The sequence below is a fragment of the Rutilus rutilus genome (assembly GCF_951802725.1).
Source record: "Rutilus rutilus genome assembly, chromosome: 5".
Lineage (NCBI taxonomy): Eukaryota > Metazoa > Chordata > Actinopteri > Cypriniformes > Leuciscidae > Rutilus > Rutilus rutilus.
The window spans coordinates 10,802,035-10,874,123 of NC_140213.1; the positions used below are offsets into that span (position 1 = coordinate 10,802,035).

General features: G+C 39.5%; 1 protein-coding gene across 1 annotated transcript; it reads right to left on the minus strand.

The window, feature by feature from the left end:
• Positions 1-6,414: 6,414 nt before the first annotated feature.
• On the minus strand, positions 6,415-43,185 carry atosa (atos homolog A). The gene is made up of 12 exons (XM_084409792.1): positions 42,303-43,185; positions 14,307-14,491; positions 13,744-13,946; positions 13,524-13,649; positions 11,409-12,984; positions 11,047-11,169; positions 10,205-10,293; positions 9,902-9,998; positions 9,037-9,195; positions 8,762-8,830; positions 7,930-8,129; positions 6,415-6,891 (listed from the first exon to the last, which is right to left on the minus strand). Exons 1-12 carry the CDS (start codon positions 42,412-42,414, stop codon positions 6,738-6,740), a joined length of 3,093 nt encoding a protein of 1,030 aa, XP_084265918.1. The 5' UTR covers positions 42,415-43,185; the 3' UTR covers positions 6,415-6,737.
• Between the last annotated feature and the right edge of the window lie 28,904 nt (positions 43,186-72,089).

Here is a 72,089-nt window from a genome sequence, read left to right on the forward strand (position 1 = left end):
ATAATTGTATGAAATCGTGAAACATTACCTGGTCAATATCTTCGGAGTAGCCTATATCTGTGCCTGTTCCATGACGCTTCTCTCCTACCGAACAGGTACCGGTGTACAGGGTGGGGGTGGGTATTTATGACAGTGCAAGTATTCCATAGCGACTCTAGGGGTCGCTGTTTGACAAACACAATTTCTACATAGTGTGCCTTTAACATAGTAGCTAAGTGTATGCAGCTGGCCACAGACACGGTGCCAGTGTTTCTGTGTTGCTTGACATCAAGTCTGCTAAACTCTGTAAAATATAGCTTATATAGCCATATAGATACGATTAATCATGTCGCAATCGCAAACGCGATGTCAAGCCTATGTGATTATATGATGCAAAAGGCTGTGATTTTATGAAATAAATAAATGCATGTGTGGACATGACAACCCATTCTCTCTGAGAGCTGTTTGCCCATTTTCTACACCGCTAATAAAAAGAAGACCAGTCAGTTTCAGTTTAGGCAGTGGCACGTGTCACATTGTGACTTTTTCCGGGAGTGCGGAGAACAGGTGAAGATGGATGCCAAGCAGACGGACACTGAACTGGTGGCCAGAAAAAAATTCTACCTCTGTTATATGGTGATATTTTGGCTATAAGATAACTGACACTGAGCAGAGAGAGTAGGGCTGCCAACTTTCACTCATTCAGCGTGAGACTCACGCAACACTTTTCACATGTTCTCACGCCACACATCCATTTTCTAATGCAGATAAAAATCACAAAGCAAAGAGGACACTGACTCTGACAGACTAAACAGAGCAGGTTACTTTTGATATGAAACAAATCATCAGCCCTCAGATTTTGTCAATTTTATGACGAAATTCAAACAATAGCCTTTTGGCGCTTGTAAATGTGACGTGACAGATCGTGGTCGTGAACCGAACATCTCTTATTCTTTACTAGTTAATAGTAAATAAACACGAATAGGTGTGTTGAAGTACAACTTACCAGATACAGTACAACTTACCAAAATGTTTATGCCTCATACATAATATCGATCAATCAGTGTTTTTCAACCGCGGAAAGAGGTCAGTAAAACAGCTGGAGAACAATAGACTGTCACATAACGTTACATATACCTCAGAAAAGCCATTTGATGGCACGTTATTTGGCTAGACAAATTATAGAGAGGAGTATTTTGCTAAATATGTGCACTATACTAAATATTTATTATATTTTTACTTATATCATTAAAATATTGTAATGTTGTGATTATAACCTAGTAAAAACCAAATTTGAGTTGTTATTTTTAACCTTTAATAATAATAATACCAGCTGACAGGCTGTCTGTATGTTTACAGCATTAGGTGAGATATATATATATATATATATATATATATATATAACATTTTTTTTTTTTTGAGAAAAATTAACATGTATCTGTACCTAATATTTATCCAAATGAATCGATATTGAATCAAGATTGGAATCAAATCACAAGATCAAGCAATAATAAAAACAGTAGCCTACCAGTCATTGTACCATGTAAACATTGTAAAATATTGTCACTGAACTTAACAAAATTCTGTTTAGTTACCAAATGTTTTGACAATCACAATACACATCCTGCTTAAATGTCCCTGTTTGTCTGGACAGAATGTTCAAAATATCTTATTTTCATGAGCATACAAATGTTCTTATTTATTATTCTATTTATTTTATACTATTGTACTATTGAGACAATAACAAGTTTGCAGTAATGCAAAGATGTCATTATTTAATGTTGTAAAAAAATAGAACTAAGCAAGTTGACTCATGAAACCATTTGTTTATAAAAGTGAAAAAAATGTGTTTTGTGTTTATAGGGAAGTTGTTGTTTTTTTTTTTTGTCCTTGCTCCTGAAATCATCTATGTCTCCAGTTATTGTTCCCTTATTTCAATAAAACCAGTTTCAGTATATCACTATTGAAAGTGTTCTCCTTTGGTGCTGGAGATGAGAATTTTCCTCTTGTGATGTCTGGTTTGTTACAAATCTTTTTTTTCTTCAACTTGTTCAGAAAATCAGACTGAAACAGTTTGCATCTTGAGTCAACACTGATTAATAAGTTACTCAATAAAAACTCACTTTGAACATGCCTGAAAGTCACCCTGACTTGAAATGAGCCAGTATTTGGAGTATGACCTTAAAATACCTGATGTCAGATTTTGCCAACTCTTCTTAGCAGCACTCTAGTTACTCCAACTGCACACTAAATGAACAGAGAACAGTCTCTTTCAGAAATGTCCAACATACTGAGAACTCACTGGTTTCATAATTTCTGATGTCTTTTGCTCTATAGCAGACAGTGTAAAAAAAATTACTGGAAATTTATTTATGGCTTGATTACAGCAGTGTTCTTACACCTGGCTTAGGTAACAGTGATTTGGTGGCTATATTTCTCGAATACATTGATGTGACAGCAGTTCTTGAGTCCAGAGTCGATTTCCAAACAATGATTGCAACAGTTCTTGTCTCACCACTACAATAAAATGAGAACAATCTTGGATTCAAACATAACTCTCACTATTAATGAAATGTTTAAACAGACGACTTGAGGACGACTTGTCTTCAGGAGCCGCTTGTTTGTAAGCTCAAAGGGAGCTGGATTCTGCTGAAGAACTCTGCTCTTGCTTGATTTTCTCCCAAGGGATAAAAATGTAACGTTTGCAAGGAGCACGTTTGGCTTTCGAGGGAGTTTGAAGGCACTTATGGCGATGCATTCGCAGTAAGAGGCTCTGCTATTGCTTGATTCTCTCTAGGAAGATAAGAATCTTGCACTTCCACAGAGCGATGTGTCCGCTGTAGGAGGCTTCACCAATGCTTGACTCTCTCTTGAGGGATGAGAGTCGAGGGTCAGCACCTTGCGGTTCAAGTACCATGGCCGCCGAGTTGGCAGGGTAGGATGGATTGCAGGAATTGTAGGCGGAGCATAGGGAAGAGCCTGATGGGCATTTCCCTTTGGGCTTCTCCTGCTATATTGTTTTTGTTTTGTTTCAGGAAGCTGTTCTGTGGCTGCTTCCAACCTGACTGATTAAATGTAATGTGTCTTAAGGCCCTTTCAAACTGAAATCCGCCCAATTTCTGCTTAGCGGTGCTGCTGGAGGGTGGTGGTACTATCTCCTGAGATAAAATGAGATAGTACGCCTTTAAAAAAAAAAAAAAGAAGAAGCTGCGCAAGCCACAGATCTAGCCATCCATGCCACAAAGCACATGGCCAGTGCATCTGCTATTCTATAGTTGCTACAGAGGGGCAGCTGTGATAAGGAAAAAGGGAAAATCTTGATGCTTTGATCTCCCACTCAGACCTCTTCTGTCTGCCATTGAAGAAGTTGTAGAGAACTGTACAGAGCTGGGGTCTCAGTCAGCAGCTTTGAGGATATATATCCCTCTCTGGGGGTCCATGAGGGTTGATTAAGGATGAACAGAGTTATATAGGGCAGATTATACTCCGTTTACACCCCTTACCAACAACTGTTGGGTTCTGAAGCAGGGATGTATGCTCCCCTTTGGATAGGTGCTCTCACTATTGCCCAAGTTCGACAATGTTAATAAGTAGAAGTTGTTCGCATGTAGTGGAGTCCCTCCTCATTATCTATCGATTACTATGGTTTAGTGGTCTTAAATAAATAACATAAAAATGAAGTGCTAGCTATAGTGGGTCTTCGGTAGAGTGCCTTGACTTAAGACAGGGTATGAGCTGCCCTTCCCCAGTTACACTGGGGTCTTTTAAGTAGGGCCTACCCTGCGGTTCCCTTAGAGCATGGGTGATGAGAGCAGTGATGGAGTACTCGAGTCCCTATTCTCTGGACTCGAGGCCGACTCGAGACTCTATTCTCTGGACTCATGACTTGACTTGGACTCGCGGACTGATGACTCGTACTTGGACTCGAGGATATATAAAATCGGACTTGAGCATTCATCAAATGAATGACGTTGGATGAAGTTTCTGACTAAATAGGTTTTAAAATTTGATATGTTACACTTTTCCTGTTTCGGGCTCCAAGACCGGGATCTCTTCTCTTCCTGCATAAAAGAACGAGCAGAGAGAAAGCCCCAGCCGCGAGCGCGCACTCTCACCATCTTCAAACAACACAAGCGCTGCCTTGCTCCCTCTCCCTCGTGCATATTAATCAAAATCATTTGACACGAAGGTCGGAAGACCGAAGTTTCACGTGGAGCATTCAGAGATTTTTTTCTCCTGAATTACCGCAGGGTGTGATTTGTGCTAAAAAAAAAAAAACGTATCTGAAAAGCGTTCCGCACATTCAGCTGACATTAACCACAATTTCAATAAACGAAAAAAAAAACTATCTAGTGAAGAAATGCTTTCTGTTTTGACACAAATCTTGTGCAATGTCCTGTCCTAAACTGCCGAGATAATCACACAACGCGTGCCATAGGCTACACGTCCATTAATGACACGTCCGATTCGCGAACTAATGACTCCTTTGAACCGATTCACTTTAATGAATGGTTAAAACAACTGTCCATCTGTCCAACAACGAACTCACGAGACGTCTGAATCGGTGTATAACAAATCGGTAACACTTTACAATAATATGTTCCATTTAATAAACTTTAGTTAACTACATTAGTTAACATTTACTATTAATAAACTGCACTTCTATAGCATTGTTAATGTTAATTTTAACATTTAGGCTACTAATAGCCTACATTATTGAAATCAAATGTTGTATTTGTTTAATGTAGACCCTCTTTTATAATTATATCAGCTCTTTAAAGGTGCCAGAGTAGAGAAATGTAGGCAGTCTTGAAATATAACACAGACTCAACCTTGATGACTCAACTCGGACTCGAACACTGGGGACTCGAGACTCGGATTCGAACTCAGGTAACTGTGACTCGACTCGGACTCTTCTTTGGTGACTCGGAGTCGAACACTGGGGACTCGAGACTCGACTCGGCAGTTGGTGACTCGACTACAACACTGGATGAGAGTAATTGGGCAAACTGCATTATGTCCTGCTCTCGTTTGCCTCCCTTTCCTGAGTAAAGGGTAAGGATGTATGCTCCCCCTTGGATGCTAATTACTGAGGGTTTTAGCACCTTGCATGTTCCCTTTGGTTGGCTGTTTAAGTACCCCTTAGGGTAAAGTTGGGTGAACAGAACTATGATGGGCAATTCACAAGAATCTCTTTGTTTCATTTACCTCCCTTCCCATCTGTTTGTTGGGCCTGGAAGAAGGGATATATGCTCCCCTTTGGTGGGATACTTCTATAGGTATGATCGGTGTTACAACTAATGAGTGGTGGTGGATAGCCGATGGTGTCCCATATCATTGTAGCATTCTATAGTTTAGCCATTAACTATAGTGAGTGCTGGATAAGTGCCTTTACTCAGATCAGGGTATGAGCTATTCTCACCTAATAAATCTGGGGTTGTTAAAATGGAGTAGAAGTTCCCCTGCGGTAGGCTGCTCTCTATGTTGTCAAATATAAATCTATGTTGAATCGCCTTACATAGCTAAGGCTATGTTGGATATTTTCCTCTTAGAGCTCAGCTCTTGGGGCCAGAAAGGGCTGAGGCCTGTTCCACAAGGGAGGGAGAAAGGTGTAACAGTCGGGACTTCCCTTGCTGTAGAGCATAAACGTTTGGGGATCTTTCTTAGTATATTGGCTTGGGGATGGCCACAAGGGATGTTCCCATGGGGTTCTGACTCTGAATGAGTAATCCATAGAGGCAATTTATGCTATATCCACTCAGTTTGTGCAAATTTACAGCCTAGTGAGGCAGACATTCCCTCAGGTTATGACTAACCCTGGCTATCCACTACGCCATGCTGAGGTTTTCAGGTTTTATGGGGAAATTCCATAGACATGATGTTTATACTGTACAAACTGTATATTATATCCCCTAACCCTATCCATCACGGAAACTTTCAGCATTTTAACATTTTCAAATAATGTCCCAAAAAGATACAAGATTTCTGGTATTACAATCCTTGTGGGGGCATTTTGGCCCCACAACATAGACAACACCCCTATGCATTTTAAAAAAAAGTCTAAAACAGAGCACAAACATATGCATGCTTAAAGTTAATTTTATAGATACAATATATAATTCTTTTATTTAAGATCTGAATTTGAAAGACAAAAATACATGGTATGATTGAAACATATCTTGTACTACATCATAATGTTTTGCACAACGGGCATCACATGTGCAGTAAATGAAAGTTCAATTTAAATATTAAATAACTGATGAAAAAAAAAAGAAGTAAATATGTAAACACTAAGCTAGTAAGATATTTGTTTTTCTATTGCAACACTTCCGATTAAAGTGGTTTGGTAACAGTACAAAGAAAAAAGTAATTGAACAAAACTTATTTTGTTCCAGTTGTGGTGGAAAAACACAGTGCTCTTCAAACATCCTTGCAGTTATTCAGTTAGTAGACTTTTTTTCTTCTTTTTTTCTTCTAATGGTCCATGGATTTAGTTTTTCTGCATCATGTCTGCTCACGCCATTCCAAACATCTGGAAATTAGCCTAAATTAACTCCCAACCATCTGTTGTTTTAAACCAAAGCACTGACAATTCATTGGTGTGTATTTTTAGGGGCATCAATGTGAACAGTCCTGTGCATGTTGGTGTGTGTTAGTGGGCTTCTCTATTTTTAATTCCCATACAAGCAGATGACAGATTTTGATTTAGTAAGGCCCCTATGCTGGATTAAGATCAGAATATACTAGACTAGATTAAATTAGCATCTGGGAGAGAAAGGGGGGTCGGCAGGTGACTCTGTGAATGACTTGAGCTCATAGGCAGCACCACTGTCCACTTCCATGGATTTACGGGAGAAGAGGAGCCGGATGTCCCGATGGAGGTAGATCTTTCCAGATTTGGAGCTCTGGAACCTGAGAAACAGATGGAGAGCAATAAAGGTCAAACAGTTAATAAGAGTAACTAGTGTCATGCATACAACAACTGAGCAGACATATTTTGGTAACATGTTTAAACCACTAGGTGGCAAATACAGCAAGCTAACAACAGTTTCTTTGTCTTCCTCAAGGGGGCGTTTGGTGGCGTATTCTATTTATATAGGTTGAACATGAGAAATATCTACATGAATGATTCATGGCCCACTGGGCCTACATAGGAAAACCCCAAATGCTAATTTTAATATGGAATGACTATGAATTATATTAATATATAGTTACTTTATTACAATTACAACATAATATATATATATTTTTTTTTAAAAGTGGTTATAATAATTAAAATGAATTGGTCTGTATACAGGCTCCAACAATTTTTACAAATATTTTTTTAATAAATTAAATGTATCTGTATCCATGTTTTACTAGTATTACTAGGAAAACTGGTATCACCTCATTCTCATTTCACATATATTATAAATTCAAGCTCTTTCTGGTAAGATATCACCATCAGTCAATATTTACATTAAATATAATTATACCTATTTCATTTGAATGCTGTTTTTCTACATGTAAAAGGCTTTTGGTTTTGTACGTTACGGTTTGTGTTCAGATTTCTGGATAATTTTCTCTTTATCACTTTTCAGTGGCCGAAAAATCAGTGCATCGATGTTATGAAAGGTAAGCCTGACAAACAGCTTTGGAGATTTGAATCCTAGAAAATAGAAATAGAAAATAGCTGCCTGGAGGTGTTTCCAAGATGGCAGCCAAGTAAACAGACTTGCTCTAATACGGACTTTTAAAAAGTACTGCATTTTCACACACCTTATCATGTGACTTCTGGGGACCAGTTAAAATAAGTATACTCATGAATAGGCATGTCTAGGCCATAAGATACCTGTTGAGAAAGTGTGGTCTAGACCAAAAGCTTTACGACCATTTGACAGAATACACTGAGCATTTAAGCCCTGTATGCCTGAATGAAAATAAGTGAGCACTCAAGGCCATGGTACTGACCTCAGATGGACAAGGTAGCGGAGAGTTCGTCCTTGCCCCAGTGAGGACGGCTTTTTGTTGTTCTGTCCATTGTACTCGCGTTTGACTGGGACTGAGAAGGTTCTCTGCCGCAGGAATGTCTGATGGCTGGCGGGCATTTCTCTCAGATCATACATCACCACAAACATCTTCACCACTGTCTTATTGGGGTTAAATAAGGTCTGACATTCAGAGACAAAAGACAAAACATCCGTTGAGCATCAAAGCTACAAAATCCAAAGCATGCAAATCCAGACACATTTACAGTAACAGTCGGTGAGCATTTCATCAGAAACACATGCTAATAATCTAAGTGGGCAGGGAAACCTTCAAAACCATAAAATAACTGTTTTATTTCACTATCCTCCAAAAAACATTTCTTGAAAAGAGTGAATCAGAGTAATTTGTTCATGACTAATGCAAATCAAAGAATTTAAAGGAATATTCCAAGCACAAGTATCAGTAACATTTGGGTCATAATGTCAGTTACCATGGAAAAGACTGTAGCTTTAATTTTTTTTAAAAGATTTATACCAGATATGAAAGGACTACACTGAAAAGGAAAAAAAAAAATTTTTTTTACTATTGTTCTGTTTGCATGTAAATGTAATTCCAACTTATTCACCAGTAGAGGGCGCATCTGTACACAATTTTAATGGTTGACTTTCTCCTTTGTTCTCACAGTATTGTCTGATGGTTATTACACACACTTATGAGTAGTTATGACTCATTTGCAAAAGTGTGTCATTACCATGAAACATAGTGCGCAAGCAGATAATTATGTAGGTCTTTAAAATAATTTGATGAATCTTACCACTTGAATGGTTCCTGAAGGAGGTACTCGATATCCCCTCTTACCGAGGGACTCCAAGTTTATGACACCCTGAAGAGAAGCAAGATAATTCAATAAAGATATAGTATTTAAACATTTACAATTTTGTATTGACTCCTTAAAATATGTTTGTATTACATTTATGCTCTATGGGGGAGCATAAAAAAAAAGTAACTTTTTTACTGTAAAGTTACTTTTACTTGACTTATTCAAAACAAGTACACAAAATATGTAAGAAACTCAGCTTGGGCCATTACCATGTAGGGGGAAGGTGCGTTATCATCAGAGACGCTGTAGAATAACACGTCCACAGGTAAGGTCATGTGACTGGGGCAGAAGGTTCCGCTGGCGCCAACCTCTGCTGTGAAACCCTCAATAGTGCCCAATGGCTCCAAACGATAATTCAATACACACTCCTACACAAAAACACACAGAAATACACATGAACACACACAAAGAAACATCTGTCTATCTTTCCATCCATCCATTAGAGGCATATGTTTAATGTATGATCAGGATAAAGACAATATCATTAGGCCAATAAAGACAGAGGGTGTTCACTCAAAGGGTTGTTCACTAATTGTGTGTGCGTGTGTGTGTGTGGTCCAGGTATTCCCTTTTGTCCCCTCAAGGATAGTATAACCTGAGATTTTGACTTTGAAAAAATCGTATGAATCATACTAAATGATGACCCTTTTGTGTGTGAAAATGTAAAGGCTTATAAAAAGGCGTAAAATCGGTTTATATTTAAATCTAGGGTTTTGCACAGGTATCTGTGAGAGTTGTTTAGAGGTAGGGGTCAGGTAGAAAATATCATTAACCTGAGAGAAATGTCTATGAGATATCCTGAAAAATCCAGTGAAAAAAGCATGTATTTGTGTGTACCTACTTAAGTATATTTTGGGGGGAAATTTGTAACCAGACGTGAGCTAAACTAAACGAAATAAAGTTATTTAAATTGTAAAAATGTAGGAAGGTTTCTGTTAGGGTTATAGTTTGGGTTAGGGGATAGAATATATAGTTTTTACAGTATTAAAATAATTATGTCTATGGAAAATCCCCATAAAACATGGAGATCCAACATGTGTGTGTGTGAGTGTGTGAAATAATTTGTTCATCTACCTCAAAGTTTCCTAAAAGACTGAGGCTGGCGGGTGGAGCGCTGGCACTGAGGATCTGCTGCTGAGACTCATCACAGTCTTGTGATCTTTTCAAAACCCTGCAAACACACACATAGACACACACACACACACACACAAAGTTCAGTCAGCCATTTTGGGTAGTCTGTAGCTTTAGGGATAACTATAGTGTATGTGTGCACAGCAGATGGCAGTGTATGTAGAAAAGTCTCAGTAAAGGAAATGTCAGTGAAATTCGGAACAATGGCACTACAGCAGGAAATAAAGCGAGGAAAGAAAGTCATACCTCTTATTGGCTGCCCATGGAACACCTCTGCAGTGAATCAGAGATGTGTCTAAATCAAAATATCCTGTCTGGCTTTTTCTTTGAGGAACCTGAGGGGAAAAAAGGAGGAAGCAGATGAACACATTTACATCTTTGTTTTGCAAGGTTGTGACCACTTGCAAAATGTGCTTAAAGTTTTTGTAAATCAAAAAATATTGTGTGTGCTATAATATGGTGTCAGGTGATAATACAGTGGTATATCAACAACAACATTTATCTATAAAGCACATTTATACACAATATACATTGATCCAAAGTGCTGTACAATATGATTTAAGAGTAGATAAAAAAATGCCCAATAAAGAAGTAGACCTCACATGAAAGAGGGAGGCTATTCCAAAGTTTGCAACCGGATTCAGTTGTTTGTAACATTTAATGAAAACCAATAGAAAGAGTAAGAACTACATCTGAGTGGATCTCATCTGAAAGAACAAGAGCACCACTCATCTGGAGTAACAGCACCAAACTCCCACACACAGTGAAGTGCTCGAGTCATATGGTACAAATCGGTATGATTTGAAAACACTAATGGGCTTAATTTACCAAGAGTATTTATGGAAAGTATTAATAAAAACTTGGGTTATAGGGAGGAAGTTTTTATTATAGGTCTTTTGTGGCCCATGAGACTTCATTTGTGTGTCATCTAGGAAGCATGGAAACTCTGTGGACAGCATTGAGACAAACACGAAGTGATTCAGATGTGAGGCTAGATGAGTCACAGATACAAAGACTTTGGGGCCCTTTCAATAAGATGCTGTGCTATAATCTGTGTTGGAGGGCAACAGAGGGATCTGTGCTCTTACAGGGCTGGAGAGGAGAGGTAGGCCTGTGCAGGGGTGGAAGGCTTTTGTTGCAGTTCCGTCTATGGAGTGGCGATTCTGTTTCTTCCAGTTATTGCATGACTTCAGAGGGGAAGGGGGGCGTCTCTGTTATTAAAAAGAGGATAAATTCAGCAGAGAACATTAAATTAAGTAAAATGGCAATGTAAGTGCTCTGATAGACTGGGTTCCAAAGGAATAGATTCAAAACTCTCCACATTAACTAAAAGCATATTAATAACATAGGTTTTACATGGCATGACAAGGTTTTAAAACAAAACAAAAGTAATCCTATAAACACACTTGAACTTAAAAAATCATATGGTAGGAAAGACATATCAACTCACTGTATAACTGCTCTTGGCAGGACTAGAGGAATTGAAGGTAAGGTTGACTGGTGTGCTAGAGGGGGACGTCCAGGGCTCCTGGTTCTCGTCCTTCTCAGGACAAGTGGACCCATCCCGGACATGCTTTTCTGCTCCTTTCTCATGGATTGCCTCTTGGGTCTTGAAGGGCTGGAGGTATCCAGTCTGGGTCAGCCCATTCTCCTGAGGAGAGCTTGCATGGCTAGAGTTTTTTTTCAAGGAGGCCCAGGACTCTCTACTGGCATACAGTTGCTGATTACTTGCCGTTAAAGTCTGTGATTTTGTGACGCTGTGGTCTTCAAGTTTTGAGCTGGCCACGTTTAGTGGTCTAGGGGAACAGTCTCGCTTACTGCGACTAGAGTCAGGAGATCTGCAACATTTTGTTGCTTGAGACATACGAGGATCTGTGCTTGCCTCACCATTGGGTGCACTTGAAAACTTCTTATGGCTTGGGGGTGATACAAAGCCATTTGTCTGGGCTCCGTGGTTTGCACCAACCTGTTCATTATGAGAGGTCTTCAATTTATAGGTGCCATTCAGGAGACTGTAGGAATGTTGCAGTCGCTCCTGAATCAACCTCGAAATGTCCTGAACAGCATCTGCAATCAGCGAACCCTCAGCGGACTGGTCACTGAGTACCAGCCGCCTACATGTTGAGGGTTTTGGGGAGGTTTTTGATTCACGGTCAACTCCAACCAGCCGTGTTCTGCTTCTAGGGCTCAAGGGGGTGTTGAAGAGAGAAGACCGGCTCCTCTCTGGGAATTCTGGACTGGTTCCATTGTGGTTTTGAGGCTGGGGGACTGAGAAGAGGGGTTCTTTGGATTTCTTCAAGCGCTCCTTATCCTGTGATGAGTTCCAGGTTGTTTTGTGTCCTGGAGGTTCTTGAGAAGTGAAGAGAGCATCAGGGAGATGAGGAGCAGTAGGGTCGCAGAAATTCAATCGCTGAGCAATGCGAGCAATGACTTCCTGTCTTTCCTGAAGCAGGGAGCCAATGAGGGGGTTGGTTTCACCTGAGATGGAGCTGGGGCTTGGACTGGGAGTAAATAAAGGGTCAGTGATGGAGAGTGATTTAAAACCACGAATTGGTGACTCCATGGTTGATGTCTTGGGACTTTCTGCCCCATTAGTACACGAGTTATACGCCTCCGTAGGGGGGGCGTCCACACCGCCATTTAGCCGAGAATACAGCCACTTGACTGCTTTGCCTGGTGGGAGAGGGGACTCAGGGCGAGGGGGGCATTTACGGGTGTTAAGAGGGCTGTGGGGAGGTGGAGAAGGACGTAGCGGTCTGGAGAAGAGTGGAGATCCTGGCAGACGGAGGGAACTGCAGTTCTCTCCAGCACGGTTGCCACCCTCGCCACGCTCCAGGCCTCTCTTGCCCAAAAAACCAAGACCTGAGTGGATGCTACATTTGAGTACGGGGTATTTGGGCTGGCGGGGCAAAGACTGAACCCGCACTTTGAGAGCAACACTATGGGACACATTTGGGACAGGGAAGGCATGTTCAGAGGGTGTTTGAGAGAAGTTCCATATCAGTTCTTCATCAGCTGCACTTATTCTGCAAAATATAGCAAATGGAATTGTCAGAAAACAATGTAAGGTCTTTCTTCCTTTCTCTCTTGACTCTCCTGACTTCCTGTCTCTCCTGATCAAAATATTCTCCTGAAAGGCAAATACAAAATCTTCTGGATGGTTTTATGGATTTTCTACACAGTACTTTTATTTAATTTCTGCTCATGGTTCAAGAACAAGCCCTATGGAATCACCAACATACACATTGGCCTTGTTCCAAAACCTATTGAGAGTCCTAAAGAAATGCTGTATAACAACAATTATTGATAAATGAGTGCTACATGTCATAAAAATAATAAGTACTTTACAAATTTTTTACATTTTTGTATTTCTATCATTATAAGACTATCACAGATTTAACTTTGCAATGTGCTACTAACGACAAACCTTATTGGAATCAACAGCTCACTGTTTCAGAACACAGCGTTTGAGATAGACAGCAAACACAGCTCTTGTCTACATCAGAAAAACCTCATTATTCTTTCCCACCCTTGAAAGAAGTTGTTTATCTGTAGAGTATGTTACCTGTAAAGGATGTTTCTAGGTACAAGTCCGTGAGAGGCACTGAGCCACGCGCTGAGCTGCGAGAAAAACACGTAGGAACGCACGGCCAACAGCAAGGTTTTCTCCTCAATAAATCGATCTCCACTCCTGCAACAAATACCAAAACCACTTTGTTAAATCTCCCTAGATCTGTGTGAAAGAATGTATATTACAAGTGCTGTAAGTGACGAGTATGTCTTACTCTCTGGGTACTGGCTGTAAAGTCCATCTCTCTAGTAAGAGCGCATCTTGCTTTATTGCTGGGTCATTTAGGTCCGTGCAGTCTGTGGTCGAGCCTTCATCGCTGTAGCAACAGTCAGGAAGCAGCATTACCTCGATCATGATGGGGATGTGATTGCGCCATAGTAACATGACCTCTGACCTTATTCTCCTTGCCTGACGACACTGTATTGGGAAAAAAGTTTTTTCTTTCTTTACTGCATGACACAAGATGCAAAATAACCTAAACAGTATGCACAACAACCTAAAGGTGACGTGTGCAATTTCCTTGTCACTAGTGGCAAAAAATGGAATTTCAAACATTTTGACTGTTATCAATCAGGTTTCCAGACATGATGATTTGTCGGTCCCTGTTAATAAAGAATTGAAAGGGTAGTATTTTCTCAGAGATGTACAGCTTTTGTACTTATTGCATAAGGGCATACTAATTGGATGCATCTTAACATCTCATATTCTTACTCTTATAAATCGTAAAATGTAACTACTAAATGCCCCAACTCGGGTGGATAAAAAGATGTAACCCACCTGTGGTACTTTGTCGCTGCATTCATGTTTGGTGAGGACAGGCATAGCAGACTGGGCGGGTGGGCAGTGAACACCCTCGGTCCGCCCCTTTACCGAACATTCTGGAGTCCGTCCTTCTGTGATCAGGAGTGTCAGGAACACCAGGAACTCCTCAGGATCATACTCAAAGAACTCCTCTGCTGCTTCTAAAAAGACACATGGACTGAATTACTGACATGTTGCCATTTAATAATAAAAAATAAAAATAAGAAAAAAGAACAAGATAACTTGTGGCATATCCTTTCTCAGAGTAACACACTCTCAACATCTGGATTATCAGATTGTGCAGTAGGTTTAAATATCTTTTCTTTTTTTTCTGAGAAGAAAAGTTTGTCTCCATGAAACGTTTTTTCTTTCCTTGGGGTAGGAGATACTGTGTGGTTTGTCAGCAGTTCACCTCACAGTGTGGCAAAACCATTTCCTTACTACTTGCTAATTAGTCGGTGTCAGATGATGGAGAGACCTACTCAATCTAAAGAGCAGTTGGATAAAAATGTCCATGCATGATATATCTGCTATAAAGTTAATTTTGTCTAGTTGTAGGAGTTCACTAGCATTTAGATCCTCAAAGCTATAGATTAGCCTCAAAGCCAATAGACATAGACTAAAAATGCTTTTTGAAACAGGAGTAGCTTATCCATAGCAAACAATCTTTGCTCAGCTGTGAAAACTGGGCGTAACAAACATGCATACACCATTTCTCCATTAGCAAAACATACCTGATAAACAGCTTAATAAGAAACAGCTGTCAATTTGCATGGAATGTAGAAATACGTGTAAAATGCGACACTTCAGATTCTGAGTCAGAAATTCCAAAATATTTTCCCACAACCTGATGAACCTGTTGAATAACATGTATTGTGTATACAGTATGTATAAACAAGTAAAGCTGACAATTAAAATTCAATTCAATTGGACATTTTCATTAATCATTCCAATTAAATCTTGAACTGCAGGTGAATCCTCATAATTTGATCATGCGCAAATGAAACAGGCCCACGATGACAGCTAAAGTTCAACACAGATTAGTTGTGCTGGTAGTAGTTATTCCATGTTTGCTGAGAAGCAGATAGAAGTGAGATTCACAAGAGCAGAGTAGGTTTACCCACAGCTTTGAGCTGCAAACAAAGGCGTCTTACATGGCAGTTGAGGTCCGTTACAGACGGCCACTGGGCCTATTGTTCTGACAGCGTCAGACTCCCAGGCCAACAGGGCCAACAGAGAGTATGTCATCCTGGACTGCACAGCCTTCTCTCTCTCTCTCTCTCTCTCTTAAAGGTGTGTGTTTTCAGAGTCAAAGTTTATAAACCAAAACAGTATTCCACAGAACGTATATCACATCATTCCACACAAAAAACATCTTGGGTTTAACATGGTTTAATTTCAACAGCCTATCATGTTATAATATATTACACAAATATAATTCACTCTTGTTTGGCTAAACAAACAAACACTTTTAGTTTTTATATTTCCACTCTGTTAGGTTCCACCATGTTATAGGGTTGAAAAAGTGTAACACAGTTCATTTAAACTTTAAACTTTCATTCTGTTCATGTTTAAATGTCTAAAAGAGGGAAATATATACTATTGCAATTAAATGTTTTAATTATCACTCATTCCTTTTCAAGTCTATAAAATGTACTAATAAAAATAAAATCTTTTCTTGAAATGTTGGTTGGTGATGCACATTTGAATATTATTTCTATAACTACCTGATGAAATCTAGTGCTGTTTTACATCCCTCTCATGATGCAGTGTAAAAAGTTCTGGCCTTTGAGGTTGAAAAGGCACAGAATCCACAGTATTATCCATGGGGTGGAGTACATGCAACATAGTTGTAAAGAGAAAGAGCCTATTGAAAGGGTTGTGTCAAAACAATCCTGATGCATTCAAGTCTATTTCAGGAATCTTTTCATTACACCAATCTGTCAATGGCTTGGAACCACATTTTACAACAGGGCTCTAGGGTGACTGGCTGAGCATGCATGAATTAACCTTCTTTCCAGTTCCATACTGGTGATAATTTTAGTTGGTGTTCACAAAGTGAATACACATACTATGCTCGCCTTGTGGTTAAAATAATACTATGCAAACCAAATTTGATCCTGAAAAACCAATGGGTGGAGACACAGAATGGCTGTTCAAGACAACAACATACTGTGCAGAACTTTTCTATGACCCACTTCTGTTGAATTAATATACCTATTTTTCTTACATCCGCAAAAAGAAAAAAAATTCAGAGTGTACTTCATGTTTTTTGTTTTTTTTTACTACCGTTTCATGATTTTGAAATTAAAAGCCAAGTTTTCCAAAAGGTACACAAAAAGTCCACACCAACTTGGGCACAATATTCTAGGTCTTCTGAAAAAAAAAGGAAAAAAAAAAGGTTTGTTTGAAAAAAACGTCGGAATTGAAGGGAAATCTTCTTTAATTTCATTTCAAATGCGTTTTGACAAAACATTTGATTTTACAAAAATTTTAACGTTACAGCAGATGGGCAATAAAACTTGGATCGCAATAAAATGTATGTCGATGATGATAATCTCTGGACATTTTTTACTCAAAAAATGACATTTCTGCTCTGGAAACAACAAGGATAAAAAAAAATGAGTGGAACTGGCAAGGGACACAAAAGCGACGGTAAAAACCAAACTTTCATTATCCAGCAAAGCTGAGGAAATCGTTTCAGATATTTTACATTTACACATTTATTTGTCATGTTATACGTGCCACCGTGTGAATGAGTAACGCAATTTCATCTAGTTTGTACTCGAAAACGTGTGATGCTTAAGAAATTTTCAGCATTTGCTGTCTCACTATATGAGGACAGTCCCCATGAACTTCATCTCCAGAGCTGCTCTGAGAGTTCACGTCAGACACGCTGAAACTCAAAGGTCTTTACCGCTGCCAAATAAAAGTTCCGTTTAACTTCCAAGAAATTATGACAGAAATATGTTACTGTTGTATAGTAAAAATGTACTTCTCAAAGTAATATTATTATTGTTATTTTTGGATAGACCTACAACCAATCTAAGTGACGTATGTTCTTCATTCATCTTTCCGATCGACAAATGCCTTGATCGCGGTTCTCTGTTCCTCTTTTAAAATGAATGCGCTGTCGATATGTTCTATAACAGAGATCTACACATCTCAATTCTCCAGCGGCAGTCGTCTTTGTTGGCAACGAATTCAACCCAAGCGCTCTTTGGTGACGTGGATGATTACTTTACTGTTGATCATCTGTCCGTCATGGTATAAAGCCCGCCCTGACCATTTGATTGGTCCGAACAGCTCTGGTTCGAGCATAGTTGCTCCACAACGGATCAAGTCCAGACCGAACTTCCCGACCTCAAATGTTGTGGGCGGGGCTAAGTTCGGCTGGCATCCAGGCGAAACATTCATGCATTTAAGGCTGATTCAAACGATGTTGTTTCTCCGTGCCGTTATCATTCGAGTTATGTGGACTCTGCAGGTCTTTTACAATTTGAACGATTTTTAAAACAATATCTTTATCCTTATCGTTATAGTTAGCGTCTTTGCTGTGAACATCAGAAGGAATTCTTTTTTTTTTTTCTTTTTTTTTTTTTTATGAGATGAGATGAGTGCATAAACACCATTATAATGTCATATTTAGCACAAATTCTGGAATTTTTTTACCCCAAATTTCCAATTTGGAAATGTACAAGTTCAAGTTACAAGTTGTAAACACATTTTTGGTTACAAAAAAATTACAAGTTAAAAAAAATGCATGCGCTTGGTGTATTATTTGGTACGGACCATAAGAATGTGTGTAAGTGCAATAGAATTGTGAATTGCTGAGAATCGCTCCAAGTTGTAACAGTGAATGTTTTCTAAATCTGTCTTTGTCAGAAATGAAACGACTGAAATAAAATCTTAAAATCACAGTATGATTACAAGTAGCAAGTAGGAACTTCTCTTTTCCTCCATTTAAATACTAATCACATTTAAAATACTAATTTAAATGTGTATCAAATGAACAACAAAACAAAGTTCTACGATTTGGAACTCTAGCAAGGAAAGGGACATTGTGTTTTCCTTCACTAAGTACCATTATGACATCATCCTTCTCTTGGTGTTCTACATTTCCAGCACAAACACAGCTCTTTAAGCCAATAGGCGAGGCACAGAACACTTTTGGCCAATCAGCACATTCCAAGCTCCTGCCAATCACAGAAGTCAGCACAGAGGGTGGGGAAAAGCCACGTGCAGGCCAGGGCTAGCGTCACCCCAAGCCAACACGAACAGCTGATAGTCAATCTCGCGCGACTTTGTGAAACAAAGAGCCAGATTCTCTGCTGGAAATACCATGACAGCAGATAATGATGTTTGTTCCTGTTTATTCCAGCCATGTTTACACATAACCTCATCGTTATTCCATAAACACAATCTTATAAGAGCCTGAAGAATCTCAAGGCTTCTTGAGTATTTAGTGGGTGTATTTGTCAAGCCTGTTTTTTACTGCACTGGCCGGCTGTTGCAGTATGCATTTCCATATGCGTGTGTGTGTACACACATTCTTACAGGGAACTCCTCCCACGTGATAACTGCACGTGGAGAAACCGCAGACAACAGAGTGAAAAAGAAAGAGGTTAAATCTGCCAGCTGAAAAAAAGGGAAGAGAAAGACAGAGAAAGAGTATTTGCCTCATGTAGGTTAAAGGTAAAGTTTCAGCAGGGGAGGAGTGACAGAACATTAGGTTCAGACAGGGAGGAGGAGCAAACGAGAGGCAGAAAAACACAACACAAAAGGAAGAATAAATTACCAGCACCCCATACTTTTCTTTCTTGTTATGGACTGCCTGAACTTATTCTCACACATGCAATCATAAAAAATGTAATAAAAAAAACATTACAACATAAAGCAAAACAAAAATATGATGACATAAAAAACCCACCAACAACAAACAAACAAAAAACATAACATAATATATCATTGCATAGTGCTGCACACAAATGCTTCTAGCTGCGCAAGCTTGATTATTTATGAACTAGTTATTTTCCAAAATAATGCAACTCATATACACGTTGGGAGTCATGACATACAGTACATACAGTACAGTGATAGAAGCATGTCAATCAGTAGTGATTTTTACAATTGCAATACATGTGTATGAGTAACATCGCAAAGGTTGTAATTCACGTAAAGGATTATTTCGCCCTTTGAAAGTATTTGATCCCTTCCGAGTAATTTCGTTTTAGACCATTCCTAACATACACAAACACACATGTTTGAGACCTGGAGGTGTTATATGTGGCATGTGGAGGGTGAAAAAATGCAAATTCTGCACCAATCCAGAATTTGCATATTTTTACCCTCCACATGTCACATATTTTTGAGTGAGCAGCAGTATGTTTACTGTACGAGATTATTAGATCTAGGACAGGACAGACCACTGTTTCTTATATAATATAGAGCTATTTCAGGCGCTTGTGTGCTGGGCATAGCATTATTAGTGTGTGTACATGTGCAAATATAAGAAAATGCAACTGGACTCTCTCTCTCACACACACACACACACACAGGGACCAAAACATGTCCCTACAAGGTCAAAGATTTCTGGCATTGCCATAGGGAATACCTGAGATACACAGACACACCAGATGAGAACAAGACAACATGTTCCTACTCTATATTCAAACACAACTAGAGACACAATATTCTTATCCAAGTTTGACGTCAGCAAACACAGGGATGTTGTGTAAGGTACAAAGGAGTCTTTTAGAATAAATCCATTATTTAGTTATGACCATTTTCCATCCCGAGCCTTAGAATTAATTAGCTGTTTTTGCTACTGTACCTTTAATATACCTATAAGTAAATGACATATATTATCACTGGATAACTTCTTTCGATGTTAAAAATGAGCAGAACACTTCCACCAAGATCCTGAATACTGAATAGGCATTGACTGGCTCTTTGGGAAAAAAAGACTCTCCATACATTTTGGCAAAACTCCACTGCAGTTTCCAGCTAAAACAAACACTAATGGCAGTAAAACACCAACGACTTGTATTTCTTTTAACAAAATTTATGATTACAGAGGCATATTATTGATTAAAAAAACAATTATTTTCATGACCTCAAAACACTTTTAGAACAGGATTTGTAAAAAATAAAAAAATAAAACATATTTTGCATCAAATATTTGCCTCTACGTGTATGGCTTTTGTGACGTAGTAAACTTACAAGAGAGCTCAGCTGATATAGATACAAGTCCCGCGAGGAGACTCAAAGACTCATAAAAGCATGGTTGCTTCAGCAAATGCATCTAATGGTTAGGTTTAGGGTAGGGTTTAGTATAGGTGGTACGTTATTTTCAAACGTGATAGAGCATTATCATTTTAGCGCTACTCACTATATTTCATTTCTGAACTGCCGAGATGCACAGATGCACAGATGCACAGTGCCAGATTCACGTACATCTATTTTGGATAAAGCTGAACAAGCTTTTGGCTTCACTCACTGGACATTTAACTTTAAAAGTGTAAAAAAAAATTGCAGAAATGTCACCACAGGCACATTTCTTTGAGCCTGGGTTGCACCGATATGTAAACATGGACGGGTATATGTTAATGAACTCATGGTGACGTCATAACAGATAACACTGATGGTTACTAAGGAGTCATTTTTGCCGTTTAGTTTCAATAAATTGTATGAATGGACTGGGAATGAATCTCTGAGTTGTGACTGTTACAGCATTTCCATATAGTACATCAAACTCTTTTATTTCAATAGAGCAAGAGCAATATCCTATTTTTAATGATATGACATAAAAAAGCAAACCGACAAAACTACAAACTGCACACCACTAATAAGTGAGAACAGAACACAGTACCGCATATATATTTAGCTCCTCATATCTTAACAAAAACACCAGTCTTGACCCAAATTTACGGCAAACTCTCCCCGCTGTCTGCATAATGAAACGCCTGGTTTCTCCAGCTGTAGATTAACACAACACTGCAGGAGAGAGTTAAGCTGTGCATTTATATAACCAGCGGCAGCGGAGGAGAAAAAGATTTCTGGGAATTTGCTGCTGTACTGAATTTTCCCTCAACGGCAGCTGGGATCAGAGTGATCGGTGTTCTGTAGTTATGAGGACGATTTCATGTTTCATCACCCCTCACTGCGATCCTCAAGACTGACAGAGAGCGAGAGAGGGATTGTAATGAGATAATAATAAAGGTCAATCTTTCTGTCGTAAAGAAATGATCAGCTAACATGTGTAATCAAATCTTTCCCATCACCTTTTGAGTTGCATTTGATATAAACAGCTCATACAGCAGAAGAAAACACCAGAGAGTGGAGCTTTTCTGTGTTAAATTCCCTCCAAAATGAGTAGTGTACAAGTCAAAAGATCCAGGATTATATTCTGGTCTCTAAAACTGACTCTCTCTCCAGCTTTAGCATGTTAGCATACTAACATCAAGTACTAGGTAGCTAGTAAGGTTACTTGCGTCACGTTTCTGACCTAAATATTAATGAGCTCATGGATGTGACAACCTTGATGATTTAATGACTTAATGTATTAACCTTTACTATTGTCATTAATAAAATACATAAAAATGTAATTAACTTGAATACACCTCTTCTATGAATAACATGTCTTAATCTCTAAATTCAAATTAATTTGAATCATTTTTTGGTGGCATAAAATAAAAAATGTCAGGTTGGTACATTTGTCAGGATATTATTTCTTCAAAAATAAAATCTTATTTTGTTTTCATTTACCTTATTTTGTCATTTAAAAAAAAAAATATATATATTTTTTAAATAATAGTGAACGTTTTGTTAAAATATCTATGTTAAATATTTAATGTTGAAAATAAAAGTTTTTTTTGGTTTGTTTTTTACCGTATAAAACCAACATGAATACATGATTACAATTATAACAACGTGGCACAGGCATGTTAGTTTTTTTTTTAAGTTTTTTTACTATTTTTTCTTTGACTCACATGATCTGAATGGACTGGAAAGGAAGCTTTGAGTTGTTAATGTTACAGTACATCTACATAATGCATAATCCACACAGCCAGAAGGAAATAATTTCTTCTCCATCACAGTTTTGCACTGCCTGATGAAGGATTTGATTGAGACGGCTTGTACCTGCCCAAGTGTATGCAAAAGAGGTTTTATCAGTCCACATGCAGCGCTGGCGCAATAGCAGATTACAGATGACTCCAGCATGGTAAATCTGCTTACGGCCAGCACCAGAGAGATCAGTTTAAACACTACCGTTCTAGAACGACACGTTTCTCTGCATGAGGCGATGTGCACTGATAAGGCCTCTGTGGTCAAAGGTAAAGAGCCGAGATCAACTTTATATATATATATATCAGATCAGATTTAGCAAAATCAGATTTTTTCTAACTTATTGGAATGACAGGATTTCACCGATGAAATTCCTTCGAGCAATTGTAATTGTCACTGCGCCTTAAGTCTCTGATTTAAGCCTCAGTAGTAAAAAGGTCAATAGAGTTGGGAATATGATTCATTTAAATGTCTCAATACACTAATTCAAAAATTCATTCACGCCATCACTTTTAAATATCACATCTCAAATTTAAGAGTTTAATGTCATTTTACCTTTTGTTTATTTTGTGAAAAAAGTGTGGAAAACATTTTATTTATTATTATATCATTTTGACACTAATTATTTTTAACTAGATTTTTCCTGCATTTATTTTTTGCCTAAGCCTAGATCACTGAATTTAGTTCACAAAAGTGGCTTTTCCTTGATTAAAATTTTTTTTTAAAGCCCCACTTTTCAGAGAAAATACCAAATATACTAGCCATATTGTCCAGCTCTAACACATTTCCTCTCATCCAACACTACTACTTCCACTGAGACCGATATAAAAAACAAAAACAATGTGACTCAAACTAGGATCCACATGTCACAGTGACCTAAAAACACCACTTATGTTGTCTAATTAATAGAATTGCACCATTTACTGGTTTTATCCATTGCTGCCTGCCGCAGATTCCATATCTCTCAGCTGTGAGAGGTTTTACTTCGGTACTGTGGCACCCACAAACACACCACAACAAGTACACCGTGTATTTTCTCTTGCTATAGACAGATTCGCAGGCAGAAGGTCATGAAGACTACTGCAGGTCTCCGTGACATCCACTCAGTCAAGATTTCTCACAACACAAGTAGGCCATTCTAAAATAGGGGTGATTTATTACCCATCAAAGGGCTGTCCAACTGGGCACACAAAGATCCTGACCTTTTGCTCTGGTCCTGTCCTGTGTTGGTAGATGGAGTGTCACAAGTAACATGCTTAGGTAATTACGTTTTTAACGAAGATGTTTTAATGTTTTTGAAATCTCTTATGCTCAACAAAGCTGCATTTATTTGATAAAAAAAAAGTTATAACGGCAATTTTGTGAAACATTACTACAATTTCAAATGGATAAATGTTCTATTTTAATATACTTTAAAATGTAATTTATTCCTGTAATGCAAAGCTGAATTTTCAGCATCATTACTCCAGTCTTCAGTGTCACATGATCGTTCTAATATGCAGATTTAATTCTCGGGAAACATTTCTTATTATTAAAGTAGAAATCAGTTTTGCTGCTTAATATCCATGATTAGAAACTCTTCCATCTTCCATCCATTCAAAGTCTGGGATACGAATATAGCTACTTACACTGTTACACACCTCGGGTCGCTAGCGACCCTATTCAATTTTTATAAAAAAAATTAATGGGTAAACAGGCAGTCTTTTATATAAAAAAAAAATTCTTGTTATATTGTTTATAATGAATTGATTGAAGAATACTAAGAAGGTTGATGTCTAACTTTAAAAAATGAATGAGGAGGAGGGTAGTGAATGACGTCCCGGGTCACTAAAGACCCGAGGTATGCGTTTAAGGGTTCACTAGAAAGTAAAATTCGTCGGGAAAAACTTTTGTGTCGACTGGTCCTTTCTAACATTTTTTTTAATTCACAAACATATACGTAACTACACAAAGAAGAACAAAAAAATACATGCACCCAAACAGTGTCACATGAACACAGGGGTGAGATCTGGTGTTGGCTTGTACAGCGGGGTTTCGGAGGGTTAAGAGTCTATATTTGTCTTACAGGACATATTGGTGCGGGTGAAGAGGAGTTCACTGTCTGATTTGCTAACACAAATTGCACACTCTAAAACCTACAGCTCTATATGGAGAGTCAGGAGTCAAATAACTACACACTGATGGAGTAGGGCTGAAATGGATCCCAGGGTAGTCAGATGAGGTAGCCTACTTGTTTAAAATACCTGTGCCTTTAAGAAAACATAAAACAGAATTTGCAATATTTATACTTCCATAAAGTGATGTATTTCAGAGTGAAACAAGGAAGCAAAGTCATTTCAGGGAAGTAAATAAACTAAAAAAATATATTTTATGTAAATGAAATAAATATAAATGCCTCATTTACATCCTGGGACATTTACGTCCATCTGAATAATAAAGCTTTAATCTAGAACACAACAAGATTTGAGACTTTGGTCTCTTCATGGCATCTTCATTCTCTGAGGGATGTTTTTCAAGTAAAATAGACTATCATAGAGATTTGTCTTTCTAAATGTCTCGGTGACTTGAGTCAATACTTCATCTGTTGGCCAGAACAGAAGAACAGAGAGGAATCCATCATGAAGAAAGAAAACAGGAGGGAGGGGACAGATAAAGAGGATGATGTCAGTTTAGTGTGAGTGGAGAACAGATGAGCAGTACTGCAGTCTCTCTCTCTCTCTCTCTCTCTCTCTCTCTCTCTCTCTCTCTCTCTCTCTCTCTCTCTCTCTGTGTGTCACCCATGGTAGACGTTAGAGGACGCTGGCACTGATCTGACTGGCATAAAGTGGCATTGCTTTAGACTTCATTGACCTTTAGACATAAAAGAACATTTTAAATGAAGTAATTTATCTGAAGTACATTGCTAATAAATGTTCTAGATGTACTGAGACAAGTTGTCAGGCAGCGGGGGCTTTTTAAGAGTTTGAATGCCAGGGTCCGAACTCCGAAGGGCAATCAGGTTACACAGAAATCATCGCTCCAAAACCCACAGCTGTGATGGAAAACTATGGCTATACACGATCCGGACTTAAGGCCCCAGTATGCTTTAAAGGGATGGTTCGGAGTAAAATCAACCTAGGGTTCTTTGCACCATGACCTCGAGTCAAACACCCCCCCAGAAGCCTTTTTTCCCTTCGTCGAACATTATTAAAGTTAGAGCTTATTTAGAGATATCAGCCGAATGGCTTAGTGCAGGCGCTAATGGATCCAAGGATGTATCTCGTAAATTACCCCACTAATAATGCCCAGAATGGTACCAAACGTTGAGGTCACTTCCGTTTTTTGGGAAAAGCACGTAAAAGTCCTGGCAGAAAGCGATGCATAAGGATGTAGTGTAATGACGCCCATTTCCAGGAATGCACTAATATTTTGTTGGTAGTACCAGTTTGCAACAATTATTAGTTAACACTAAGTTGTCAACACTTCGGAAAAAAATAATATATACACTACTACGATACACTACATCCTTATGCATCGCTTTCTGACAGGACTTTTACGTGCTTTTCCCAAATAACGGAAGTGACCTCGACGTCCGGGTTAGCGGTAGCATGAGCCATCAGGCAAGTGTTATTTAAATAAACTCCTGATGTACTTACAAACTTTCCAATGCCTTGTTACTAGGGCTGCACGATTAATCGCAATAAAACCGCACGCGATTTGGCAAAGGCTGCGATTATTTTAAGCGCAGCTTGTCAGTGGAGTGCGGCTGATCGGTAGTAAACACTGCCCCATTTGAACACCAGAGGGCGCTCTCACGCAAACACGCTAAATATGCCCCGCCGCAGAAGTACAATAACGGCGCATCATTCCAGGAAATCCCTGTCGCTGTAGCTGAATAGTCAGAAGATTGAAACGCTTTGATTAAACATGACTTAAAAATGCACGACTGCCTTATTCTGTGTCAGAAGCTCATCATCTCACAGAAGGAGGAGCTCAACTGTCCTTATGAAGTGAGTTTGGAGCAAATGCATGTTATTTAATGTTGCATGTTATTAAAACGAGGTTCATAAATGATTCTCGTGTTTGGAAAGATATTTGACTCGTGTTGTTTTTTTCAAATGCACGTTATAAGTGACTCAAACTCACAGTGCTTTCAGATGGAGCAGCGTTTACAGAGCCGTACATCAATGACAAACTGCGCATAAAAAAAATAATCGCAGCCTTTGCGATTTTAAAATCTCGATAAGCGATCTCGATTTAAGTGCGATTACATGGAAATTGCGATTAATCGTGCAGCCCTACTCGTTACAGAACCTATTTGTAATACTGTAGAAGTTTGGTACCATTCTGGGCATTATTAGTGGGGTAATTTACGAGATACATCCTTGGATCCATTAGCGCCTGCACTAAGCCATTCGGCTGATATCTCTAAATAAGCTCTAAATTTAATAATGTTCGACCAAGGGGAAAAAGGCTTCTGGGGGGGTGTTTGGCTCGAGGTCATGGTGCAAAGGACCCTAGGTTGATTTTACTCTGAACCATCCCTTTAAGCGAAATCGAAGAACGAACTGATGTGACGTCATTGGTCACGTATTTTGAACTTCGTTTTATCCCTAAGTGAAGAACGAAAAAGAAATTCGGCGGGAGTTTATCAGGGCCTTTACAAAGGTATTTTGACCGTAATAGTACAATGCACAATGATGGTATCAGATGGTAATATCATATATCAAGTTTAATTTCATATATAAAAATGGTCAATTATTTGGTATATGGAATTTACATGGTGGGTGAAAATTGTTTTTGATGTGGTGTGTTGGTGGCTGAATTGTCCTACCAAATTTTACGGGAAAACATTTTATTTCGTAGGAATTCGTATGCGAATTGTATGAATGTGTAAATTATTTTGAAATAAGTATGCAAGAAGGTCCACCCCTACCCCAAATTGTTATGAAATGCTATGAAATTGGAACTTATCATGAATATCTTAATGATACTTAATAACAAGCTTCTTTTGATTCTGGGTACCATGTTTTTTGTGAGATATTGTGGTACATGTCCAAAAAACGTGGTAGTATCATAGTACATTTTTCTGATGCAGTAGGCAAATGACCAGACAGAAAAGGAAAGAGAAAGAAATACAAGATGGAATACAGACAGGTCAACCTCACTGGCTGATCTTAAAGCATCCCTATAATTACTTCCTATAATAGGCCATGAATAGAAGCCGACCACACCATGATGTACTTCACAGCAGTCTGAGACAGCAGCTCTTTTATAAACCCTAGTGAGCTGCCTTGCTGTCTACTGCCTACACACACAGCTATCTTCAAAGACAGTGTGAACCTCATAAGTTACTGATTTGTAATAGTCTACATGGGCAACAACTCTGGGTGCCAAACAAACAGCGCTCCTAGTGTGAAGCATGCGGAACATGATTCCAAGTTTTATGTTAGCATGTTACTAAGCTAACAGCATGATAGTGAGCACACAAATATTGCATTGACAGTTCACCCAAAAATTCAAATAATTGATGCACCCTTATGTCGTTCCAAACATGTATGACCTGTTCTTTCTTCTGTAGAAAACACATATTTTGAAGAATGTTGCTAACCAAACCATTTTGGTGACCATTGCCTTCCCTTGTATGGACAAAAAACTGACATTTATCAACAATGTACACTACACTATTATGTACTTTTTATTAAGAAAGAAAGTAATACAGTTTTGAGAAAACATCAGGGTGAGTGAATGTCATTTTTTAGCTCAAGTCAGTTCAGTGTTTATTCAGTTCAGTTCAGTTCAGTTCAGTAACTGTGTAAAGTTAGACAATAATGTTAGCTAAACAACATGCTAACATAAAATTTTCACTTAAGTCAAACAGTACATTTCTACTTAGATTGAACTACACTTCTGGATTTAATGAAATCCATTTATAATCAACATTTGTCCATCCACCATGTTGGATGGATTTTTTCACTGCACTTTGCATTATGCTGCTTTAGAATTTGTTCAAATATTTTGTCAGGGCTGTTTTTCCCATGGGCTGCCATGGCGTCTTTGTTCTCTGTTGTAAATACAAAGAGACTTTATCCATTCAGGCTTCTGCACACCCTTCATGCCTGCTTTTCACCAATTTACCCTGTATACCGGATCCTACACAAATATCAGAAGACTGGTGTTTATTGACTTTGCCATATTTCTCATGGGAGGTAAAATGTTGTCGTTACATCTGTTTCTGTCTATTGAACGGCTGCAGTCTGCCACAAAATTCCTGCCTTGTCCCACTTTTCTGTTATGAAATCTGCCGTTAAGTCTTGCTTTTTCTAGCAAACAAACACTAAAAATTACCTTAACACACGCATGAGGAAACTTTTCCTCTCAGATTTACCTCAGCAAACTTTCCTCTTAAGAGTTCAGTGGGGGCAGACTACAAACTCACATAGCAACAAGCTCTGCGCTGTGATTGGATGGTGGCTTCCTGCCAAGCCATTAATACAGTTTCCTGTCTGTGGGCCAGAGAGTGTCTGTTTGTGAGAGAGCAAACACACATTCTGTTTAGGGAAGATGCAGAGGCTTTGTGTAGATGACTGCAAACCCAACGGCTTGTCAAGGCACACTTTGAGCACAAATGTTAAACTTTTGAGTGTGGGCTAAAGCGAACCATGGGAAAAGCTGCATAAACGCACACAAACACATCAAAACACATGACTACAAACACACTAAGATTTATTGCCTACTTATAGTAAGCTGAAAACAATTTGTTCTCTATCATAGCTATTTAACCTGAGCTTTTAATCATGTTCGCAAACAGTCGATAGGGATGTTACGTAAAAGCTTGTGAGGGCTGCACAAATTCATTTACATAATTGAACAATTCTGTGGATCAGGGAACAGCCATTACACAAAACAGAACCCATATGATTTTCTTTCTTCTATGAACACAAAAATAGAGATGTTTAACTAGATATTTACTCTGCTCTCTTTCATACACTGAAAAAATAGGTGTACTTTGAAACAATTCACAATATCACAAATAAATAAACATGAAATTTTGAAGTAGACTGAAATAGTATTTTCTTGTAAAACGTACTCCAATAAACTTTCGGGTCTAAAGCGTCTCGGGTCCCTAGAAAGGCATAAATAACTAATTAAAACAATTTTTTTTTAAATTTAAATATGCCTTCAATGCAAAATACTTTATTTCATGTATTGCTTTAAACTCATTTGGTTTCAGAGTTGGGAGCCATTTATAGAAAAGGCTCTTTGCCCTTGTGTAGTTCTACGGAAATCTAATTCCCACCTGCTGTACTAGTGATCCTAGTGATTCTACTTCTATCATCCTGTCTCTTTGTCAATTTACATAGAACAGATGGTGCCTTATTGTGCAAACATTTACAAATCTATTTTATATATGACAGAATGTAAAACTTAGCATATTCATTTTTTACAAAATATGGCAGTGATGCCATCGATTTGGCTTTTTATACAGCTCTTAATAGATAGCTTTTATATTTTATATTTATATATATTTTATATAGCTTTTTATAGAGCCCGATTATACAACATCTCAAGTTTTTAATTAGGGAATCACTTGTTTGAGTCCAAACTGTAATACAGTACGAACCTTACGAACATTGCTCAAACCATTTCTTTTTGTGTTCCACGTTACAATGTCATTCCATAAATGTAAGCAAATGATGACAATTTCTTTTTTTGGGTGAACTATCCCTTTAAGGACATGTACACACAAAAATGTAAGCACATGTAATGGCCTTTTGCCAGCGCTATAACTGTCTCCACAAAGGCAGGAATCTGAAAAACAACCCTGGACCGCAACATGTGATGTGTAACACATGTAAAACACCATCTGACTACATTTTAACTGTAATATATTACACTGCGTTTATCTGTGTTCAGAGAGCAACCTTGAGGCAGTATGGCCAAATGTAGTAGCATAAAGGCTTTCATGAGAACTTGTTCATTCATTTAGAGTTTGAGAGGATGCGTGACCATGTCTTGTTAAAAAGACTGAGCACTAGAGTGAAAACGTGAGGTGAGAAAGAGACACTGGAGACAAGCGTCGCAGTCTGAGGGCTTGTGTGAGATACCACAATGAATCACGTCTTTCAGGCGCTGGGTATGTAACAGGATCAACCGACAACACACTTTCTGGCAACAACAAAACCCAGACAAAAGAAAACACACATAAGCTGTGGGTATGAGGCAAAGAGAAGTGCTTTGGGGGGAATGACACAGACATCATTGTGTGACTGACTGATAAATGCACAGGGAATGATGAAATGGTTGATTTCAGTTGAGTTGTTGGGCTTAAGTAACCTAAACCCCAAGACAACAGTAGATTTTGAAATTTGTGGTGGTGGCCTAGGTGTTTGCTAGGGGCTGCGTGAGTCAAAAGGAAAAACTTATGTCATTCCTAAACTGTAAGGCTTTCGTTCATTTTTAAAACACAAATGAAGATATATTTAATGAAACCTGAGAGATTCCTGTTGTCCATTGCAGTCCATTCAAAACTTCATAAATACAATGTGGAATTAATTGAATCGAGTAAATATTTACCATATTTGATGAGCCCTATATATATATGTGTGTGTTGATCAGTGTTATTGTTCATATGTGAATAAAGCCTAAATTAAATCTCTTTATCATATAAAGTGATCATGCCTCTTCAGAAGACTTTTTAAACCACTTCATACACATAAGGATTTACTTAATTACGATTTCTTTATGAACATTTTGAAGCTTGAAATACATGTTATAGACTAGTTCTATTCTTTTATTTTTTCTATTACTTTACTATGTACTAATTGCTAGATTACTTAACTAAAAAGTATCTACTAATTATAGAATCATCATATACATTTCAAGTAGTCCTACATAGGTTTATTTAAGCACCGAAACTGAATAATCAAATGTTACTGCTTAGTCTTCACTATATGAATTAAATATTGATTCTGTCTACTCTCTGATGTCTGTGTCGACCTACAACTTGGAAAACTTTTTGTAATCTTTTGGAGTATTAAAATCATGTAGTTATCGCAAGCCTTTGCGATATGTATATTTGTGATATTTCAATATATCGTTCAATACTCAACCCTCAAACAGCCTGCAGGACCCATCAGCCACCTGTCTGCTTACATTGAGCTTTACAGCAGATTGCACACGCACACACACACACACACACACACACACACACACACACACACACACACACACACACACACACACACACACACACACACACACACACACACACACACACACCTGTCCCCCAGACACATGCTCCTGCAGCTATAGTGTCACACAGTGGAAAGGTCTTGGCTTAAAAGTCAACATGAAACAGCGTTTGACCTGTTTTATTAAGATCATTTGATAAAAACAGGATGTTCAATGTGAAAAAAAAAATCATTGTATCCAGTGGGAACTGATTGGATCATGGAAAGTTTCCACTTTTGAGGAAGCTTTTAATGTTAAAGCATTTCAAATGGTTTTGGTTTTCAAAATCTATTGCTATTTGCTATATTGTCGTAGCCTCCCTTGCATTGTTTTAAAGGCTAACTCTCGCCAAATTGCAACCTAGGCTATTTTTGTTAATCTACCCGAGTCAAACATTCGTGTAAAAGCATAATTAGAATGGAAACGCCACTTTTAAGATTGACAGCAGTTAATGTTACTGTTAAGTATTAATTACATTACACACAACATTAACCAATAGCTCGCTTGGCCTGGGTGACATCAGCTAAAAAGTAGGTTTAGAGGCGGAGCATTTTGATGAAATATTATTTATTCATTAGGCTATATATTCTTTGGAAAAACATGCACAAATTAGGCTAATCATTCACAAGACCAGGAACATTTATTAAGAAATGAAATACGGTCAATTCTGATTTCATGTTGACTTTATACAAAGCTGGGTACTGAAGGACTTCAGGTTAACTAGACCAGTGCATCAAATAATTAACAACCTATCTAATATTAAAGCCACAAAGCACTGGGTCAGACAACCATCTTGTACTTGCCAAAAACAGAAAGTACATTCAAAACTATCAACTAAGACACCAGTCCTCAGTTATGCTTCGTGTTGAAATGTCCTGCCATAGCTTGGCATGCTTAAAGTGGCCTATTGTCACAAGGGAGCGTGTGTGTGTATATCTTCCACAGCCCTTGATCAGCTGATTTCAGCTGAGTATTTGAGATGCAGACAAACCAGGCCACCGGTGCAACTGATCCCTGTTGTCAGTAGCAACAGTGGAAAATATAAACACTGTGACTGTGAACAGAACTGTGCAGATCTGCTTTTAAGGTGTTTTGCAGTACTGACTATCAGAGGATGATCATTTCAGGCAGAGGGGACAGATATACACTCAGGCCCACACAGTATGAGAGAAAAACAGAGGAAATACACCGAAGACATCATCAAGGGTGAACCTGATGTGAGCAAAAGGCTTCTGCGAAACAGTGATAATGAAAGGTCACAACTTGTGTCCAGTGATGGGACAGGTTAAGAGGTTTAAGCCTTCACTGAAACTCAGGGCAGAAAAATAAAAGATTGGTCAATTTCTGTTTTAAGCTTTAGTGGAAAAGGCCCCCAATGTACAAAATATAGGGAAAGAGGGGCCCAAACAAGCATTGGCATTGATGGTTCTATGAAGGACATTTAACATTAATGGAACATTTCCATTGAACAAAAGGTTCTTTATTAGTGAAAAAAAAAAATGTCTTTGGATTATTCAAATGTTCTTCACACTAAGAAAGAAAGATTGTTTTCTGTTCACCTAAAGTAGCCTATGTTTACAGTTGGCAGGTTTGGTTAAATTAACCCTCTGGTGCTGTTGGGTCATTTTTTGGGGGTCAAAACTTTATGTTTTGCTGTGTGAACAACACACAAACACACACGTCACACACACACACACACACAAAAATCATGGACATGATTCAAAAGGGTTAAATGGTCCTGAAAAAAAAATTAGTCACACTTGTATTGTTTGCGGTCAAAAATGACCGCGTTGGAAATGAATAGAAGACGAATTATCTATTGGACATGTTTGGTGCGCACAAACAAATTCTTACTGAAAGCTATTTATTTGAGATATCAACCTCAAATTTGGAACACAGATTGTTTATGGCTTTGATTTAAAATATATTAAATAAATTACAAAATATTAAATACAAAATATTATCAAACTAAAATATAGTACAATAATTTCCTTGAAATAAAAAAGAAATCGCTCATTTCATGCAGATTATGAATTATTATTGCCTTCGGCCTAGAGTTAGAGATTGCTGTCTGACAAAAATCCATGCTAATATCATGATGATACAATGTCCAAACATTATGGAGATACCATGGTACTTTTTTGTTAGTAAATTCTGAAGAGGAATTTAGATTTCTACAGTAAACAAGAAAAATAGCCTAAAAATAGTATCCAATAATTGAATACTCAATTACATCAAAACGCTCTACTACATGATTTCTCATAAAAGATCCAAGTCTTTCTCTGAGATAAAAGCTTATTGATTTTGAAATCATATATTAATGCTACCACAAAGCAATAGACTGCTGCTGTATAGTAAGAGCAAATGAATTGTAACAGCACTTGTTTAATGTATTCTGATATGGGTCACAAGAAATAGAGTGTGAAAAAATTATGTTACAGGTTATTAGGCAACTTGACTTCTCATACACTTATCCTTGCTGTTGTGCAAAGAAAACATATAATTGCACTTTTGCATGTGTCCCAGAATTCCCAGCCCATGAGAAAAGTCTGTCCCTTCTACTTTAGTTGTCCAGAGTGGCTTTGTGCTTGGAGATATAATTAATAGTAGTAAGTCATAAATGTTATCTAATCCAGCAGATCTAAAGCAATGTTTTAAATTCACAGAAGCTCATCATCACAGATGATTTTCAGGATGCTTCAGAGACAACCTCACACTTTTTTTTTCTAATATGCTCCCCCCGGCTGCTTCATGCTAGCTTATTTTAAATGAGAGCAACAGCGGCGCAGCAGACGGTGGAAAATCTCATCGTAAACCATAGATGTCTTCCAAAAAGCGCTCACTGAGCTGAAAAATGAACATTAAACTGATTCTAATCACAGCTTTTCAAAGTACTGCTTTATTTAAATGCAGATGACATGTGCAGAACATGAGGGGTTTTGCCATGTTTTTCAGATAAAAACGTTTAGTCCATGTCAATTAGGCCTAGCTTTAACATCATCTATATGCTTGTGTACTCCTAAAAGTTAAGACGTATACAAACTGTGCAGTCTTTTTCTTTTGACAAAATGAACCAACAATAATGATAATCTTGTTATCAGTTTAAGTTTTTCTTTACAAAAAAACAAATCAACTTGTTTAAGTGGTTTTTTTTCTTTTTCTTTTTTTCAGTCAAATGCTCTCTACAATAAGAATCTCCTTCAATACATCATTGCCTTTAAATAGAAATAGCAAGCAAACAACAAAACATAGTTCATGACTGTAATGTAAGCTAACACTATAAAAAAGACAAGTCATTGAATATGTCCCAGCCCAACTTCATTTTTAATTCAAAATACAAAACCCCACAGTAAAGAAAACCGTGCTCGTAAAAACATTTCATTGGGTCTTTAAGGAGGAAAAAAAATGGTTACAATTGTGCTAATACCGATAAGCTGATAATTATATTCATGTCAGATAACAAATAAAGGGCTGATATTAACATTGTATACTATTCTGTCTAAATAAATTAAAATACTAGAAACTTGAATCATTTTAAAGGATTAGTTCACCCCAAAATGAAAATTTCCTAATAATTTACTCACCCCAATGCCATCGAAGATATCCATGTCTTTCTTTCCTCAGTGGGAGAGAAATTATGTTTTTTGAGGAAAACATTTCTGGATTTTTCTTCTAACAATGGACTTCATTGGTTACCATCGTTTTTAAGTCCAAATCAATGCAGTGTCAAAAGTTTTTGAAGTGTTTAAACGGGCTGTACGCGATCACAGCTGAAGAAGAGGTTGTTATCTAGCGAAACGATGGGTCATTAAAAAAAAAAAAAAGATAATTTATAGACTTTTTACCTTCAATAGTTCGGATTGAGCTGATCAACAAACGGACAGGGAACTACGTCATCACGTTGAAAGGTCACGCCGGCGCCGGCAGAAGTACCGCCCCACTGTTTACAATGCGACCGTACGTAGGAGGATAGTTCAAATAGTATTGTTTGCTATTATATAGTAATAGTATTCAGTGAATATGAATATGAATAGTATATGAATAACATTCTGATGAATATGAATAGTAGGTCAAATAGTATTGCCGGCGCCGGCGTGACCTTTCAACGTGATGACGTAGTTCCCTGTCCGTTTGTTGATCAGCTCAATCCGAACTATTGAAGGTAAAAAGTCTATAAATTATTTTTTTAAAAATTTAAATGACCTATCATTTCGCTAGATAACAACCTCTTCTTCAGCTGTGATCGCGCACAGCCCGTTTAAACACTTCAAAAACTTTTGAAACTGCATTGATTTGGACTTAAAAACGATGGTAACCAATGAAGTCCATTGTTAGACGAAAAATCCAGAAATGTTTTCCTCAAAAAACATAATTTCTCTCCCACTGAGGAAAGAAAGACATGGATATCTTCGATGGCATTGGGGTGAGTAAATTATTAGGAAATTTTCATTTTGGGGTGAACTAATCCTTTAAGTATTTTAGAAGACAGTCAAAACAGCCTGTTTAGTCTATCCATTTGAAATAGCCCACTTCACGAGTTCACACTTACAAATAAGTCAGATAGAATAAATGTTATGCATATTTGGCGTGTTGTCCGAGGAGAGGGCTCCGGGCTCGGTATTCGGCCCGAACCCAGAGTACTCCCCCCGTATTCCTGTGGAAGGAACAAGCAAAGAGTGAGGTGTCGGGGTGGTGGAGGGATGCTGAAAAACTGTCAAGGAATGAAGGTGAATCGACTGAGTGAATATATATACTTCCTCTCATGCTGATGGGATAGACATGATGATTGTTGAAGACAAGTTAATTGGATTGATTATTTGAGCAAGCTCCTCCCGAACTTTGTTTAATGAAACATCATTTAATCTAATCTGTTGAATCAAACAGACAAATCACACACTGAATGCCACTAAAAAAATAGGTCATATGCACTATGCTTGCCTTGCATTATGATCATTGTACATTAAACTTTAGCATCAGCTAAATAGTCTTTAGAAATAGTTTTTTCTTGACTATTGTGAAATGGCTTCTAGAAAAAGAAAAAATATAGGGCAGAAATTGATTTTGTCCATCGGAATTGATTAGATCATTGTGGTTTGTATCTCATTTGAGTGACAGGTTGTCCTGCCCTCAAGACAGTGAGTGAAGACATCATCAGAGAAGAGATTTTGATTAAAGTTTATAAGGGCACATGCATTTGAGCATGGACAAATTATTTATAAATAAATACAGAAATATTACATAAAAAAAAAACAAGAATTGTCCTTTTGCAAGAAACGCAAATAAGGTCTGGGGCAAAAAATGTATGTTTTTGTTTTCCACTCCAGATATACACTTTTCAAAATAATGTATTATTTCAAAAATGTACCTAACATTAACATGACAATAATTTGAATGTAGATTTTGTAAAAACTATTAAGGAAACCATAAATGTCCAAACAAAAGTAAAAAGAGCAGCAGCAGTATCATTTAGTCGACTAGTTGACTATAGTCTCACACATTCCTAGATGTTAAATTATTGGTGCTTTTAAAGATGAACTTTAAGTGAGCATTAATGGCAAATGTAATCTAAAAGTAAAAATAGAAGAAATGAGCAAGCTCAATTATCCATCACTGGCCAATACCCATTTCATGCATTTTTAAAATAGGTGAATGACAAAGATTAGGGCTGGTTCTTGCCAACTATACCTTACAGTACGATAATCATGACACATGTTATGATTCATACTGCGATGCATCATGGTATCATAATAGGACTGCACTCGAAACTGCAGCAAATACACAAAAGTGACCCAGCATGTCTGACAGAAAGTCAATCGCTTGAATCAATCACTTTAGTGCAGTTTATTTCACTCACTTTCCTGTTTGGCAACTCATAAGAGAAATGCAGATGCCAGATTTTTGTACACTGTATGAATGTAGACATGAATAAAAAAACATGTTAATTCTTGGATCTAAAAGATTACGCGTTTATGATCGTATCTGCACTGTTCATGTTCACAAAAAGGGCAAAATCGATGTACTTGATGATGGAACACAAAAATGCAAACAAGATGACACTGTAAATGCAAATGAGATGCCAGTCATTTTGTTTGCATAGCTCTTCTGTCCATACAGGTCGTACCAGCTGAGTTATTAGCACAGTCGAGGTGCTCAGGTGTGGTCGGGTTGTGTTTACGTATACAGCTTGTACATATTCCAATAATAGAAACGCCCACAGTGATTGTTTACACCGACAGAGAGAAGAGCTACAGGTCCAGATGGCCCCCTCTCTTCACGCTGGGTCTTCTGTGTGTGCAGCTATTTGGGTGAGAGTGCTGGTCTAGAAACAGTTTCGCCTTTCCTGAACCTGCCCTTCATCATGCTGAACCAAGCCACGGTGGTCGTCACTAAAGATCACAGCCACACAGGAACTGATGTCATCACACTTGCCTGCCCCCCAGCTGAAAGATCAAATGGTCATGTGAGAGAGAGGTTACGTAAGTCTGCTGACTGTTTCCACACTCCCCAGACAGACTGTGGAGAACAGTAGAAATAAGCCTCACTTGGGTGAATCTCATTAAACCTGTTAAGGTCAGGTTTGAGTCAAATTTCACCCAAAATATAAAATAAAATAAAAGATATAAGCATTTATATTTTCTCAAAAAAGGAAAAGACTAATTTACTGCAGTGTGGAAAAAAAGGTTACATTTAAATTGTACAATATTTATACATCACAGAAGCATTTGTTGTACAGCCTTTAATTTATGATAATTTACATTTTATTACTATTGTATTACAGTAATTAGCCTAATCTAATTGTAGTCCTGCCCCAAACTCACACCATTGGTTGAGGCAATGTCGCTATGTCGTGCTGCTTAAATAAAAAGATTAAGATAAAACGATTTGGTGCAGCTATAGTGGTGCAAAAGTTTAAAAAAAAATTAAAATAAATAATGTCACAATATATTTTTTACTATTATTGGTTGGAATAAAAAAAATATTGCTACAATTAGTTATTTCATCTTAAAATTCAACATTAAAATAGAAATGATGTGTTGTTTCAACTTAAAAGTAAGTGTTTGTGCTTGACTTAAATTTTTAAGTGCAGTTATCTTAAGCTTATAGTTAAAATTTGTTGAGAACTTAAATGTCTAAAACTTAACTTAACATTTTTAACATTTATAAAGATGTCCTCATTTATAAAAACATCCATATGTACAATTTTATTTAATTATTAATTTCAGTGACAATTATCACAAAGCAGTCGCTAATTTGTGCATATAATAATATTAATGCATACGTGTTTGTCTATTTATCTTAACATTTTAATAAACAACAATGGATTTTTTTTTACTGGTATATAAGCGCCTGTTTGTATGCATGCTCTTCAGTAGGCAAAAGAAAAATTTCACGTCAGTTTTTGCCTTTTTAAATTCCAATTTGTTCCTCAATAACGTAGGATGAAATCCATGGAATCTAGGATCAAATGTGCGTTTTATAATTGAGGCCCCTGGACATGTTTTCTAGATTTAAATTTGTTGTATATCCTTTCCAGCAAAACCTGGAAACTGCCTAAAAGCTTTTCTAACAATGTCTGATTCTCTTACGAAGGATTTAAAACATGTTAAGTGACGGGCTCTTCTATGGTGACAATCTAATCCCTAGTAAAGCAAAACAAAGAAGCAATCAATGAGCAAACTAGCACCCATTAACACACCTAAATTCCCACAGCATGGGGTGTGTATACACACATCCTCACACCACCCAGCTCAAGGGAAACTGTGTCATAACCAACAGCTGTTCGACTTCAAGGCGAGACACTCCAAACTCTCCCAGCTGACTGCAGTAGGCCTGCTCCAACTGGTTATTCCAGAACTCTGACAAAAACATGATATCATTTCTCCACGGAACATGTTTCCACATGGCCTTCACAACTCTACTAGTAGCTTTCCACCTCATGACAAACAATTAGAAATCTAAATGCTCAACTGAATCATTTTTAATGGGTGTACTGTGTGCTGCCATTTAAGAGTTAGTAAGTTCACTCAAAAATTTTAATTATCCCATAATTTACCCACCCTAGCTGTATGTGACTTTCTTCTTCCATCGAAACGCAATCGGAGTTAGGCTATATTAAAAAAATCTCCTGGCTCTTCCAAGCTTTATAATGGGAGTGAATAGTACCTGAAATTTTGAAGCCCAAAAAGGTGCATCCATCCATCATAAAAGTAATCCATACGGCTCCAGGGGGTTAATAAAGGCCTTCTGAATCAAATCGATGTGTTTGTGTAAGAAAAATATCCGTATTTATAACTTTACACACTATTATAAACTTGTACACGAGTCTAGTTACGTCGGAAGAGTAACCTCTGACCAAACTGATGAACGCGGAAGTGCAGAGGATAGAGCAAAACAACACCGGTCATGAATTAGAAGTGTAAAACAAGAATTTTAAGAGATAAATGTTGGAGGATCTTGAGTTTGTTGCCCAGCCAGTTTGTTGTCTACTCTTCGTCATATGTCGGGTCAGAGGTCACTCTTCCTCTAGAACTAGACTTGCTATGGATATTTTTCTTACAAAAATGCATCGCTTCGCCGCAGAAGGCCTTTTTTAACCCCCATGGAGTCGTATGGATTACTTTTATGATGGATGCCAGGATATTTTTTAATATAACTCCGATTGTGTTTGGCTGAAAGACAGTCATACACCTAGGATGGCTTGAGGGTGAAAAATGTATGGGATAACTTTCATTTTTGGGTAAACTATCCCTTTAAACTCTCATATGAGATGGAATAGATTTTTAATCCCAGTCAAGAACCCGTGTTATCTCTTAAGAAAAGGGCTTACGGTTTTAAAATAATGACTCCCCTAAGAATAAAAATTATGTCATCTATTACTATTACTAAGAGTAAATTCACTTTCATAGTAGTAGAATGACCAATGTTCAAAACCTCTGTGTTTCACAAAAGAAATGGGATGACATGGTTGTGAGCAAGTGATAACAGAATTTTTTGGGTCAGCTATACCTTTAACAATCCACTCTGATCAACCAGTGCTGGTGGACCAATAATGCTGAGCAAAGATAAGAAAAGAAAAGAAAACGTGTTTGTTTACATGCCAAACGAGATGTTTATTGGTGTCAGCTCCAGACGAATTGATTTTCAGCCACGATAGAGTCCAAAGGAAGCCACATGATCCTGTTACATGTCTGAGTTTATTGCGAGCGTCACCCTAGTGCCAGAAACAAGAAAGAACCACATAATCCCTGCTCTAAAACAAAGTGAGCTCTTTAATGAGATATTCCGAAAAAATGAGGAAAGAGTTGGGTGCATTGTTTTAAGATCTAGTGTAAAAGGAAAGAAAGCGTGAGTGCTGGTGGAAATGAACAACCTGCTATTTTCATCAGTGGAACAGTATGTTCCAAATAACAATAGCACAGAAGGGATGTCATATCTACTCCAAAACAGTCTTTCGACGGTAATCAACTCTCACTCGAAGAGCCAAACAGACCAAGAGGTCTCTAATCCACAAAGAGAAATCCAATAGAGGGAAATGACTCTGAAGACACCAATGGAATGCAGCCAGCTCATTCCATTTTTAAGTGTATTTTTTCTGTAACAAAATTGTGTTCCAACAAAAATATATCTGGCTAGTCAGGCCTGTTTGTTGGCTTTTGTAAATTGGCAGCTTTGGCTGAGGCAGTAGGGGTAAACCACAGTCACAGGGGCCAAATTACACCCAAACATGACTCCAGCCTGTCTAAACATGGAAGCTTAGAACCAAGAGTACAGCAGTTATATGGTCCATCATCTAGATATAGTAGCTATCAAACAATGTGCTGTTACATTGCAAAAACATAATTGCTTAGTGAACCCTTTGAGTGCAGTATATGGTACATTTCTTACATTTTTTCCTCTGAAAGAAGAGGGACAAAGCATTGACAAACGCATGGGGGAGGGAGGACAGGTAATGTCATGCAAATCTAGGCTTGAATGCCTGGTCATTAGTGTAATAGTCACTTTTCCAGCTGTTATTAATCTGACTTATTAATTCTGCTGAAAGAAATAACTCGCATAACGTTTAGCCTATGTTTTAAACCCATACCCAACAGAAAACAAACCTAAAACCAAGCAACAAACTAAAGCAAGCCCATATCCAGATAAAACAGATCGTAAATAGCCAACCAAAACATATGTAGGCCTACCCAACAAAAACTACCTGAGCAAAACAAACCCATACCCAACAAAGACATACTCATACTCAAGAAAACCAACCTGTACCCAACCAAACAAACCCATATCCAACAAAAACAAATCTTTGCCCCCCAAATTAAAACATGGTCAATTGTGTTACAATAACTGTAGTGAACAGACCACGCTCTAATATAATCGAGTGGACAATTCTGAAGATTGTAAAGGGTAGTGTGTATGTCAGCGGAGAAAAAAACAAAACAAAAAAAAAACACAAACACAACATACATCACACACAGCTGATATAGGACGCTTTGTTCCCTTCAGAAAGCTACAGATACAGCATGAGCAGCGACAAAAAGACAGAATGTTACAATGTACCATCTGAACATTATCAAAGCACATGCATGAAACAATGAAACAAACACACTGCAGCGCCGTGACGTCACGACCCAAAGACAGATGACATTCAAACACTCATGTAATCACGCATTTTCTTTTCATTCTTTTTTTAAAATTTACCTCTGTCAGGTTTCATGTTGGTCACAGACACCGTGATCCCCTCCAGAATGCCTGCGGTCCGTCTTCCGTCTTCAGATCTTTCTTTAGACTTTAAAACTCGTCCTTTAGACATCGGTTAGCTATCGATCTGGCACACAGCCATTCGGATATCAATGATCTGAGCTGTAAGATCAAACGTAGATCTATACACCACTGTATGTTAGAGTCCAGTGGTCTGATGAACTAGTTCACCAAAACACCAGCGTTCGACTTAAATAAGCATGCAAATATCATCTCTCGTCTCTATCTATCTAGCTAGCTAAATATCCCAAATATCCGCTACCAGTCGCCTCATTGCCGATGCCAAACGAGCTCCACTACCAACACTCTCCTGTGCCACTGATCTGCTCAAATTAAAGCCATTTGAGACGCATCGGGATCCCCTGGATCTTCATCACCAACCCTACGGACAGCTTGATCAGACCCAGGACAGGTAGATGAGACACTACTAAGGAACCACCAACATCATCTCCTCCTCCAGGCTGGAGAAGCGTTACGTTGCGGTGATGACTTCAGCCAACAAGAAGTGGCTCATAGCTCTAAACCCCCTTCTCGACCACTTGATCATAAACCCTCCCCATAAACACAGAACAACACTGGAAGGACTTGATTAAGTGAGACAACTAACTTAGTTCAACCAACTATCTATTTAAAGCGCCTGCTAAAACCCAGCGATGACGAACCTCCAAATAGAAGTTTTCGAGCTGTCTAAACGATATCTCGGAGATTAAATGATCAGCAGGGACAAAGCTCATGTTCTCTCTCCCCCCTCTCTCTCTCGCTCTCTCTCTCTCTCTGCTTGTCAAAACAAATGCAGGAGGACAGCCTCTAAGTCATGTGTCCCAACAACAGCTCGTCCCGCCCCCAGGCTTTACGTCACTTCCGCCCCGCAGCACCGGCTTGAACTCGTTGCCGCGGCAACGTAACCCATTTAATTTAAAGGGACAGGATAGTTCACCCCAAAATAATTATTTCATTAATTACTCACCCTTATGTCATTCCAAATACGTAAGTCTTTCGTTCATTTTAGGAACACAAAGGAAGATCTTTCTGATGAACTCTGAGAGCTTTCTGTCCCTCCAGAACGCTAACATTACACAAATGAAACTGTGAAGCTTCAAAAAACTTTGAAGCTTTTTATAAACTGAAAAAAGTGTCTGCTAAATTATTAAATGTATATGTAAGAACACTTAAAAGTATACTTTTATAAACTTTATATACTTTTATAAACTGAAAAGTGGGCCAATTTACTCTGCCTTTACTCATTACTGACTAGTGTATTGATATTAGTAGGCTAAACTTATTACATAAAGACAGTATATTTGGAAAATATACCTGAACTTTAAAGGGGCAAAATGTAGAATTTAGAAACAGCTATTAGCGACACTGGTGGCCGTTAAGTGAACTGCAGCCAGCAGGCATTCAATACTTGATACATTACCTGATAAACTCAGGCTTTTAATTCTTTGCTTAGAAGTAAAAAGAAGTTAGAAATACCTTGGCTGCGAATCCTGCGATATACTGTTTCTCTTCTCTTGAAATTTTGTAGCTTTATATATATATATTATAATACTTTTATATAGCTACTATTCACATTTTATTTTATTTATTTGTTTTATGTGCTTTCTCTTCACTCATAAAATTGTTATGATAGTTTTTACTCCAGTGGGGCCTTTTTACATGATTTCGCCTATATAGGGCCCCTCAACCCCATGGGCCGGCACTGCTGTTAAGGAACATCCAGACGCTGTCAATGCTGCTGAGAGCGACGCTGCGCACCTCCCTCTCAATAACAAAATTAACATAACAAAAATGACAGCAGTAAGAAAGCAGCAGTCAAGAAAGCATTTGATCATAGCGCTGTGGATATGTTTGCACAAGCCCTGCAATTCACCGGCATCACGTCAACAGGTAAAGAAATTACTCATGGTTTGATTATAACGTGTATTTGAGACTTCTTAGACTATATAAATATGGTTATGTGAGACTTTTCTTTGAATGAGATATTGATATTACAGTACAGAATCTTTCGCATTATCCTGAACATTGTATAAATATTATTTTCATGCATCAAACGGAAAGAGGCTCTGGGGAGCGCGCGTAAACTTCACATTATTTAGATTTTTTCCCGGCAAAGACGGCCGAGTCATTCACATAAAAATCAGTCTACAGGCTTTTAAAGGTCTCGTTTTTAAGTTTGGCTACAAGCTGTTTACATATTGACAATAAAAAAAGTGATTAATAAGCGATATGAAATTTCCTACATACCGTTACTAAAATTAACTTGAAGTGTTTATTTTCCCTTCTTGTTTTCTAAGGGAAGCTATTCCACCCCAAAGGTGATTACTACGATAAACTTGAACATTTAAGTATTATCAGATAGTAGCCTATGTAAAACATATGCTGGAGTAATACCTCAAAGAAGCCAGTGTGTGTGAAGGAAAGTATTTAATAGGCTCCTCTATCAAAAGAGAACACAATTACAAGCCAACTATACATATAATTCTTAAATATACCTTATCAATCAAAAGATTAAGTAAAAGTATGCCAATTAGCCTATACTTAGATTTTTGTTTAAAGGCAATAACAAAGCAAAAAATGCAAATTGGTGAAAATGTTGTTATTTATATGGTCAAAAAGTAAGATTTTGATAACTTGTAGTGTATCAAAGAGATTTTTATAAAAGTATTGCAGACTGCCTACATAAAATGCATATTCATATCAGTTGGCACAGGTGAGATGATAAACAAAGGCTTAGTTTATGATCAAAGGTTTTTAGTCTTTAGTTGGGGGCAAGTAAACGATGCTATGCAATACAATGACTGAGTTACATCAGATTTCATGATTTAAAAAAAAAGAAAAGAAAAAAAGAAGGATAATCACTGTCACGATTCATGAATTCACTGACTCTTTCTCGCTCTGTGTTTTTGTGTGTGCGTGTGGGTGTGGCCGCTGATCACCACTTATCTGATCATTGGAGCCAGCTGCAGCTGATCAGTAGTGCCTATTTATACTCATGGTCTTAAGTCTTGTGTTTGTCAGATCGTTGTGGGTGTTTCCCAGTGTTTGTGTCTTGTTTCTTGCCTGTCTCCGAGTTCCCTGAGTTTTCACACTGGATTTATTGGACTGGTCTGATCGCTCTGCCTTCTTCCACGGAGGATTATTGCCTTTGAGTTCTTGAGCCTTGTCTGGGTTCGAGTTGGACTTCTGGTCGCTCCTTGACCTTCCATGGAGGATCGGGTTGCCCATCTGCGTCCCTGCGCTGCCAAGAGAGACTGTTTCCTGGCACATGCTTCATCTGACCATTCATTTCTACTCTATCACCTTGTTATCAATAAACTTCCTTTTTTCACTCGTGTTTGAATCCGCTGTCTTACTTGGTGTGACAGAACGATCTGACCATCATGGATTCAGTGAGTATACCTGATTTGAGTGAGTTCCTTTCCGGAAGCATCGCTCGTATGGATCAACAGGAGGAGAACATGGGTGTTACTGGTCGCGTAGTGCAAGCCTTGGTAGCGCAGGTGTCTGAGCTCACCCAGCAGCTTCAACAACTAGCGGGTCCCACTGTGCCACCCCCGCCGCCTTTTCCTCCCACTCTTCCAGCACCCAGCTGTCAACCAGAGCCATGTTTGCCCACCCCGGAGGCATATTCAGGTGAGCCTAATTTTTGCAGAGCATTTTTGACCAAATGCTCCGTCTTTTTTCTCTCCAGCCACAAACATTCAATACTGAACAGTCTAAGGTGGCATTTGTGCTGACCCCTGTTATCGGGGGGTGCGGCTCTGTGGGGAACGGCGGTGTGGGAGAACCAACATCAGTGCTGTTCCTCGTTCCAGGCACTTTCTGAGGAGATGAAGAGTGTTTGATCGGTTGTGTTGGACGAGAGGCAGCCCGGCAACTCGCGGATCTTCGCCAAGGTAACAGACCTGTCTCCGACTACTCTATTGAGTTTCATACTCTTGCTGCAGAGTGCCACTGGAACGAGAAAGCGCAGTGGGACATGTTCCTGCATGGGTTGGCTAACCGTATCCAGAAGGAGATATACACCCTGAATCTTCCCAAGAGCTTAGATGGACTGATTGAGTTGGCTCTACGGGTAGACTCTCGTCTACATCGCCTGGAGCAGCGAACACGTATAACCTTGGTCCCAGGGAGTTTCAAAAGTCCTCAAGCCAGTGGCAGCAATACGGTCAGCCCCGTCTTCGATCATGAACCCATGCAGGTGGGTAGAGCTCGGCTTTCCTGGGAGGAGAGAGAAAGACGGAGATCCAAGGGACTGTGCCTCTACTGTGGAGGAGCTGGTCACTTCCTGAATACCTGTCCATCAAAAGATCGGGCCCGGTAGTAAGTATGAGGCTATTGTCGGGCGTGATCTCCACGGAAAAGACCTCATCTTCAACTCTCCTCCCGGTAAGACTGCTATGGGCAACCCGGTCTCACCACTGCCAAGCTTTACTGGACTCGGGAGCCAAAGGTAATTTTATGGACTTGACCTTAGCTCGTAAACTCCAGTCCAGATTCCCATCACATCACTCACGAACAAAATTTCTGTTAATGCACTTAATGGTCAAGAACTTCCCACCATATCTCTCACCACCGGCCCTTTAACACTCATCACATCGGGGAACCATATTGAGGAGCTCTCGTTTCTTCTTTTGGACTCTCCTCTGGTTCCCATAGTCCTCAGTCATCCCTGGCTGGTACAGCACAGTCCCAGGGTTGACTGGGTCCACAGTTGTTTCGGCTTGGAGCACTCAATGTTATGCATCTTGTCTAGTGTCTGCTTGTTCGTCTGTGTCTGGTTCTGTTTTGCAGGAGGAGTCTGTGAATTTGTCAAACGTGCCCGCAGAGTTCCTCGACCTGAAGGAAGTGTTCAGTAAGTCCCGGGCTGCTTCTCTTCCTCTGCATCGTCCCTATGACTGTGCTATAGATCTACTGCCAGGTATGTCTCCGCCTAAGGGCAAATTATACTCACTTTCTGCTCCAGAGAGGGAGGCCATGGAGAAATACATGTCTGATTCTCTAGCAGCCGGGCTCATCCGTTCTTCCTCTTCTCCAGCGGGGGCAGGTTTTTTTTTTGTGGGGAAGAATGATGGTTCTCTGCAACCACGTATTGATTACCGAGGGCTGAACAACATGACGGTAAAGAATACTTATCTTTTGCCGTTGATGTCTTCAGCCTTCGAGCGGTTGCAGGGAGCAGCGCTCTTCACAAAAATGGGATTTACATAATGCTTATCATTTGGTTCGCATAAGGGAGGGGGATGAGTGGAAAACCGCTTTCAATACCCCCAGGGGCCATTTGAATATTTGGTCATGCCTTTCGATCTGTCCTACTCCCCTATGGTTTTTCAGGCACTCGTCAATGACCTGTTGAGAGATATGGTTGATCAGTTCATATGTCTACCTGGATGACATAGTTATTTTCAACTTCTTTCCAGGAACATGTTTAGCACGTCAGACGAGTGCTTCAGAGGTTGCTAGAGAATGGGCTTTTTGTCAAGGTGGAGAAATGTGCTTTTCATGCACAGTCTGTTCCTTTCCTAGGTTACATCTTGTCTGAGGGAGTGTGCATGGATCCTGACAAGGTTAAGGCTGTGGTAGATTGGCCAAGTCCAGATTCCCGTATGGCCCTACAGAGGTTTCTGGGGTTCGCCAATTTCTATCAGCGTTTTATTTGCAATTACAGCCAACCTTTGACCTTTGACCACCTTGATCTCCTCCAGAATGACGTTCAGGTGGTCTGGTGCAGCCGAAGCCGCATTTTCCAAACTTAAAAGCCGCTTTGGTTTGGCTCCCATTTTGATAGCCCCTGATCCGTCACGTCAGTTCGTGGTGGAGGTTGACGCGTCAGAGGTGGGGGTAGGTGCGGTTCTTTCCCAGTGCTCTTTCACGGACAACAAGATGCATCCTTGTGCGTTTTTGTCCCATCGTCTATCATCCGCCGAACATAACTATGACTGTTGGCCTAGCTGTTGGCGGTCAAGTTAACGTTGGAGGAGTGGTGTCATTGGTTAGAAGGGTCGGAGGGTACCTTTTATCGTTTGGACCAATCACAAGAACTTGGAATATATCAGATCCGCTATATCAGATCGATGGGCACTCTTTTTCGGTTGTTTTGATTTTGTTCTTTTGTACCATTCAGGTTCCAAAAACATCAAACCCGATGCCTTGTCTCGTAATTTTTTGTCTCATTGTCTCCACACTCACATGGGAGATCAAGTCGAGGGTCAACACGGCCTTAAAAGGGGTAACGCCTCCGCCCGGTTGCCCTCCGAGTCGATTGTTTGTGCCGGAGAAACTACGGTCCGACGTTATTCGGTGGGGGTCATTGTTCCAATGTAGCTTGTCATCCAGGAGTAAACCGTACCTTTTTTTGGTTAAGCAACGATTCTGGTGGCCATTGATTGCTCGTGACATTCAGAGTTTTGTTTTGGCTTGCTCTGTTTGTGCTACTGGTAAGACTTCTAATCGACCCCCAGATGGGTTACTCCAACCGCTGTCTGTCCCTTCGAGACCCAAGTCCCATATAGCGCTAGATTTTATCACCGCCCTCCTGCCCTCCCAAGGCAAGACGGTCATTTTGACCTTAGTGGACCGGTTCTCGAAGGCTCATTTGATTCCCTTGCCCAAATTACCCTCTGCCAAGGAGACAGCGGTGACTGTCGTAGATCACGTCTTTCGCTTACATGTCCTCCCGATGGACATGGTTTCCAACAGGGGGCCCCAATTTGTGTCCAATTTCGGGTTATCATCCTCAAAGCAATGGCGAAGCCAACCAAGACTTGTAGAGAGTGTTGCGATGTTTGGTATCTAAGAATCCTTCCTCCTGGAGTCAGCGACTTTCAATGGTTGAGTACGCACATAACTCGTTACCAGTGTCATCTACGGGCCTCTCTCCGTTTGAGTGAAAAATAGGTGGCTGGTAAATAAGCTTTACCAGCCACCTATTTTTCCAAGTCTGGAATCCGAAGTCGCGGTCCCCTCCGCCCACGCATTTGTCCAGAGGTGCATCACCACACCTGGAACAGAGCCAGTGGGTTCGAGTTGGACTTCTGGTCGCTCCTTCACCTTGCACGGTGGATCGGGTTGCCCATCTGCGTCCCTGCGCTGCCAAGATGGACTGTTTCCCGGCACATGCTTCATATGACCATTCATTTCTTGAATGGTTAACACATTACCATGTTATCAATAAACTTCTTTTTTTCACTCGCGATTGAATCCGCTGTCTTACTTGGCGTGACAATCACATATACCTAAGTTTCTTCAGTCCAGTAAATTATCATCTTAAATATTAAAGCTACAATATGCAAGAATTTTTTGCCGCTAGAGGGCGCTACATTCCAAACAACAACAACGGCGTAGCTTGATGACGATGTGAACGAGCGTGGAATGATGGGAACTGTCGTTTTAAACTCCACCGTGGATGTAAATCAGTCAGACGGGAATCGAAAAATCATGTTCATGGATGAGGCTAAGTTCTTTTTTTATAATGACATGCTTTTTGTGGCGAGGGGGGCGTGGTTCAGCGCGGTCTGTAATGGGAGAGAGAAGAGACGAGCAAGTAGGTCAAGTGCAAATGACGAACACCTGTGTCTTATTGCCGTGATCCACGTGGAGAGACCGCTTATAAGCCGCGCGCTGGAACGAGAGACAGACTGGAGAGAAAATTGGACGCAGAGAAAGAAAACCGGTGGATCCGAGCTCTCATTTTTGAACTGTTTTGTGCCGTCGCGGTTGCCACGGTGAATGCGCGTTGTGCACGACTTTTGTTTGTTTTGTTTTATTTTAATAAAGTACGAGTCCCAGTCACGCCGAACCCTGTCTTCTTCCTTCCTGACTCTTGAACCTTATCACACTTTTATTTCATTAAAATGAATTAACCGCAAGAAAAGTAAGGTTTAATACTAAATTGGTTATCATAGATGTTACTGTATGTCGAATTCATTGTTGTGATAGCGCTGCGCAGTTTTACGTGTTTTAAACAATTGTTGTAAAAGTACATTCGAACATACCCACATCATTTGCCAAAATACTGATTAATCTTTATGTATAACACATGCTATATTTATTTACATGGCCATAAACACCAGACGTGATAAACAATGTCAATAAACTAAACACAAATCTAAAGCAATAATACTTCCCTTACATAAACATAACTATTACCGAATGCTACATTTGGAAAATATAAAATTAAGCATGCTTTGTCGACAGAACCAGCTGCAATCGGTAAAGAATAATTGTGTTCCATAACGACTGCACAAAACAAGCTAACGTTTGTTGCTTGATAGACGCTACAACTACAACTACAACTTCCACATTTGTCCAGGACTCCACGCAGTACGAGCGGAAACCGAGGGTAACGCGGATATGACGCAATTGACTGGCGACTCCCAGCTCCCCCCTGCTCTAACGCCCCGTTTCCTTGGTTAAAATCGCAATTTTCTCACGATTTAAAAATAGTTGGAAACATTTGGGATATTGTAAGTAATCAACTTAACAAAATATATAACACTGGCCTTGAGATTATGGGATATTTTAATGCAAAATTCTTGCATATTGTACCTTTAATATTATATTAATATTTAATAAATGAAATATTGATATTACCAACAATATAAAAGTGAATCTAATGTTTTAACCTTTAATACAAATCATTAAAGATTTCACTGTAAAAGACATGCATATGTGCAACCTGAAGGAACATTTTTAAAATTATAATAAAATGAGATTAAATAATTGTATACATTTAATGTTATATAAATTATATTAATATACAGCATATAAGTGGGGCCTAAAAGTCAGAGATCACTTTGAGAATCTGGGATTCAAAATCAAATTTTATACAAAAGATACAACAAGCAAATGTGTTTTCAGATTTTCTTGCTTCTAACACAAGACTCTCTTTGGAATCAAATCATGGTGAACATCATCAGATTATGTCCATGAATACAGCAAATTCTTGAATGTTATTTTTTCAACAATTTGGTCTCCTAATTCTTTCCACACTACTAGTATTTAGTAAGGAAGATAGTACACGTGCATTTTGATACAAGTGAATGTCAGCTGAATGTTACCATGTGTAATCTATTAAATTTAATCTGTCCCAAGGGTTCAGGCCTCATTAAAATCTCTCGACTTTCTTTTCTTGTTATTAGATAATAGCACACAGGTCATGGGTGATTGATGGAACAGAGATTTCATCCATAAAAGAATAAATGAATACTCAGAGGATCAAACTGACCTTCATTTTTTTTCACTGACAGATATCAAGCACAAATCTGATATACTGTAGGCTTTTGATTCACACACTTGCTTTAACACACTCTCCTGAGATAAAAATAAAAAAATAAAAAATTACCTTAGTAAGAGCCCACCAATCAAATTATGATATTTAACATAATGTGACTTTGGATTTATATTCACAAATAACTGCATAGGACTACAAACATGAAAAAGACCAAGTACAACCGGATCCAACCTGCTTATCCAAGTAAAGTCAGATTTGTGATTGAAGTCTCTTTGTTTGACACAAGGGACACAGGTTCAATATATTAACAGTTGTGTTGTGCCATCTAGTGGTCTTTATGTAGACTTACAGCTCAGAGAGGCTGAATAAATGTATCACATGCCACTTTACAGTTTTCTATATAATGCAGAAAATCCATGTAATTGTTTCAGAGAATATAAAACCTTGTACAAAACCTTATAAAATGGTGTTAGTTTTGTCTTAATGGATCAAATAACATAAATTAGTTGCAAATATTATTTATTATGTGAATGTTGCAGCAAATAAACCCACCTTAACCAAAACAAATTTTTGAGTTTTGTATTAACTATTGACTAATAAAATAGATTTTCATGCTCGAATGTAAAAAAAAACAAAAAAAACAACATACAGAGACATTTATAGGATGCATTATGAAGAGGCCCAACTATACAGTACTTACTGGCCAAGTGATGCTGACATTATTAAGGTCAGTGCCACTGACTTGTGATCTTTGTGATTGTATGTTGTTCTCAAGTTGGAAAAGCAATTCACTTAGTGAATCTTAGTTCCCAGGACATTCACAAGATGGATGAAAATGCTGATGCAGTAAAAGGAGGGCAGACGTGACAACTTAGGACACAATTAAAACACGTTTCATCTTTTGTGGCACTTAAAAAAAAAAAAAAAGTAATAACATTATAATGTAATACCTTAATTTACTTTTTTGTTTGGAGCTCTGTTAAACCTTTTTTTTTTTTAATTAACTTTTTTTTAATATAGTGGTGTAAAGTATTTGAGTAAATGTAATTAGTTACTGTACTTTATCTTTTTGGCTAATGTAATGAGTATCATAGATATTAGCAACTTTTACTCTCTACTCGACTGTTTAAAATAAGTATATGTATTTTTTACTCCTGTACATTTGTGATGTATACTGTAACTCATTACATTTTGCATGGCACCTAACGTTTTCTGTGGCAGTTTATTTCTGCTACAAAAGAAGCGATATTGTCATCTACAGGGCATTAAAGGTAGCCTACTATATCTTGTGTTTTTTGCCCTTACTCACCACAAACTTGTCAACAGGGCTACTTTGCGCAAATATGAGTGCATGGGGATACATGGCTGCAGCAGGTGATGAGGAGGAAACTAGCACGTCCAGTTCAAGGCTGTGACTATTTAATTTTAACTATTTAATTTTACTTAACGTTATTTTATTTATCCGTCTTATTGAAGCAACCTTTTTGAAGGATATTGGTTTACGTGTTATGCCCCTTTTGAGCACTTGAGCTTAACTGAGAGTGCTTGTAGACGTTTAAGTGCAATATTGGAATCACATGGACTATTTTAATTATGTCTTTACCACCTTTCATGGCCGTTAAAGTGGTCGTTGCATAGCTCTTGGATTTCATCAAAAATATCTTCATTTGTGTTCCGAAGATGAACTAAGGTCTTACAGGTTTGGACCAACATGAGGGTGAGTAATTAATGACATCATTTTCATTTTGGGTTGAACTAACCCTTTAATAAACAGAAATGCATGCGTATTGCGGAAGAACATTGTAGCCGGAGCTACTTCTCTCTTTATGTCTTTATGACGAGTCCGAATATAAACACTTATTATTACTGTTATGATTCAGAATAAGACAAAAACATGGTTTGGAAAATGGATTCATGATGTACTCGCTTATTATATACATTTTGTACATTTTAAACACAAAAAAAGTTATGGACTGCAGCTTTGCACTGTTCAAATCAGATACTATAGGGCCCGTTTTCACTGACAGGGCTTAGGTTAAACCAGGATTATGCCTTAGTTAAATTAGGGCATTTAAAGGGGTCATATAATGGTACATGCACTTTTACAAGTTGATTGTACTGAAATGTGTGTTGGCAGTGCCTGTACACAACCATCATAAAATGATAAAAATCCATCCAGTGTTTTTGCCTTAGAAAAAAAAAAAAAAAATTCTGGTGTGCATCTTGAGACAAAACAATGGAAAGTTGCTTTCAGTTCAAACAGCTCAAACATGCATTTTAATCTGGGACTAGCTTAAGCCTTGTCTGTGAAACCGGAGTAAGACTTTTACTCAAGTCGTATTAGAATTAGTGACTTGCAACTTGTAATGGAGTCATTTTTGCTGTAAGGTATCTGTACTTTTACTCAAGTATGGTTTTCAGGTACTCTCCACACCCTTTTTTTTTAAATACTTGATTGGGGGCTGTATCAGTGCTATTAGGGTTGTCACGATACTGGAATTTCTAACTTTGATACGATACCTTGAAAAATATTGATATTCGATACCATTTTCGATACCATGGGGAAAACTGCTCCCATAATTCCCAGAATCTCATAATTCTTTGATTTTTTGGGGTAATTTTATTGCAATAACTTACACACAGCACAGGGAGGCTTTATTTGAAACTTTGAAAGTAAATTGTTAGTAAATAAATAAGAACAACTAAACAAATGGAAAATGATAGCACAAGTAAATACAACAGAAGAGACAAATGAAATAAACATGATTTGAAGTTTTTCAGGCAGGTCTAACAGTAGTATTCACGTAAGAAATACTACAATTAAAGTAATCAAATGTAAAATAACACTGGATAGTCTTCATTGTAAAAATTAAATACAGATTAATGCTTGCAATTAAAGTTACAATTATTATTCAGTCAAGTGATTTTCTATGTGGTGTGTCAATGTGTTGATGTAATTTCCACTGGAACAGTAAGACAAGGTGGGACATATCGAACAGCTCCTCCCCTTTTATTAAATAGCCAATAGTGTTTTGTTTATATCACAGCTTGGCCAGAGCTGTTGAGCTTGGTAAAGCTGCAGTTCCCTTTCAAGGGAACTCCCGTTGCGTCGAAGAATGACGCTATGGGAACGCTTTGCGTGATGATGTCTTGAAGCACATGTAAAATCAGCCCAATGGCGTGGCGGAGCGTCAGAGGCGGGGTGACGTCACGTACCAGGAAACTATAAAGCCTGTTCGAAAACAGAGAGTGCCAGCTTCTGTGTCTTCAGTAGCGCTCTATGTGAAATCTGTCTTTGTCTATTTATTGTTGTCTTGTCACTGAAAGCAATTATGTCCAGCGAACAGTTCAGAATGTGTGTGCATCCCTGCCCGCGTTTTATTACGGGTAGAGACACTCACGCTCTGTGCATTGTTTGTTTGGGAGAGGAGCATGCCCAGTCAGCACTCGAGGGTGCTGACTGTGTGCATTGCGAGGCGCTGTCCATGCGCTCGCTCCGATCCCGGCTGAGTTTCTTCCGGGAAGCTCGCGTCCCCCAGGGCTCGAGTCCCGCTGCTGCCGAGGCACAGCGGCGATCTCAGTCCTGGGGTTCGCAAATGGATCTATCAGTGGGATCTGAGACGGGCTCTGCCCTATCTCAGCCCTTATCTGATAGACCCGATGTCACTCATCAGGGTTCGGAAGCACGCGCGGCGGTTTCTTCCGCCCTGATGATGGCACAAACACTGCAATTATCCAGTTCTGAGGATCTGGACGTTGTTAGTGTTGAGGCTGAGTCTGAGGATGCCCCAGCTCAGTCTCATGCACTTGAATAATTGCTGGAAGTAGTGACAAGAGCAGTCGATAGACTATGTGTTGAGTGGCCATCTAAAATAAATAAACAGGACGTTCGTTCAAAAAGTAAACTTGACGAACGCTTCCTGCCCTCACGTGCACAAACACAACGCCGAAATCTGCCGTTTTTTCCCGATCTCCACACTGAGGTGTCGAGATCGTGTGATAAGCCAGTTTCATATAGAGTTTTTAATTCACAAACTACGAATTATTCTTCTATTTCTGGTTATAAAGAAAATGGTTATGGGGAGATGCCAAGGTGGAAGAGACGCTTGCGAGCTATCTCTCTCCAGCGACGGCATCTTCCCTAAAAGTTTCGGTATTGCCTAATAAGCCCCTCAGAGTTACATCTTCTCTGTGGGGCAGGGCTTATTCCACGTCTGGTCAGGCTGCAGCATTTTTACACTCGATGTCTTTGCTGCAGGCTTATCAGGTGGAATTATTGGGAGATCTCATTGAGGGCAGGGATATTGGCCCAGATGTGGTGTGTGAGCTCAATTTGAGCAACATTACACACAGAGAAAAAAAAAAAAATTATATATATTTTTTTTATGGATTCTCTCCTTTCTACGTCTGGGTTATTTGGCAACGCTGTTTATACTGCAGTTGAGAAATTCCAAGAGGCTTCTAAACACGCTGCAGCGTTCCAAAAATTGCTTCCCCATCGCTCACATCCTGAGGCTGCTGTGCGGGAACAGCCTCAGACCTCGAGCTCCCATAGGGCATCTAAAAAGCAGAGCGTTTCCTCCCGTGCTCCCCCGCAAAGTTCTCGGGGACAGGGTGGACGTTCTCAACCCCAGCCTTCGAAGGGTAGAGCGGATTTGAGGACCGTTATTACCGCCAAGAAGGCTGTGGGGAAAAAGATCCTGGCGCCCGAGGGCTCAGGACCATGAGGGTAGCCCCCCCCCCCCGAAGTAGAGCGGTCAACACCTCCTCTTACGGTGCCCGTCTCTCTTCGGTGCCCTCAGGGGACCGTTCTGCCAACCCTGCCGCCTCCGGTGTTACAGGGCGCAGCGGTCTCCGGCGAGCACATATCTCAAGGTCCACCCGGAAACGTAGTGGCCTCGGGATGCCCGCCCCCTCTGAGGAGGGTGCTAGAGCAGTCTGTTCGGTCGTTCCCTGCCGGTGCGCCGTTACAGGGCGACGAACCGACTACTCAACAGCAACACAATCCAGAAACCAGTCTCGAGAGGCTGGTACCTCTAGTAGAATCTTTGACAGCGTGGAAGCTACTGTCAAATGTTTCTCGTTGGGTCCTGCAGACCGTGGAAAAAGGGTATCAGATACAATTCTAGAAACGCCCAACTCGGTTTATGGGGGTCCTGCCCACAGTGGTGGGCCCCGAGCAGGTTCTGGTTATGGAACAGGAAGTAAACACTCTGTTAGAGAAAGGGGCCATAGAATATGTACCTCCCTCCGACAGGGAAACCGGGTTTTACAGCCGGTACTTCATAGTTCCAAAGAAGGACGGGGGATTGCGTCCCATTTTAGATCTTCGAGTTCTGAACGAGTCATTCATTCAGCTCAAGTTCAAAATGTTAACATTGAGACAAATCGTGTCACAGATCAGCTCCGAGGACTGGTTTGTCACGATAGACCTCAAGGACGCATATTTCCATATTTCCATCCGTCCTTGTCATTGGAAGTTCCTGAGGTTTGCTTTCGGGGGCAAAGCATACCAATATCGAGTTCTTCCATTCGGCCTGGCTTTATCACCCCGCACTTTCACCAAATGCGTGGATGCAGCTCTGGCGCCTCGGCGCCTCCTGGGTATTCGCATCATGAACTACATCGACGATAAATGGTTGATTTTAGCTCAGTCGCATCAGTTGGCGGTTCAACATCGAGATGTTGTTCTCGCCCACATGAAAGAGCTGGGGTTACGGCTGAACGCCAAGAAGAGTGTGCTTTCTCCACTTCAGAGGACCACTTTTTTAGGCGTGGTTTGGGATTCAGTGTCGATGCAGGCGCGCCTGTCACCGCCACGTGTAGATTCCATCCTTGCAGCTGTGAAAAGTGTAAAGCTAGGCCAGCTACTCACTGTCAGACAGTTCCAGAGACTGTTGGGTCTCATGGCAGCAGCTTCCAACGGGATACCTTTTGGACTACTGCACATGAGGCCCCTGCAGTGGTGGCTCAGGACCAGAGGGTTTTCCCCGAGGGGCAACCCATTTCGCACAATCAAGGTCACGCGGCGATGCCTACGTGCCTTGGTTATGTGGAAGAAACCTTGGTTCCTGTCCCAGGGCCCAGTGCTGGGAGCTCCTTGTCGTCGCAAACTGCTAACGACGGATGCTTCCCTCACGGGTTGGGGAGCGATCCTGAGGGTCGCTCATCTCAAGGTCTGTGGGAAGACCATCATCGTTCCTGGCATTCTATAGCCTAGAGATGTTAGCTGTCTTCCGGGCTCTGAGGAGCTTTATCACAGATCTCAGGGGGCACCATGTGCTAGTACATACTGACAACACTTCGGTAGTCGCCTATATCAACCATCAAGGGGGTTTGCGCTCACGCCCATTATGCAATCTGGCACGCCATTTCCTCTTGTGGTCCCAGGGGAAGCTGCTGTCCCTCAGGGCAGCTTACATCCCCGGGGTCCAGAACATTGGAGCAGACACTCTGTCGAGACAGGGGCTGAGGCCCGGGGAATGGAGGCTCCACACCGAGGTGGTGGAGCTGATATGGAGGGAGTTTGGCCAAGCACAAGTGGATCTGTTTGCGTCTCGAGAGACGTCTCACTGTCCACTTTGGTTCTCCCTCACGCATCCAGCTCCTCTGGGACTGGATGCTATGGTGCAGACGTGGCCGAGGCTGCGTCTGTACGCTTTTCCCCCAGTCGCTCTGCTCCCGGGAGTTCTGGAGAGAGTTCGCAGGGACCGGGTTTGCCTGCTTCTTGTAGCCCCGCGCTGGCCGGGCAGAGTATGGTTTCCCGATTTAGTGTCGCTCCTCGACGGGCCTCCTCTGGAGCTACCCGTCAGGAGGGACCTTCTGTCCCAGGCGGAGGGCTCGATATTTCACCCTCGGCCAGAACTGTGGAACCTGTGGGCTTGGCCTCTGAGGGGGCCCAGCTCATAGAGTCAGGTCTCTCAACTGAGGTTGTGGAGACCATTCTACAGTCCAGAGCTCCCTCCACGAGGAAACTTTATGCCCTGAAGTGGAGAGTCTTCACTTCATGGTGTAGTGACCGTCGGCTGGACCCAGTTAACTGCCCAATTGGTACAGTGCTGGAGTTCCTGCAGGATCGGTTCACTGCAGGTCTGACCCCGTCCACTTTAAAGGTTTATGTGGCGGCCATAGGTGCTTACCACATTCCTTTGGGTGGAATGTCTGTGGGGAAAGACCCTCTGGTATCTCGTTTCCTTCGTGGCACCTGGAGGCTGAGGCCTGCAGTTCGCTCTAGGGCGCCTCCATGGGATCTGTCCATTGCTCTGCAAGGCCTTTCCCTGGCCCCCTTTGAGCCTATAGAGGAGGTTCCTGAGAAGTTTCTCACTTTAAAAACTATATTCCTTCTAGCTATTTCCTCTCTTAAGAGGATAGGGGACCTCCAAGCGTTGTCGGTAGCCCCGTCATGCTTGGAGTTTGCTCCTGGTATGGTGAAAGCCTTTCTTCACCCTCGTCCAGGTTATATCCCCAAGGTCCCCACTAACGTGGCCAGACCTATCGTACTGCAGGCCTTCTGTCCTCCTCCCTTCCAGAATGCGGACCAGGAGACTAATAATTTGCTCTGCCCAGTCCGGGCATTAGATGCTTATGTCCACAGAGCTGCCCTGTGGCGTAAAAGTGACCAGTTATTTGTGTGCTTTGGGTTCCCTAACAAGGGATCCCCGGTATCTAAGCAAAGTATGAGCAAGTGGGTGGTTGAGGCCATTTCGCTTGCTTATGAGGCAGCCGGTCAGCCTTCTCCTATGGCTGTCCGGTCGCACTCGACTAGGAGTATGGCGGCCTCCAAGGCCCTTATTTCCGGAGTGTCCTTACAGGACGTTTGTGATGCGGCAGGCTGGTCCTCACCGCACACTTTCGTCAGGTTTTACTCTCTGGACCTGGACTCTGCTCCAGGGTCCCATGTTCTGTCTTCCTAGTGCTGCTCTTTTATGATTTCACACAGGACAGACACTTGTAGCTATGGTGGCGTTGGTATAGACGTTCCCATAGCGTCATTCTTCGACGCAACGGGAGTTCCCTTGAAAGGGAACGCCTCGGCTACGACTGTAACCTCGGTTCCCTGAAGAGGGAACGAGCGTTGCGTCACCCTGCCATATCTCCTTCATGCCTGTCAGCTGCTACTTCAGACTCTATTCGAAGCTGGCACTCTCTGTTTTCGAACAGGCTTTATAGTTTCCTGGTACGTGACGTCACCCCGCCTCTGACGCTCCGCCACGCCATTGGGCTGATTTTACATGTGCTTCAAGACATCATCACGCAAAGCGTTCCCATAGCGTCATTCTTCGACGCAACACTCGTTCCCTCTTCAGGGAACCGAGGTTACAGTCGTAACCGAGGCGTTTCCTCCTAATCTCTAACCGTTTCTCCTCCTAATCTCCTCCATATCGCTTAAAAATATAGCATTCTGTGCAGAATTCAAATGGGTCCGACATATGATCCGCTCTGTGCTATCGTGTCTCTGGACCGGAGCAGACTTGTGTGCGTGTTGCGGCAGTTTGCATGACACTAATGTGTAACCAGATCTCATTCTCCCCAATGGAAAGTGTATTTACACTTTTGACATTTACAACGTCTGAATCGTTCCCACTGTGTGCCAGCGTCTATTTATAATGTAGGGGATGGGACGCTTTTCTGGACGGCATTTAATCGGACAGAAAATCTGATGAGAAGCTGAAGTGCAGAGTGATGCCATCAAAATCATTGATCCATATTGGCAGAAGTGAGAAACTGTAAGTTTTGAATGCTTAATATATTGTTAGGGAATTTACAGTTAAAGACCCAATGACCAGATATGATTAATTAAGAACAGGAGTTAGAAGTGCAGTCAATTTAAGAGTCAGAATTATAATAAATAGAACATTTTTACTGAAGATAGTTTGCAGTTTCTTCAGGCAGAAGTCAGCTTCAAGACTCACAAGGAGTTTGTAGACCGCCCCCCTTACAGTTACAAAGATCACAGCAATTATACCCTTCACCAAGGTCTGAGCTACATCATTGCTTCAGGTTGAATGATTCTGATTGGCTAAGAAATAGATAAACACACTTTCTCCACACATGGACTGATAGGCATTACCACATCTCAATTGTATGTACGACTGCCACCAGGAACCTTAGTTAGGTACCAAGAATATTTACACACATGCTTCTTCAAGGTTGAATTTGGTCGGGCTCTAACTATCAACAGGAGAATCTTCCCAAAACATCCAGATAACATGTTCTTTCTCTAAATGAGAGGACACTTTAATCTAACACAGTAAAGTAACAACTTTAACTAAGAAATGGTCACTTGATCTATTGGTTCCAATGACCCTTGTGACCTATAGTCATCATGGTTAACTAGAGGAACAGATATATATTTTAGCACGTAGAAGACCTTTCTCAAACAAAACGAGTCCATATTTCATTTCTGGAAGCCGGGCTATATGAGCAAGCACTGTTACTGCATTCCTGAGATGGGGCTAGGGATGCGCGGTATACCGATACTGTTAAAATACCGGTATGTATTATATTTCAAACGGTACAATATCATAATTTTGCTCAATTCGGTATTTGATGCGCTGCTGTTTCGAAGTTCACCGCTAGGCGGCAGTGCGCTACCCAAACTGACGCGGGTCACGCAAAACCGGCAAACGGTGACAACGGAGGAACACGATGGATCAAACAGATGAAGCTCATTCTACACGCCCGAAATTAATAAATAAAGAGAGCAATAGGAGTGAAATATGGCATTACTTTGCCTACAAAAGTAACGAGGAAGGTAAAGCAACAGACCTCAATGCACCACTCTACAAACGCTGCTTTAAATTAGCCACGGGAGGCAACACATCAAATCTGGCTAACGTTAAGCACTTGTCACTTGATCATCCTGACTTGTTCAAAGAGTTCAGAGATCGACAGGTGAGTCCATCATTCAACTGATTTAATTTAGACTTTTATTCACAGCGCACATACATAAGAGCTTATCAATTAAATATGACACGGTAAACACGAAAGCTCAAATGTGCTTGCATGACACGCTAGAACCAATGTTTAAGTTCTCATAATTTTTGCACTTTCAAACAATCATATATTAATTGAATTTGAATGAATAGAGATTAGTGATATTAATTTTAGTATTAGTGATAGTAAAATGAATGGCATATCACTGCTGCTGTGGCGACCGACTGAGGAATCAGCAGAGAGAGAGAGAGTAATAGTAGTAATATGGATATAATATGAATGTTAGAGTAACACTTTACATTTAAGCTACATTTGTCAACATTCATTAACCTGACCTAACAGTATTATAGCATTTATTAATCTAGATCAATCAGTAATTATTATTTAAATATACTAATACATGTTTAGCATGTTAACATTACTTTATGCAATGCATTAAACTAATATGAACCCAAACCAAACAGTAATCAAACCAAGATGAATAAATGCTATAAATGTTGATAATTCTCTGTTGATGCATGACAGCTAATGGTTTACATGTCATTTCATTATTCTATTATTATTCTATATTAATCAATTATTATAGATATTAACCTATTTTAATTGTATCATTTCAGGTGTCTTTTTTCTTTTCTTTTTTTTTCAAAATCAAAATTTAACCTACTGTAAGTTACCTGACTGTTTTTTATTTATTTTAATTTTTTTAAAACATTTTGATAACTTTTTGTTTGCACATTCGGTACAGCAGAGTTTCAAGCAGTGTTTTTTAATAAAATTGTTTCAATTCACTTAAATTTTGAGGCTGGTTATTTGTCACCTGTGGTATCGATTTAGTATCGATACCGAGGTATTAGGTTCTGGTATCGTACCGAAACCAAAATTGTGGTATCGAGCCATCCCTAGATGGGGCAGACCCTTCAGTCACCTTTCAGATATTTTATACAGACATTAGAGAATACATGAAAAGAACATTTCAGTAATCACACTACTTCTATAACAAAGTAAAATCTCATAAGCCTAGAGAAGTCATTCAACTCATTTGATTATAATCACTCATTAGATATTAAAGCAGCAGTGGATTTCAGAATCCACCCCCTTCAATATCTACAAAACATTTTTTGTCATTGTTTTGTAGCACACTACCTTATAGACAGGCTTGGGAAGGTTACTTTAAAAATGTATTCCGTTACAGTTACAAATGACTTCATAAAAAAAGTATTCAGTAACATAATCCAAGTACCACAACATGAAAGTAATGTAATCTGAGTACTTTTGGATTACTTCAAGGTCACATATATAAAGTCAAGCAAGAAGATATATATATATATATATATATATATATATATATATATATATATATATATATATATATATATATATATACAACCTTTTATTTATTAAGATTTTGGTCCAGTGTCAAATATTTGCAAAATATAAACTATTTAAGAAAATGTCATATAGCTGTAAGTAACTATGTTGTAGCTAAATGCTCAGTTAATATGAAACCAGAATTTATAAGAACAAATATATATAGAACAGGCAAATATAATAAGAACAGAATTTTTAGACAATGGAAATCTTTCTTCAACAGGAAAATAGAGAATACAAATATAATACACAAAATATAATCTAAGAAAATGCCTTATAGCTGTAACTATGTTTAAAATTATGTTTAGAATTTTTACACAACATCAAACAACTAAAAGTATAGGATTCAAAATTACTGCAACGTTTAATCCCGTTAAATATTGCAGTTAGTCTTTAAGCAGCATTTGGCATACGTAATGAAAGACAGAATGTGCATTCAAACAGTTTGGGCAAAACCTTCTGTTGTAACGAAGGAGAAGGACTTGCTCCATGTGGTCATCGGACATTCTGCTTCGAGATAATGTAAGTACATTTCCCCCATAACTAAATAAACGTTCAACAGGAGCACTAGAAGGCAATGTGGTATTGTACTTCATGAAGACTTTCTTGACCAAGGGATAAGAATTTAGAGATTTCATGTTTTATTCAGGATCATCAAGGAATCTCCGAATCTCTTCCTCTGCTGTGCCTTTACCCACACTTTTTGCCTTTTCGAACGCAAAAAACTCCTCATCTGATTCATCAGTCTCAGGGCTAATGCACATCTCAACTGCAGAAGGAGCAGTAAATTCCAAAGATGTTGCCTCCTCAACCGGTGCTTTTTTCACATCTTCTCTCTTCTCTGGAGAAAGCCAACACAAGCGAAATTTCGGCATTGTGGTTGTTGCCATTTTTGCTTCATGGCTGCTAAGCATGGCGTCAAAGCGATTGTCAAGTGCTTCAAGGACTGCAGTGATGATAAAACACGTGGCAGTTTGTCAAAAAGTTTTGATTTGAGGCTTAGGATTGTAGGAATGAGAAATCCAAGGTAGCATCTTTTCTCCCCCTGTGGTAGATCAATGGAATGGGAAAGGGGTTGTAACACATCCACATACTCTCTCAGAAAAGTCACTCCAAGCTTTCCACAAATGTCAGTCAGCTGATCCTCTCTGAGACCAGTCAGTTTGGAAATGGCATCATACTCTGAATTCCATCTAGTAACACATGGAACAGTAAGTCTCATGTTCGCAACATCTTGCACAGCTTCTGCACTTACTGTTGGCCGGTGTGCCTTGTTCCATATACAAGCACATTTTCCCATTGCACTTCGGTAAACTTTCCAAAAAGAGCCTTTTGATGCTGCTTTATCCACCTCATTAGTGGCAATCAGATTTAAGGTGTGTGCAGCACACCTTTGATGAGGAGGAAGAAAAAAATGCTCTTCATCTCCCTGCATTTCAAGAACTGCATCCATGTCTAGAAATCGTATTCCATCATTCAGGTCATCTGCAGCTGCATCCTCAGATGTTTCAAATTCTCGCAAAGCTTTTACAAAGTTACTGCCATTAACGGTGACAGTAGCCCTCCCTTTGTGTTGTAGTTTGTACTCTGCATGTATTTCACACATTTTTGCGGCAAGGACATCAAAAGTGTGCCGCCCTTTAATTTGTGCACAGGCCAATGCAGCAGACCTTCTCTCCAGAGTGTTTTCTTCAATCCAGTGGCATGTCAGGCCTAAGAAACTCCTGTTATGTGCAGTCCACAAGTCTGCTGTTGTGCAGACATTTGATACATTCACACATGTTTCTGTCAGGCTATTTTTCATTAACGCAAACTCCTTCTCAATATTCTGGAAAAGCGTCTTTCTGCACATCACATCACAGGAGTCCCTCCACAAGTTTTTAAACGAAGGCTGCTCAACCAATGAGAATGGCTTAACATCATCAATTACAAAGTCAAGAATTAGTTTGTTAATTGTACTCTGAGCTGTCCTTTGTCCAAATTCCAGCTTTGCCTGTTTGCATGGAGGATGGAGGATGCAAGGTCCCTAGCCCAGGATCAGATGTGCTAGATTGTGTAGTCATCTCAGGCCAGCTAGCTTCTTTGGCCAAATGATGTAGATGCTTCCTCTGAAAAACAAAATGAATAAAAAAAAAAAGTAGTTGTAGGCTTTTTCATTTTATGCTTGTGCTTAAGGATTTTAAAGAAAGAAAGAAAGAGAAGGGAGGGGGGGTAAATGTAAATAAATTACATTTTTAAATGTATTTTTAATCCTTTCTTCCCAATTTTCTGCAAGTTTTTAAATGTTCCAATCTTTTGAATGGCTCTCAACAATAAAAATATTTTTAAAAAATCAGATAAATTCTCTATTGCAATATTATTATCGTTGTTGTTGTTATCCTTAGAGCTTAAAAATATAAAAGTGACATCAGATCAAAACCAAACTGAACAAGCTCGGATCAAAAATTCTGTTTATGTTTGTTCTGCTTTAATTTTAATGTTTAGCATGTTGGTTAGTTTTAAAACCTATTAAAACTAAGCAATCATGTCTCATTTCCACAACTTGGGAACACACAGCCCTGGATATATATTGTTGTAAAGGGCTATACAGACATCTAGTGGCTACAGTATGGCATTACAGATTATTTTGTTAACATGTACAAGGAAAAAATAAAAACACAACATTTAAAAATTCCACACAATCTAGGCTACATATTAGTTTATTTTAAAATAGGCCTACATGTTGACTAATGCCGTGATCTTTCTTAATTTGCCTGACTGAGCTTTGGGGCATTATCAGCGGGAGTTCCCCTACATTACCTAGACAGCGAACAAACCCCTTAAGTGAGAAGAGATTAAAAAGGACATTTTGGGTACTAAAAAAAGCTTCTCTCCTCAGTTACTACAGATTCCAATTTTAAAGCAGTAGGCCTAATAAACACTACATTTTAGGTAACTTAACATGATTTCTGTGCTAGTCTTAACTGCAAATGCTTCTTTAGGTTGGATGTCGAGTCCTTTCATAAAGAAAGTGTTTCGTTGCTGGAAGGCACAGTTTGCACTGTACAACCATGTTGTTTGCATTTTCTTCTTTGAAAACAAAATAGCAGCGTTTTTACCCGCGGGCAGCGTTTCTACTAGCAGCAGTGATTCAATCTGCGTCTGAGGAGATTGTAGACAGCTGTTATTTGCGCATGCACCAGCAGGTGGCACACGTACGAGTCATTACTGGCAACAGAACCAGGAACTACTGTATAATCAAGCAGCGCTTAATATGGTGTTATTATGCCAAAATATTGATTTATTTAGTTTTGAATCAAACCATTGTAATCCTGAAAGTATTTCCCCTTTTTTCAAAATGTAACTATAATCTGATTACTATGTTTTCTGACATAAAGGTTCTTTTCGGAAACGAAAACTGAAACGACTAAAACTATTGGTCAAAAAATATTTTCGTAAACTGAAATAAAACAAAACATTCGTAATAAATGAAAAACTAAAACTAAACGAAACCAACAACAGTTACTGAAAAACTAACTGAAATAAAATAATAATTAGCAAAAATAAATAATCGTTTTCGTAATTAATAAGCTCTTTACTTTGGAAAATCTGACCTGTGGCTGTTTAGGGAAATGCCTGTATATGGCGCTTCACGCGCTCCTGAAGTTCTTGAGGCGATTAACCCATAGACAGTAAATAAACTGGACACAGCGACCCCATTGGATTCAACGGAGACAAGTGAAGTCAATTAGAAGCAATATTACTTCCTGATGGTCGAGCGTACTGCGCAGACTCAAACTGAGCTTGACGACGTAGATGTGACGTGAGCAACCCGTCTGTCTTCTAGTAGCTGTGCCAAGAGAAATCTGAATCATTCCCTTCCGAAACTTGCAGAGACAGAGAGTGTGAGTAGGAGGTGTCCAGGAGCTAGGAGCAGGAGCAACTTTTGCTAAGTATTCTGATGAATTACTTTGTCATTTAGCCTCCACATCCCCCCGATTGCCCGCGAGCTTCTCCTCCTGTCCATATGGAAATTTCTCTACTGTGCGACAGAGAGTCACGTGGTTATGACGCAATCGTTAGCCTATTTTTACAAAAACTGCATCTACGGGGCCATAACGTAAGATACAAGGTAATGGAGCCTTTTATACATTTTCGTGTTTCTTTAGAAATAAATAATGGACAAATGGAGTCTTTAAACGCCTCAGATGTAAAGTTATTCGCTGTCAAAGTGACGCCAAAATGAATGGGAGTCAATGGGATGCTAACAGCAGGTGATGGTCCGCTAGCCAATGGCGGCACCCGGGGAAACTTCAAAATAATATGAAACCCTGCCCCCCTGGATTAACTGCTGTCCTGTGACGCGCTCAATGAAGGACCAAAGCATCGAACACATCGCTAGTCCTTCCAGAGTTCTCGCAAGAGCACAAGTTGAATTTGCTCAGCGAGTTACCAGAGAATGTCTAATAAGGCGAGAAGTTTCACTCTCAGTACACTTCCGGCTTCTGAAATGGTTGCAGTTCCACTTTGATTCCATATGAGGGCGCTCACAGGACGAGTGCAGAATGAATGGAGGTCTATGGCAGTATACCCATCAAAATCCACTTTTCTCAGGATATATTTTTTTTTGTCTAGTAATTTGAATATTGTATTCGAAAGGAGATGCAAAGAAATTACACATTGCTGGGTGTTAGATTTTTTAGAGTCACTCATTTGCTTTAAGAAGTCTTTTAAAGTGTCAATGACGTCATACACATCATACGACCGGAGATACTGCTTTACGGCAATCCTTCAGTCACTTTGGTGCTTTCGCGCTCTGCACTTTCTTTTCTCTTGAGGCATCGACAACACAGCTGACACAGGTAAATACACGTGCTAGAAGAGTTTTTGTTTTGTTTGTTTCTGGTCCCGCTTCAGATGCCACGATGCCATCAAGCGGTATCTCTGGTCGTAATCAATCCTTCACTGACCAATCAGCGTTCATTAGCAGAATGCTAGCGTGTTATGGGCAACAACAAGTAAGAACACCTGTAAGTTCTTACAACACCTGTAAGAAATCGAAAGGACATAAGTACTCGTTCATTCAACTTTCGACCTATAACCCATGTTGAACTTGCAAAACCTACTGTCGAATCTGAGATTTCTCAATGGCAATCGGGTGAAAGAGACAAATTTAGCCGTCTAGCCCCATAGACTCCCATTCATTCTGCACTCATGGGCGATCGCCCCCAGTGGAACTCTGGTGGAACTACAACCAAAATTCGGTACAATAGGACTTAATAGGGAGTGGGCAGGCTCTCCGTAGACGGGCTCTGGAGTTACTCTGGTGTCATGATGCTCATTAAATATGCCCCTCTATCTGAGCTGCACCAATCACATCGGGTTATCTGATATAGGCAGGCCAGATTCCAGCTAAACAGATGATGACAGCACTGCGACGTCGAAGTCATTAGTAAACATTGCAAGATGGCTGTGGATGAACACCATTTGTTTGAAATGGCTTTGGCCGCTACAATGAAAGATTTAGACTTTTTCTCTAAAAGAGGAACAGAAGACGGTGCTCGAATCGTTCCTTTGCAAGAAGGGCGTTTTTGCTGTTTTGCCCATAGATATACATAATAAAGTATCTATGGTTTTGCCGACCGGATATGGTAAGAGTCTAATCTACCAGTTAGCTGCAAGCCAATTGCGTGCAGTGAGATTTTCAAATGCATGCTTGGTGCCGCCCCTCGAGCTAGCCGATTTTCATTAGTCGACGCCAGACCATTAATCTTTTAGAGTTAGGTCTGGATTTCCAGGCTAGTCCTAAGCGGCTGTTCATAAAGGATGTGTCTGTGGCAGTAGAATGGGATATAACACAAGGTAATGAGACGCAGGTTGGACTTCTTTTAACTTGAGCGCAGCGTTTTTAGAATGCCGTTTCATTTGCGAGACGCGGGTGCAACAGCAAAACAAGTCCGTCAAGCACAAAAAAAAACTATAATGTACTAACGTTACTGTATGTTTCAGATGTCATGCTTTCATGAAGGTTGACAGGCTAAAATGCACTTAAAGTGCTGTTATTATCTTGGAGGAGTTGTCCCCACAATGTAGGGAATACCAGGACACTACACACACAAGCGCGCATACACAAACAGACGCACACGCACACACTCTGGTCCACTATCTTTGTGGGGACTCTCCATAGACGTAATAGTTTTTATACTGTACAAACTGTATATTCTGTCTCCTTACACTAACCCGACCCATCACACACAACTTTCTGCATTTTTACATTTTCAAAAACAGTGACACGAGTCCCCATGAGTCTGTGTGCATTCAGGTTTAAGTCCCCACCAGGATAGATAAACATGTACACACTCACACATGGCATAGATACTAATTTAATCACACTGGCTTCACAGTAGGTTGTGTTGGCTGTAGTCAGATTAAATCAGCTGTTTCTTTCTTTTTTTTTTTTTTTTGATGCACCAGTGGTCACTCTGCTACATTGTACAGTTGAAAAAAGTTAACTATGTTTAACAAGATTTCATCTTTAATATGAATTAGTTTGTCTGAATTTCTCTTGGATACTTTTAAGTTCCATTTATTTGGTGCTTTGTTCAGCTTTGTTCAATCTCAAACCATTATTCTATTTTTATTATTAAGATGTCTGCACAAGAGTTAACTGTAATCTCGGCAAACATTAAACTTTTCTGAAATTAAGCGTCTCGCTTTGGTCTACACTGGAAGTGTTCTGTTTGCTCTATTTGGTACTTGCGAGCTGTTTGAAAGGGCGGCTTTATGTATGCGCCACTTAAATAGATCAGTGGGGCATGCGTTTTTGGTTTGAGCATGAAACCTGCACACCCGCAACCCCGTGCCGAAATTCTAGACCTAACACTATTCAACTGTGTGTCAATTTGCCGTCAAAGTATATTTCAGTATGGAGATAAAGGTTATATTAGGATCATGATTTTTACAGTAGTTTAACAGCTTAATGTGAGTGTTTTAGCACTGTTTGCCTTCTGAATCTGATCTGATCGTATGGACCCGGAAAGCAGTGACACGTGATGTCAGATTTTATAAGCGGATACCTGGGAAAAGCTATCCATTAGAATTCCTGTTCATCCGAAGGGCAGTTGCTTGGCTGGCACAGGATCAACTGGAATCCATCTTTCCTCATGGCATGGGCAACAAATAACCTGAAGAAATAGAATGTTGAATAAAACAATGTAGCATTCACTGTAGCTGTCACACAACAGAAGGGAACAGACAGGTAAGTGGATTAATAGATGTTTATTATTTCAGCAGAGGGTGGAACGATAGCGGGAACCAGGCAACGGTGAGTCTATGACAGCAGGAAATATCAGATGGTGACTTAGCTGAATGTTAATGGAGGTTTGTCTCTTTGCAGATGGTGGAAGATAGTCAAAGGTTGAAGGCCGAAAGTTGACAAGCTGGATCTGGACGGAGGATGACGGAAGACAGGAGACGGGAAGTGGCGATCTCAGGTTAGTATGACTGGAAAGCTTTGCAGGTAGGTAGTCTTAGGGTTAATGACGAGACCAGACAATGATGTGAGGTGCTGCGTCTCGGTTCGCATACTTTTACTACGCCCTAAAAGTATGTACTTTTGTGCATGCTTTTAGGGTAGACTTTGGGACATACTATAACGTCATACAATTGCGTGTTTAATGGTGGCTCTCTGTCGCTTAGTTACACGCATCATGTCACGCAAACTGACCTGTCAATCATCTTGTCAAAGATAAAATCCTCCACATTTAATTTAATTCAATTTCCTACTATCGGAGAGAAATGCAGAAGCACTTTGATCTGCAGTCACGGGTCTTTCATGCAGAGAACTCTCCTCATATTAATGCATAACGATGCATTTGAAAGTTAATGGCCAAACGGATCTTTATAAAAGTCCACATTGTTATTGCAGATGAACTATAACTATATTTTTCTATCAGGTTAAACTTTGATTAGTCACTCAAACCTTTATCTAAACCTCTCACCGTCAGTCGCGGATATCCGCCATGTTTTGTCGTTTTTTAACACTTTTTACTCGTGTTTGTAGTTCCTTCTCCAAAGAGCAATGGATTGTGAGCAACATTAGCCTTTAGGGTGTGCACGGATCCACACTTCGAAAATCCACCGGAAATAGTAGACCATCCGGACACTTCTAGCATACTCTTTTCAACATACTATGCTTTAGTACACACTTATTTTAATCTCACACACTGTTTAGAATGGATAGTATGGACATTGAGATGCAGGGAGGGTGATGATGGTAGATATAGAGTGTGTTGATGAGGGAGTGCAGGTGCAGTAAATCAGTATTCGGGTGATTGGGAACGAGTGGGCGGATCGTGGCGATCTGGTGATGATTGGTGTTGTGATGGCTGACTCTGTGACAGTAGCACAGTGTAGCATATTATAGCTTGAAATGTGTCGCTGTATAATGCATAGTTTCACATCATTTATTTTGTATATACTATATAAAAATAGTAGGTCTAATAAAAAAAGTGTGCAAAACATGACAGGCTTTAGTTTACTTTTTTACTTTTTCCTAGCAGGCTTTGTGCTTGCTTCTTGATCCCATTGAACATCCTGTTTAAAACTAGCAAATAGCAACATAATACAGGCCATTCAGCAGAGAAATATTCAATATTCTGTCTGAGGTTGTGATGGCATGTAACAAAATAAAAAGATATTGAACTAGAAAAAACATAGGGCAAAACTTTGTCTGAAGTTCTGGAATGTATCCTTCAGATATAGGTTGGATAGTGAAACATTATGTAGGCAGTTATGTACACCAAATTGGAGCCAAAATGAATGCAAATTATCATTATTATTATTATTATACTTTTTTTTTTGTTACAGTGTGCACTAATGAATAATTACCAAGAACATGCATTTATACAGTAAAAAGATTCAATATGGATTTTTTGTTGACTTTAAGGATATAGAGTAGCCACATATGTAACCACATTGTGTTGGATATCATAGATATGTTGAATGAAAGACAAGATAGCCAAGAAGTCTGGTTGTGATGTGCTGGAAAACCCAACCTTTTTATTTTTCTACATTTTTGTGACTACAGAAATGCTGAAACATTTTAACACTGAAAAAAGCATGGTGACATCATTACTTGCATCTTTTTTTTCCGATTTTTTTTTTCTCGCTTAGCAAACACAGAAGATGATATTGCACGGCATATAGAG

Bases quoted from the DNA above. Each gene is read 5' to 3' on its own strand.
- atosa (XM_084409792.1), bottom strand. From the start codon at position 42,414: ATGTCTAAAGGACGAGTTTTAAAGTCTAAAGAAAGATCTGAAGACGGA. The intron at 12,985-13,523 runs GTAACATACTCT...TATATTTTGCAG, and splicing joins CCTAGAAACATCCTTTACAG to AATAAGTGCAGCTGATGAAG. The intron at 8,831-9,036 runs GTAATGGCCCAA...GCTTCTCTTCAG, and splicing joins ACGCACCTTCCCCCTACATG to GGTGTCATAAACTTGGAGTC.